The following is a 72,089-nucleotide window of genomic DNA, read 5'->3' as shown; positions in this document are numbered from 1 at the left end:
TAAACGTCTTTCACATCACTCAAATAACATAAATCAACCCAAGTCCTAAGGGGTAGTTCTCCCACACAAAGTTAGCCAAGATACTTGCCTCAAACAAGCTAAATCAACCCACTAGAAAGCCTTTCCCGCAAAAATCCAACTCTGGACGGCTCGAATCTAGCCAAAATAATTTAATACCATAAATACAAACCATAGGAAATGCTTCTAGATAATAAAGTTGAAATCTTTAAAGAAACTCAAAAGGTCAACCCCGGGCTCGCACCTCGGAACCTAACCAAACATATAAAATCTAAACACTCATTCCGATACGAGTCCAACCATACTAAAATTATCCAATTCCGACCTCAAATCGACATTCAAACCCTCAATTATATTAAAGGAAAGTTTTCACAAAATTCCCCAATTTCTCCTGCTCAAAACACTAATTAAATGATAAAAACAATGGTGGAATCATGAATAATAAGCAAATCCGGGTAAACTTACCCCCATCCAATCATGGAAAATTCCTTCCATAATCGCCCACAATCGAGCTCTCAACTCAAAGTGTGATAAATGAGATAAAACCCTCAAAGGAGCTATTTCTGCCCAGCGATTTCCACTTCTGCGGCCCTCAGAGTCGCACCCGCGACACTGCTTTTGTGGTTATATTTCTGCACCTGCGGATTCCACTTATACACCCGACCAAGCGCACCTGCGGCCAATCTTGTGCACCTGCGGGACCGCTTCTGCGGTGCGCTTCTATGACTCTAGACCATCCTAGCCATATCCGCTCATGCAACCAAATCCCTCGTACCTGCAGGCTCGCAGATGCGGAAAGATCCTCGCATATGCGGTCTCTGCCAAACTCAGCTACTCTTCTCTTCTGCGATAGGCCTGTCGCTTTTGAAACTTTGCACCAGCGGTCAAGACCTCGTAGTTGCGATCACACCAGAAGCCTTAAGTTTCAGCAACTCATTAAGTCCAAATCTCCATCCAATTTAAATCCGAATCACACCCGGGGTCCCGGGACCCTGTCCAAACATACCATCAAGTCCCAAAACACAATGCGAACATACTCGAGGCCTTAAATCACATCAAACAACATCAAATCTACGAATCGCACCCCAATCAAAGCATAATGAACTAAGGAACTTCCAACTTCTAAATCTAATGTCGAATCATATCAAATCAACTTTGAATGAGCTCATTTTTTCATGCAAGTCACAAATGACACAACAGAGCTATGCCAACTCTCAGAATCACAATCCAAGCCTAATATCAATAAAGTCAACTCTCGGTCAAACCTCTCAACCTTCTGAACCTTCAACTTTCCAACTTTCGCCAAAAAGCCTCAAACCAACCTACGGACCTCAAAATCAATATCCGTACATACGCCTATGTCCAAAATTACTATACAAAAATATTGGAACTATCAACACTCCATTTCGGCGTCGTCTAAAGAAAAGTCATACTCCGGTTAACTCTTTCAACTTAAGCTTCAAACTTTAGGACTAAGTGTCCCAATTCACTCCGAATCTCACCCGGAACAAGACCAACCACCCCGGTAAGTCACATAACCACAATCGAACATGGACCGAGCTGAAATCTAATACATGGGACGGATCACCATAATACTTCCGGAGCATGGAAACATGGAACACCGGGTGAACTACAAATAAGCTGGGTGGTAATGCAAGCTTCTAGGCCAACTCCCCCACTCACTCAAGGATCTCAAAAGGACCAATATACCTAGGGCTCAACTTTTCCTTCTTCCCGAACCTCATCACTCCCTTATTGGGTGAAACCCACATCAAACCCCTCGCTCTCACCATAAATGCTACATCACAAACTTTCTGATCAGCATAACTCTTCAGCCTAGACTGTGTTGTACGAAATCGATCCTGAATCAACTTGACTTTCTTCGAGGCATCTCGAACCAAATCAAGCCTAACAACATAGCCTCTCCTAGCTCAAACCAACCAACTGGAGAACGGCACTGCCTCCCATATAGAGCCTCATAAAGAGCCATCCGAATACTGGATTGATAGCGGTTGTTGTGGGCAAACTCTACAAGCGGCAAGAACTGATCCCAAGAACCCCCGAAATCCATAACAGAAGCACGTAGCATGTCCTCCAAGATCTCAATGGGGCGCTCGGACTGCCCGTTAGTCTGGGGGTGAAAGGTTGTACTCAACTCAACCCCTGTGCCTAACTCACGCTGCATGGCCCTCCAGTAGTGCAATGTAAATTGTGTTTCTCGATCAGAGATAATAGACACCGGCACACCATGAAGTCGAACATTCTCGCGGATATAGATCTCAGCCAACTGCTCTAAAGAATAGATAGTCACAACCGGGATGAAATGTGCGGACATAGTCAACCGGTAAACAATAACCCAAACTGCGTCAAATTTCTTCGAAGTCCGTGGGAGTCCAACAACGAAATCTATGGTGACATGCTCCAACTTCCACTCGGGAATCTCAAGTCTCTGAAGCAAATCGCCCTGCCTATGATGCTCGTACTTCACCTACTGACAATCCAAGCACTGAGCCACATACTCCACTATATCTTTCTTCATTCTCCTCCACGAACTATGGGCATCCTCAAGGATCAACTCACGCAACCCATCATCTCCAATAGAAACCTCGATGGCGTCGCCGTGCATCACTGTGTCCTTAAGGACAAGCAAATAGGGGTCGTCATACTGACGATCTCTAATGCACTCATACAAAGAAGACCAAGAAACCACGCAAGCGAGAACCGGCTGGGCTCCAAAACATCTAATCTCACAAACTTATTGGCCAACCCCTAAACATCCAATGCTAATGGCCTCTCACCAACTAGAATATAAGCAAGGCACCCATACTCTCCGCCTTTCTACTCAAGGTATCGGCCACCACATTTGCCTTCCCAAGATGATACAAAATAGTGATATCATAGTCTTTCAACAGCTCTATCCACCTCCGCTCCTCAAGTTTAGGTCATTTTTCTTAAACAAGTGTTGTAGACTCAGATGATATGTGAATACCTTGAAATACACACCGTAGATATAATGCCTCAAAATCTTCAATGCGTGTACTATTGCTGCCAAGTCTAGATCATGAACATGGTAGTTCTTCTCATGGGGCTTGAATTGGCGTGACGAATAAGTAATCACCCTACCCTCTTGCATATAGACACACGCAATACCAATCCGCGAAGCATCACAAAACTCCATATATGAACCCGATGCTGAAGGAAAGACTAGGACTGGAGTTGTGGTCAAGGCATTCTTGAGCTTCCGAAAGCTCTCCTCACACTCGTCTGACCACCTAAATGGAGCACCCTTCTAGTTCAATCTGGTCAAAGGTGCAGCAATAGACGAGAAACCCTCCACGAAACGGCGGTAATATCTGGCCAAACCTAGAAAACTGTGAAGGTCAGTAGCTGAAGACGGTTTAGGCCAACTCTGAACTACCTCAATCTTCTTCGGATCTACCTTGATCCCCTCACTCGACACCACATGACCTAACAATGCTACCTAATCAAGCCAGAATTCACACTTTGAGAGTTTTGCATACAACTTCTTCTCCCTCAATGTCTGGAGTACAATCCTCAAATGCTGCTCATGATCCTCCCAGCTGCGGGAGTACACCAAGTTTTCGTCAATATGAACAAGAATCTCAATAATACCAAAGTTTCCACAACATATAGCCCACAACTCAATCACAATATGAACAAGAATCTCAATAATAACAATATGAACGAGAATTACTCAACAATGAAAGAAGTCTCAATAACCAACAACTTCAACCTCAATGTGGTGGTAACTTTCATAACTTCAACTTTAATAACTCAAAATAAAGGTATTTCCACGAAATGACAATTTCCACTTTAAAAGTCCAAAGCAAGCTTAAAAATAAAAGAGATGGTATGAAGTAGTATCTATATCTAAATACATGCTCAACACGGAAGGACAACTTGCAATAACAACTCGATAGTAAAAGATGTAACATGACAATAAGAGGATAACAAAGGCAATTAAAGCATATAAGAGCATGTTTGACAAGAAGGGATGGAGCATGTGATAACCACATCAAGTAAGGCATGTAAGAGAAATTTAAAAATGGAAGATATAACATGATACAACAATTTCTAGTTTAATGCATGAAAGATTCTAAAAGTCTAGTCCGATCAAAATACCATACATAAGCCCACCAACATGGCTTTCCCCTTAGAACAAGCCTCCAAATCACCCGAATCTAGTCAAATATTACTCAAATAAGTCAAAACAAGCTTTAGAAACTACCCGAGTATCAAAAAAGTTCGATCTTTAACACATTTGAAAAAGTCAACTCGAGCCCACATGGTTGAAATCTGAAATTGAGACAAAATCTCGATTACCCATTCACTCCCGAGTCTAAATATGTGATTTGATTCGATATCCGACCTCAATTTGAGGTCTAAATCTCTAAATTACAAAATCCTAAATTTCTACCCAAAACCCTTATTTCTACGCTATAAAATCTTAGATTTAACAGTGAAAATTCACGGAAAATAAAAAAAATTGAACAAAAACAAGTTAAAGTTTACTAACATGTGAAGTTGGAAAGAAATTGCTCTCGAAAATTGCTTATATGTGGAGTCTAGATCTCAAAAATGGAGTAAACTTAGCTAAGTCCCAAATCCTAACCTTTTACCCAGCTGCAGGTATCACAATTATGAACTCTTGTTCGCAATTGCAAACAGTTCCTGGGCCCCTTTGATGTCGCAAATGTGACATAGACTTTGCAATTGCGAAGGTTGGACCCTCCGCAAATGCGAACAAAGTTTCACTAAAGCGAAGATGTTCCTACTATGCCCAGGGTTGCAAATGCGATAAAGAACTCACAAATGCAAAGTCAAGCCCTCTCGCAAATGCAAACGAAGCTTCTCCACCTCCTCAGCATCGCAAATGCGAGACTCGCATTTGCGAACAGACCATCACAAATGCGAGGTCTGAAGCACAAGCAATCCCAATTCCTAGCAAATTAGTCCAGAAATCATCCTTATCCCAATACTAATATCAAGTATAATAACATCATACGAACTCACTCGTAAGCTCAAATCATCAAAACAACATCTAAAATCAAGAATCAAACACCAAAACTCAAAGAACTTCAAACTTCAAACTTCAAAATTTCAACTTTTCACATTAAGCGTCGACACAACCTCGGGTCGCCCGGGACCCCAACCAAACATGCGTACAAGTCTAAAAACATTATATGAACCTATCGGAATTGTAAAAATACCGATCCGAGGTCATTTAGCAATTATATTGACCGTGGTCAACTCTAGCCATTTTCAAGTTCCAAAATCAAGTTTTCTTTAAAATTCAAATTTAGACTTTATGTAAATTAACACATACCACGCACGCAGGTCATAAATCATCAAATACCGCTATGAAAGGTATCAAATCATAAAAAGAGGAGCTAGTACTCAAAACAACTTATCGGGTCGTTACACTCTCAAACCATCAACATTCGGAACACAAATCATACCCTAAAGCCGCATAACACCATCATCTCTAATCACAACCTTCTTTGCACCACCTCTCTGCATCGTGTCCTTTAACACCAACAAATGAGGATCATCAAACTGGCGAGCCTTGATGCACTCCAACAAAGATGACTATGCAACAACACTAGCAAGAACCTTACTAGGCTCGAAAATATTCAATCTCACAAACTTGTTAGTCAAGGCCTCAACGTCCATAGGTAATGGCCTCTCCTCAGCTGGTATAAATCCAAAACTACCTATACTCTCTGCCTTCCCACTCAAGGTATCAGCTACCATATTTGCCTTCACCGAATAATACAAGATAGTGATACCATAGTCTTTCAACTACTCTAACCATCTCCGCTGTCTCAAATTCAAATCCTTCTACTTGAACAAATGCTGGAGACTCCGATGATCAGTGTAAACCTCACATGACATGACATAAAAGTAGTTCCTCCAAATCTTGAGCGCGTGTACAATAGCTACAAACTCCAAATCATGAACAGGGTAGTTCTTCTCATGAATCTTCAATTGGGGAGATGCGTAGGCAATCACCCTACCCTCCTGCAACAATACTGCACTAAGCCCAATGGGTGAAGCACCACAATACACAATATAAGGCCCAAATTTATGGGCAACACCAACACTAGATCTATAGTCAAAGCAATCTTGAGCTTCTGAAAGATCTCCTCACACTCATCAGACCATCTGAAAGAAGCACCCTTCTAAGTCAACTTGGTCAATGGGGCTGCAATAGATGAAAATCCCTCAACAAAGTGATGATAGTAGCCCGCCAAACCTAAGAAACTCTGAATATTAGTAGCTGAAGTATGTCTAGGCTAATTTTGAATCGTCTCAATCTTTTTGGGATCAACCTTTATACCCTCACTAGACACGACATAAACTAAGAATGCAGCTGAGTTCAACCAGAACTCACACTTCAAAAACATAGCATAAATCTGGCGATCCCTCAAATTCTGAAGTACAAACCACAAGTGTTGCTCCTGCTCCTCTCTACTACAAGAGTAAACTAGAATATCATCAATGAACACAATCACGAAGGAATACAAATCCCTCAGTTCATCAAATCCATGAAAGCTTTTAGAGCATTAGTAAAACTAACTGACATCACTAAGAACTCGTAATGACCATAGCAAGTCCTAAAAGCTACCTTACGGACATCCAAAGACCTAATTTTCACTTGATGATAGCCATATCTCAAATCAATCTTAGAGAAGACCTTGGCACCCTAATCAAATAAATCATCAATGTGAGGCAATGGATACTTGTTCTTGATAGTAACCTTGTTCAACTATCAATAATCAATGCACATCCTCACAGAACCATCTTTCTTCTTCACAAATAACATCAGTGTACCCCCAAGGAGAAATGCTCGGTCTAGTGAACCCCTTATCAAGCAAATCCTACAACTGCTCCTTCAATTCTTCTACTCGGGTGGAGGCATATGGTATGGCAGAATATAAATGGGCTGAGTTCCCGAAACCAAGTCAATGCAAAAGTCAATATCCTGACTAGGAGGCATGCTTGGTAAATCTACTGGAAATACCTCTGAAAACTCTCTCACTATTGGTACTGAATCCAAAGAAGGGACTTCCACATTAGAACCTCGAATGTAATCCAAATATTTTAAACACCCCTTCTCAACCATGCGTTGTGCCTTCAAGAATGAAACCACCCTACAAGTAGAATTTCCAATGGTCCCTCTCCACTCTAATCTAGGCAACCCCGGCATAGCTAAAGTCACGGTCTTGGCGTGATAATCCAATTTAGCATCGTACGAGAATAAACAATCCATACCAAGAATAATCTCAAAATCCACTATATCCAACAACAACAAATCAACTGTAGGATCAACGCCATTAATAGTAACAACACAAGACCGATACACTCGATCGACTACTATAGAATCCCCAATCGATATAGACACAAAAACAGAAATATCAAGAGAATCACGAGGCATACTCAAGTGCGATGCAAAATATAGATACACATATGAAAAGGTAGAAGCCATATCAAACAACATCGAAGCATCTCTATGCAGAGTGAGATAATACCTGTAATAACTGCATCAAACGACTCTACCTCAGGCCTACCTGGAAATGCATAACAACGGGATTGGACCCGTCCAACATGTCCTCTAACTCTAGGATGACCTCTCACTTACTGGCCTCTACCTCTAGTTGGCTGGCCTCTACCTCTGACTAGTTGACCCCCACCTCTAGCTAGTTGCGCGGGTGGTGTAGTAATTGGTACTGGAATGATGGCATGGCTACCCTGTTGTATTCTACCCTACAATCTCGGGCAATGCCTCTTGTAATGCCCCATATTCCCACACTCAAAGCAATCCCTCACCTGACGTAGCTGCTGAGTATGAGGCTATACCAAATGACCCGAATCACCACTGTAGAAACTCTATATAGAAGGTGCACTTATGGGAGCTGGAGATGCACTAAATGATGGCTTCCCTAAGTGCGGACCATAAGTACAATGACTACCTGAAGTACCACGAGAAACTTGAAGTGTTGACTGGACTGGCCTGATAGAATGGCCTCTACCAAAAGCAACCCCTGCCTCCAGATGAGGTACCACTGAAACCACCAAAATGACGAGGTCTCTTATCCGATCCCGCCTCTCTCCCATAGCCATGAATCTGCTCAATCCTCCTAGAAATCTCAATCACCTAAGTGAAAGAGATCTCATTCTCGGCCGCTTTATCCATCTGAAGTCTGATACCATAAGCAAGACCCTCTATAACCTTTCGCACCTTCTACCTCTCAATAGGGATCAGGATAGCAACATGATGAGATAAATTAACACATCTCATCTCATATTAGGTGACTGTCATACTACCCTGCTGAAGGCACTCAAACTGACTGCACATGTTACACCCCACACCTAAAGATTTAAGATTTTTCGAGTTTTGTTTTAGACCGGCCAATTAGCCAGCGACGTGTGTGAAGGCAAAGGGGATTACACATTGCATTAGACTTGCGCCAGTTGTCACCGGGTGCAGTGAATGACCCGTTTTGCATGTGGTAGTGGCGGAGTTTCCTAGATATGGTGTAATATAAAAAGGCAGCATCACTCTTTCTCTTTCATTTTTCAATAAGAAATCACTAATATCAGTTCTTCCAAAATGCTCTCAACACCCCCATTAGAATTCCTAAACAATTTAAGGCAAGCCTGAGGTTGAATTTAGGAGGATCTAGTGTAAAGGAGCTAGAAACTTCGCTAGTACATTTATCATCTCATTGTATCGATTCCGAAAATTCATGGAGGTGGGATTTACCACCATAGAAGTGTAACTAGTTCTCCAATAAGGTATGTAGGGCAACTTCCTTTCTTGGCATGAGTTGGTGTAAGTATTTCTCTCTCTTTATCCTTCCAAAGGATTTCTGTATTGTAGAACTTGGTTGTTCTGAGTCCTTCCAAATGATGTTGTTCTGTTCTTGTACATACTTGCCGGTGGCATTTATTTTGAAGTCTATAAAGTTTCTAGTTGGTATCTTGTGGTCGGGTAGTATGGTTCATTCAGAGTTTAAACTTGTTATCCCTTGAAACTGCTATTGAGTTGCACTTATATATATGTATCTATTTTATTTTACCAAACCACGCTATAGGCGGCCAGGTACAGCACCTATTTTGCAACCACTGATCAATTAGGTATGATTTGAAGTACTACTGAGCCCTTGCGTGGCTGAGTATGACCGAGCTCTCTATGAGGTTGGGTACAGAATGATGTAGTATAAGACGCTACCAAACCCTCCTATGGTCGGGTACGATATAATGGAAGAAATAAACTTTACCGTGACCTTTGGGAGGCCGGGTATGATATGAAGTAATATGCCCCAAAGAAGGGCTAAGTAACATTATGTTACATTTAATGCGCAGCCTCCAAGGGTGGCTCAACCTTACTTAAATCTTGCACATTTTCTTAATTCCATAGTTGTTACAGCTAATGCCCCCGGTGGCTTGTCTTCAAAACTCAGGTTGAAAGCAAGTACTCATATCATTTATGTTTTTGCCACTGACTTTTACATGCTATCTTAATTGCACATACTCAGTACATTTTTCATATTGGCGCCCCTTTATTTTAGGCGATGTGTTCATGCCCACAGGTACAGACATACCCAATGACGTCACTCCCCAGTAGGGTGCTAGCTCCAGTTGATTGGTCGTTGCACTCCACTACTTCGGAGTAGCTGATCAGACGTTATTAGGTATCAAAGCACATTTTCTAGTCATTTTAGGTACGGTGGGGTCCTATACCGAACAAATTAGGTGTTATGATGCTCTTAGATGCTTGCAGACCAGTGTTTTGGAAGTATGTAAATATTATGATGGCCTTGTCAGCAACATTTGCCCACATAAATGTAAAACATATTTTCTAATGCTAAAGTTTCTTTCACATCCAGTTGTATGCATTTTATCTATGGTGTTACTACTTAGGGGCCTTGTTGGACCAGATTCTACATTATGAGGTCTAAGCATGAACGTCGATCTGCACGGGCCTTCCGGATCTCCCCTCCCAAGGTTGGGGTATGACAGCACAAGTCATCTCTCTAAGTGAGGGGGAAAAACTTCTCCAAGAAAAGATGTGAGAACTGAGCCTAAGTAAGAGGTCCTGGTCTGCCCATTCATAAGTCTCCCACCACTTCTTGGCTGAACCATGCATCTAGAAAATGGTGAAATCAATTTCATTGGACTCAACTAGTCCTAAATTGTGCAGAATCTCATGGTATCGGTCCAAGAACTCCTGTATATCCTCCGAAGGAGCTCCACTAAAGTGAGGAGGAAACAACTTCTAGAACCTATCCATCCTCTTCAGCTCATCGACTGACATCGCGGGTCTAACCTCAGGTTGCACGGCAATAATGGGTTGGACCACCCCAACTGGTAATACTCCTAGGGTTTGATATCCCAAAGCCATGTGCTCCAAAGTATGAGTGGCATGAGTCTAACTCCTCCCCCAGCCTGAGAAGTGGCTGGTGCCATAGGAAGCACGCCTGCCTGAACCATGACCATGCGGACCAAGGCGTCCTGAAGCACTGGAGTAGCAATAAATGCCTCAAGAACATGATTTGGTCCAACTAGCGGACCAAGAACAGGAATCACATCAACTAGAGCTATTTGAGGCTTGACTGACGCTGCTCTAGCATAAGCGTGAGTGGCTGTAGGTGCTTATGCGCATCTCTAGGATGAGCTCTACCTTTGCCCCGACATCTACTCCTTGTAAAGGCTACAACCGGGGGCTCTGGCTCCTGATCTGTTGCTGCTAATGCGTGTGTCCTCGCCATCAGTGAGAGAATAGAAAACAAAGATTCAAACTTTAGGATAGAACAAAATTGAACGATGGAGAAAGAAAGAAAGTGAAAGGTTACTAAAGCCTTATAGCCTCTAGAAGATAAGTACAGACATCTACGTACCGTTCCTCAAGACTCTACAAAGCTTGCTCATGACTCGTGAGACCTAAGAAATGTAGGGCATTGAATACCAATTTCTCACGATCTAAAATACCAATCAACGGGTTCGTGATGGCACCTAACACCAATTGTTAGGCAAGCCAACACTTAAGAATAAATAAATAAATGAGACTAACAGATAATAGTATAATACTATATGAATAAGAGTAAAACTCAGAAATAAATAAATAAGTCTAAAACCAAATGTTGTTTACATAACCTCCCAAGATCTGGTATCACAGAGTATATAAGCTACTAAGAATACTACATACAATGTCTGCGATGAAACAATATTGCCTGGCATAATAAACAGTAAGGGAGAAAATGGAAAGATAACTCTAGAGCCTGTGGACTGGTTTGCAGCTCTATCTCGAGTCATCTATCTGGTAACGACTAAGCACCTCTCGAGAGTTCATTGGTACCAATGTTTGAATATGCACAAGAAGTGCAGAAGTGTAGTATGAGTACAACCGACCCAATGTACTCAATAAGTATCGAGCCTAACTTCAATAAAGTAATGACGAGGCTATGATAAGACACTTACCATATAAACATGTACAGTTAATAAGCAACAAAAATACCAATAGAGATAACAGGATAATAACAGGAAATAACAAAAGAATCCAATAACAGAAGTAATAACCACGTTTATTGAACAACACAATTGAAACCCTTTTCAGAAACTCAAATCAACGGGGAAGAACAATATCCATAATCAACATAGCCAAAGCCTACAAAAAATAACTATAGCACAAACCACACCAAGATTCATAATACATATGTTGTTGCGCACAACCTGATCCAACACACAAAAATATTATTGTGGCGGCAACCCGATCCCATGGTCATACTATTATTGCAGCGAGCAACTCGATCCCTATAACAATATTATTGTAGAGGCAACCCAATCCAACATATCAATTCATATAAAATCATCCAATCAACACATTAACACATAGTTAGGTTCAAAGTACAATATCGAAGAGAATAGACAAATCCAATTCATTAAGGGAGAGATGATCACTAACAAGGAATAATAGGCAAATCCAATAGCCAAAGGCTAGTCTTACACACATATCTAGACGCGAAATCAAACAAGGTTAATAACACGTGAATGATCAAATGGCCACACAATCCAATATAGCTTAGAAGAACAAGCCATAAACGAGTAAAGACATGTGACAAGTAAGGCATGTAACAAGTAAAGACGTATAGCAAGTAAATCATATAATAAGTAAAAGCATGTGGCAAGTACGACATATAACAAGTAAAGACATATGCAGGTAAAATCATGTGCCAAGTAAAGGCATATATCACGTACAAGCAAAAAATAAGTGAAAGCATTTAGCAAGTAAAAGCATGAAATAAGTAAAGCCTTTAATAAACTAATTCTACATGAATGCTTTAATCAATGACATCACATATGCACTCGTCACCTTCCATATACATCGTCCTTAACACATAGAGCACGTAGCAAATAGTCCAACCAAATCCTAATTCCCTCAAATCAAGGTTAACCACAATACTTACCTCTTTCCGGAACCAAATCAACAATCCAACATAACTTTGCCATTAACATAATCCTCTAAACGACTCGAATCTAGTCAAATAATGCCCAAGAAAGTCAAAACAAGCTTTAGAAACTACCTTAGTATCAAAAAAAGTTTTATCTTTATCATATTTGAAAAAGTCAACAAAAAGTCAACTCGAGCCACACATGGTCGAATCAGAAATTAAGACCAATTTTTGTTTACTACATTCCCCCCCCCCTCCCCCCCCCCCTCCCCGCCCAAATATGTGATTTGTATCAAGATTGGACCTCAAATCGAGGTCCAAATTCTCAAAATTAGCCTTCATAAATTTTTTCCCCAAACCCCAATTTCTACATTGAAAAATACTAGATTTAGGAATAAAAATCTATAGGAATTCCTGAAACACTAACCTTAGAAGTTGGAATGAAATTCTCTCAAAAATCTCCTCAATCCATGATTTAGGTCTCAAAAATAGTAAAAAGTTGCTAAATCCCGATTTTCAATCCTTTATATACCTGGGTGTCAGTGTTCTTCGCGTTCGCGAAGCACCTATCATGTTCGCGAAGGTCAATGGTCGACCGACCATCACGTTCGTGAAGACTGCCGCCCCCCAAGCCTCTGTATTTGTGACATTGTTGTCGCATTCGCGATGAAGAAAGGTCCACCAGCCCCCCAATCGCCCAAAGCCTACACGTTCATGTGTGGGCAGCCACGTTCGCAAAGGCCAGATCCCCCCAGGCTATCGTGTTCGCAAGCTCACCCTAGCGTTCGCATAGAGTAAAACCACCCCAGCCCAATTAACCCTTCGTGAACGCGAGACAAGCTCCGCGTTCACGATGCACACCACACCAGCAACAGATCAGATGTTGCAACTTGTGCAATAATGACCGAAAATCACCCTAAACTCACCCGAGCCCCATTTCAAACATCCACACAAGTATATAAACCTTATATGAACTCGCTCGTAAGCTCAAAACATCAAATTAACATCTACAATCACGAATCAAGCATCAAAACTCAAAGCTTTCAATGTTCATAAACTCATTTTTCCAACTGTCCACAATAAGCGCCGAAACGGCCTCGGGTCACCCGGGACCCCAAACAAACATGCGCACAAGTCCAAAAACTATCATATAAACCTACCGAAATTATCAGAATACCGATCTGAGGTCGTTTACTAACAATGTTGATCGTGGTTAACTCCAACAACTTTAAATTTCAAAAATCAAGTTTTTCTTGAAAAAATCATATAACTTTTTGAAAATCAAAAGGGACCACACACGCAAGTCATGAATCATTAAATTAGGTTATTCAATGTTTTAAAGCACAAAACGGAAAGTTAGAACTCAAAACGACATATCGGGCCGTTACATTAATATCAACGGTCACATACATATTTCGGATTGCTATATTACCATGTTGATAATGTTGATTATATATTGGATGTTCTTATTAATGAAATAATAATACATTATGTACAATTTGATGCATAAAAAGTGTAGAACAATCAATCTCACATCATTTACTATATTCATGTCGAAGAACTTGCACGTTACATACTTTGGATGACTTTTCCAACATATTCAATGTGTACATAATGTGGGTGTGGCAGGTAAATTCACCAAAAGAAAATATTTAGCAAGATAAGTATATCACGTAGATATTAATTATATTACACATCAATAAATTTAGAGGCTTTAGTAGTCTTGTTTTTTTCTTATTTCTCTAGATGACAATGCATTGTGTATTTTAAAATTAAATTTATCGTTATCGGAATCAAATAATGATTGAACAATTACAGCAGTTGGCAAAAAGTCACTCAATTTTTTAAATTGACGGGATCATATAATGATTGAATAATCGTATGAGTTATCTGATCATCAACATTTGTGTTGCCCGGGTGACTATCAGATGGATTAATCTCCTTAACCATTTTATTCTGGAATTCAAGTTCAGGCATGTCATCTATCTTGTACACCTTTGTGGTAGTAAAGTTTTCAAGTCACTCGCGCATATTGTACCTATTAAGTTTGAATCAGAAGATATATTATTTGTCGATTAATGAATAAAGTTGAGGAAGTAACTCATCGCAATCATCCACTTGCTTATTCATCAATTTAGAAGCAGGTGAAGCCAGTAATCTTTGCGCTTCAAAATTGAACAAAACGAACGATGTAGTTGTCTTATCCGCAACAATCGAATGGACCTTATATCTTTCAGTAAAATCATTAATAAATATAAATCAGTAACTCAGCTATATAGATGGAATATTATAGTAAAAACTTAATTTATGACCAAACAATTGAATATTTGCATTCTCTATTGCAACCTTCGCAAAAGTAGACATTATTGCCACATTTGGCCTTTTTATAAATATTGCATGATACATAACTCCATCTAAAATATGAATCTAAACATGTGATTAGTGCATGAACGGTAACATACTTTTATTGTAATATGATAAAGATATTTAAATTAATTACATTTACAACAACATGGGCTGTAAATTAAAACAGATGGAACTAATCGATGTATGGCTCATCTTATCAGTTTAACCCCCACACTTCGCTTAACCAATCCGGGGGTCATTTCGTATGATGGATAAGCAAAAATAATCCTGGGATAAAAATTCAGTATCGCCTTATCTCTTGTTTGGTTACTAATCATGGGATAAGTCCAGAATTAAAAATAGTACTGGGATAACTTATACATGCTAGAGGGTGGAATAGTAATCACATGATAAGTTATCCCAAGATAAAGAAGTAAAAGTAACAATCCCAGAATTAATACAACATACCAAAATGTCAATAAAAAATAATACCAAGATAACTAATCCTAACATAATTAATCTCCGTATAACTAATCCAAGCGTAACTTATCATGCGTAACTTTGTCTTAAAACAAAACGACCCTTTAGTGTTTGTAAACATGTTAAACGTACAATGCCAGGGTCGATCAAATCCCGGGGGCTCCACCAATGATAAAGGGGCTTGATTCGAAAAAATTCATACAAAAGCCTTTTCCGTCGAGTGCGGTGCCGAAGCCAATCCCCAAAAAATTTTGTATGCCCGAAATTTCCAAATATAATGGTACGACCGATCCTAACGAACATGTCACCTCTTACACATGTGCCATAAAAGGCAACGATTTGGAGGACAATGAGATCGAATCCGTGTTGTTGAAAATGTTCGAGGAGACCTTCTCGAAGGGAGCGATGATCTGGTACCATAATTTACCGCCAAATTCCATCGATTCTTTTGCCATGTTAGCAGATTCGTTCGTAAAGGCACATGCTAGTGCCATAAAGGTTGCAACAAGGAAATCAGACCTCTTCAAAGTAAAGCAAAGGGAGAATGAAATACTGAGGGAATTCGTATCCCGATATCAAATGGAACGCATGGAATTACCCCCGGTCACAGACGATTGGGCCGTACAAGCTTTCACCCAAGGTTTGAACGAGCTAAGTTCGATAGCATCACATCGGCTGAAACAAAATTTGATCGAGTATCCAGCGATAACTTGGGCAAATGTATACAACCGATACCAATCAAAAATTAGGGTTGAGGATGATCAGTTGGGAGCTCCGTACGAACCCGTTCATCAGAACAGGACAGTTACTAAAAACCAGAAGGAGATCGATAGAGAACAAAGGTCGAACAGAGACCGATATCGACCGTACGTCGCAGATCGGGTGAACAACGGTTCAGCACACAATGCAATTCGGAACAATCAAAGGAATGATCGAGGGCAAAATTCTCGGGGGCTTATGAGTAAGAACGGCTTCGATAAATATGTCGATCCTATAGAAGTACCTCGATTATTAGAATATAACTTCAGCGTTGGTGCGTCCGCTATCGTATCAGCCATCGGACACATCAAAGACACTAAATGGCCTCGACCCATGTAGACTGATCCTGCCCGAAGAAATCCCAACCAAACGTGCGAATATCATGGTACCCATGGCCACAGAACAGAAGATTGCAAGCAACTAAGAGAGGAAATAGCTCGCTTCTTTAACAAAGGGCACCTTCGGGAATTTCTGAGTGATAGGGCGAAGAACTATTTTAAAAACAGGGATTTCAACAAGAAAAACGAGCAAGAAGAACCGCAGCACGTCATCCACATGATCATCGGCGGCATCGATACCCCTCAGGGACCAGTGCTTAAACGTACAAAAACATCGATGGTGAGGGAAAAGCGATCTCGGACTCAAGATTACACACCCATGGGGACTTTGTCCTTTGATGATGAAGATGCAGAAGGGCTCATCCAACCTCACAACGACGCACTGGTAATATCCGTACTCATGAATAAAACTAAAATTAAGTGTGTGTTAATCGATCCAGGTAGCTCGGCCAACATCATCCGATTGAAGGTAGTAGAGCAGCTCGGCCTACAGGATCAGATCGTACCCGCAACTCTGGTTCTAAACGGGTTCAATATGGCATGTGAAACCACCAAAGGTGAGATAATCCTACCAATAAACGTGGCCGGAACCATCCAGGAAACAAAGTTTCACGTGATCGAAGGCGATATGAGATACAACGCCCTTTTCGAAATGCCATGGATCCACAACATGAGAGTTGTATCTTCGACCCTACACCAGGCCCTCAAATTCCCGACATCGAGAGGTGTCAAAACGGTGTACGGAGAACAACCAGCCGCAAAGGAATGTTTGTCGTTGACGAAACTAAACCAATATCCTCACTTTCATCAATAAAAGTATCGGGCCAGGAAGGAGAACGGGACACCAAATAGCAATCACAGACATCGGCTTTAACCCAGCCAGACAACTAGAAAATCGAAGAGGATGATGATCAAAGGATCCCTCGATCTTTCGTGATTCCCGATGACTCCCATGCCACCAAATCAACGATCGAGGAGCTAGAGCAAGTCATATTAATCAAGCACTGGCCCGAGCGAAAGGTATACTTGGAAACGGGGTTGAGCCCCGAACTCAGGAAGAAACTCGTTCAATTTCTTATCGATAACATCGATTGTTTTGCCTGGTACCATTTAGATATAACAGGGATCCTGCCGGACATAACGACGCATCGGCTAAGTTTGGGCCCCAGGTTCAGACCGGTGAAGTAAAAGAGAAGACCCCAGTTCGAGAGAAAGTACGCATTCATAAAGGACGAGGTAACCAAGCTTCTCAAAGTAGGGTCCATTCGGGAGGTGAAATATCCCGAATGGCTAGCCAACGTAGTTGTAGTCCCTAAAAAAGGGAACAAATATAGAATGTGTGTGGACTATAAGGATTTGAACAAAGCATGCCCCAAAGATTCCTTTCCGCTGCCCAACATCGATCGCATGATCGATGCCACGGCCGACCACGAGATCCTCACTTTTCTCGATGCCTATTCCGGGTATAATCAAATCCAGATGAACCCGGAGGACCAGGAAAAGACTTCATTTGTCACCAAATATGGAACGTATTGTTATAATGTGATGCCCTTCGGGCTAAAAAATGCAGGGGCTACTTACCAACGCCTAGTAAATAAAATGTTCGAAGAACAAATGGGAAAATCAATAGAAGTTTATATTGATGACATGCTAGTTAAATCCCTGCGTGCAGAGGACCATTTGACTCATTTGCAGGAAACGTTCGAAATTTTGAGGAAATACAACATGAAGCTCAATCCCGAAATATGTACTTTCGGGGTCGGTTCGGGCAAGTTCCTCGGCTTCATGGTGTCACATCGGGGAATAGAAACTAACCCCGATAAAATCAAGGCCATCAAAGACATCGTCGTCGTAGATAGCGTGAAGGTCGTACAATGGCTAACGGGTCGGATTGCAACCTTAGGCCGGTTCATTTCAATATCATCTGACCGAAGTCACAAATTTTTCTCTCTACTCAAAAAGAAGAACGATTTTGCTTGGACCCTAGAGTGCCAACAAGCATTAGAGGAACTAAAGCGATATCTATCAAGCCCACCACTACTTCACACTCCAAAAATAGACGAAAAACTTTGTTTGTACTTGGCAGTATCGGAAGTCGCCATAAGCGGTGTCCTAGTTCGAGAAGAGCAAGGTCTCGAGCTAGCTAGAAACTTGGGAGCAGAAGTCATTGAAGCCAATTGCGACTCCTTGCTGGTGGTGAGTCAAGTAAACAAAACCTTCGAAGTTCGAGAAGGTAGAATGTAAAGGTATTTAGATAAACTGCTTGTCACTTTGCACCATTTCAAACAATGGACTTTACGGCATGTACCACGGGAACAGAATAATGAGGCCGACGCACTTGCGAATTCGGGGTCGTCAGTCAAGGTAGATGACTCGGGCTCGAGGAATGTTGTTCAACTTTCGAGATCGGTAATCGTAGAAGGTCACGCCGAAATAAATTCTACAAGCTTAACCTAGGATTGGAGAAACAAGTATATTGAATACTTGAAGAGCAGAAAACTCCCATCAGACCCTAAAGATTCGAGAACCCTACGGACTAAAACTGCTCGATTCACGTTGGCTTCGGATGGAACGTTGTACCGAAGAACATTCGATGGACCGTTGGCAGTATGCTTGGGTCCGGGAGATACCGATTACATCCTACGGGAAGTGCACGAGGGTACTTGCGGGAATCACTCTGGAGCCGATACATTAGTTCGAAAAATAATCAGAGCAGGGTATTATTGGATCGATATGGGCAAAGATGCGAAGGAATTTGTTCGTAAATGTGAAAAATGCCAAAGGTTTGCACCGATGATCCACCAACCCGGAGAGCAACTTCACTCAGTCCTATCCCCATGGCCGTTCATGAAGTGGGGAATGGATATCGTCGGCCCTCTACCATCGACCCCAGATAAAGCCAAATTCATTTTATTTATGACTGACTATTTTTCTAAATGGGTTGAAGCGCAGGCGTTCGAGAAAATAAGAGAGAAAGAAGTGTCATACCACCCCAGTAGGAATGGACAGGCCGAATCAACGAACAAAACTGTCATTCAAAACTTAAAGAAGAGGTTGAACGACGCTAAAGGGAAATGGAGAGAAATCCTGCCCGAAGTCCTTTGGGCATATCGGACAACGTCAAAATCCAGTACGGGGGCGACCCCATTCTCCTTAGTATATGGGTCCAAAGCATTGATACCAGTCGAAGTTGGTGAACCCAGTGCCAGATTTCGATTCGCGATGGAAGAATCAAATAACGAGGCTATGAATACCAGCCTCGAACTATCAGACGAAAGACGAGAAGCTGCTCTAGTCCAATTGGCCGCCCAAAAGCAGCGAATCGAAAGATATTATAATCGAAGAACCAAGCTCCGCCATTTCAAGCCTGGGTATTTAGTGTTAAGAAACATTACCACCAATACCCGAAATTCGAACGAAGGAAAACTAGGACCGAATTGGGAAGGACCATATCAGGTGCTCGAGAACATTGGAAAGGGATCGTACAGGCTCGGCATTATAAACGGCAAACAGCTATCAAGCAGCTGGAATGTATCACATCTAAAACGGTACTACTGCTAAGGTACGACCTTTCCATATTCGTCTATATTTCAAAACTGACCCCTGCAGAAGTCCGAACAAGGGCTAAGATGGATCTCTCGCTTGAAAGCACGCGTTGCACTCTTTTTCCCTTAGACCGGTTTTATCCCAAATGGGTTTTTCGGCAAGGTTTTTAATGAGGCAACCATTGATCGTGCAGCATTTACAACAATATCTGAGGCCTCGCAAGAGAGTTATTTCACAACAACAGGGTTCCAATAGGAAAACTTATAAGAGCCAAATGGTCAAAGCGAACCATGCTCATATAGATTGGCCCGAACCCAGGCGTGTAATAACGTGTGAAGAAAGTTCTCTTCTTCATCGGCATCTTATATCCAAGGAAAATTCTTCTATTTTGAGATTTATTATGCAATCAGAATTAAGATAAACTCGACCATTAAGCCTACGGGCTACTTTTATTTCGAGTTCGAGCAAACACTCACTCGACCATTATGCCTACGGGCTACATTACTTCGAGTTCGAATCATTCATTGGACTAAGCCTACAGGCTACTTTTATTTCGAGTTCGAGCAAACACTCACTCGACCATTACGCCTACGGGCTACATTACTTCGAGTTCGAATCATTCACTCGACTACTAAGCCTACGGGCTACTTTTATTTCGAGTTCGAGCAAACACTCACTCGACCATTACGCCTACGGGCTATATTACTTCGAGTTCGAATCATTCACTCGACTAAGCCTACGGGCTACTTTTATTTCGAGTTCGAGCAAACACTCACTCGACCATTATGCCTACGGGCTACATTACTTCGAGTTCGAATCATTCACTCGACTACTAAGCCTACGGGCTACTTTTATTTCGAGTTTGAGCAAACACTCACTCGACCATTATGCCTACGGGCTACATTACTTCGAGTTCGAATCATTCACTCGGCTAAGCCTACGGGCTACTTTTATTTCGAGTTCGAGCAAACACTCACTCGACCATTACGCCTACCGGCTACATTACTTCGAGTTCGAATCATTCACTCGACTAAGCCTATGGGCTACTTTTATTTCGAGTTCGAAAAAACACTCACTCGACCATTATGCCTACGGGCTACATTACTTCGAGTTCGAATCATTCACTCGACTAAGCCTACGGGCTAATTTTATTTCGAGTTCGAGCAAACACCGACAATAAGGCTTTGGCTATACCTCAAAACATAATGATATAATGAACAAAAGATACATGACCCCGAGTGAAGTGGGGCTCACCAAGTCGGCTGGGAAGATAGTGTGTCGCTATCACTGATCAATGTAGCATGTTGTGGAACCACCTGCATCCATAAAAGATGCAGTGCCCCCAGAAAAACGGACGTTAGTACTGTCGAATAGTACTAGTATATATGACTAAACACCCTCTCATAAGAACGAACAAATATGCAAGTTAGGACAATCATGATATCAGTTAAAGCCTCGAGCAGTTACCAAATATCAGACCATTATGCCTACGGGCTACATTACTTTGAGTTCGAATCATTCACTCGACTACTAAGCCTACGGGAAACTTTTATTTCGAGTTCGAGCAAGCACTCACTCGACCATTATGCCTACGGGCTATATTTCTTCAAGCTCGAATCATTGACTCGACTAATAAGCCTAAGGGCTACATCGCTCCAAGTTTGAGTAAGCGCTCGCTCGGTTACAAAGGCTATGAAATCCAAATTTGATTAAAGTTGTTTAAACCATTGTGAAAACATTTATAAGGCGTGAATAAATTCCTCACAAGACAGGAAACAAAAACAGAAGCAAGTCGGCAAAAAAGGGGATATATCTATATACAAATTTATCTGCATGGGTGATTATAACGTAAAAACTAAGAACTAAACTTCTCGATCAGGAGCGGTCTCTTCTTTATCAGGCTTCCCCCCCGTTCTCGGATCTGCTTTTGCTCCCATCATCATCATCATCGTCATCATCATCGCCATCAGAAACCAGAGCTTCAGCATCGGCTTCGAGTTCTTTGGCCCTTTTTATCTCTTCAGCGAGATCGAAACCACGAGCATGGATCTCCTCGAGAGTTTCCCTTCGGGATCGGCACTTAGCAAGTTCGGTGACCCAATGTGCTCGAGTATCGGCGGACTCGACTGCCTCTCTTGCCTGGACTTGGGCAGCTTCAGCATTGGCCCGATAGACGGCCACGAGCGCATCCGCATCGGCCTTTGCCTTTTCAGCATCAGATTCAGCCTTGGCAAGTACAGAGGCCAACCGTGCCTCAAGCTCCTCAATTCTTCTTGCTTGAACCGGCCTTTTTCCTTCATTTTCTGAAGTTAGGTTTCGGACGAAGATAACTGGGCTCGAGCAGTCTCTTTTTCTGTAGCAAAGCGGTCCATACCTTCTTTCCACCGCAAAGACTCCGTTCTTATCACGTCGACCTCCTCTCGAAGCTTCCCGATCATCTCGATTTTTTGCTGTAGCTGTGAGACCGAAATGTTAGCTATTGTTCCGGTATCAAGCCCATAGGCTTTCAAAAGCATCATTGCCTGCTCAGACAAATCGGTCTGATCTTGATAAGCCTTGGCCAGCTCAGCTCGGAGGTCTTTTATTTCCTCTTCTCTCTGCCCTAAGGAACGTCTAAGGGAGTTCCTCTCGTCAGTAACCCATTGCAGGTCGACCTCGTATCGATGCAGCTCATTTTGGGATCGAGAACATTATTCTCGATGAACTGCCACTTCCTACAAAGAAACAAGAAGCGAAGTTAACGAAAAATGAACATAAAGATAGTACCGACAAAATAATTTTAAAAGCTCAAAGCCTGCCGCAATCCGTGAAAAAGATCTGATTCATCACTAGCACCGCCAACGTCCTCAATGCCGGTAAAATGGTCATGAAAGGGATCTTCTTCATCGTGAGGCCCGTCTAGATCAAGGGCTCCCAGAGCTTGAGCTTCCCGAATCACCCCTGCGGAAAAAGCGGAAAAGGTAGGCGAATCCTCGATTGCTGCTGCCCCAAATGAATCGCCTGGAGCATTCTCCTCGGTTCGAAGGGGTTCGAGGGCCCCTTCGGTCATATCCCCTGCCCGTTGACTCCGATGAGATGCGTCTTCGATATCCGATAGTTCAGGGACTCTACCCGAATCTTTCTCCGGTATATCCTCAGTTCGAGGCGGAGCCTCATGGAGCATCATCGATCCAGCCGCCGATGAGGCATCGGTGGTTCTCTTCATTCGGACCACCAGTGCGGACTCATCGTTTTCTTCTTCTTCTTCTTCATCTTCATCCCTTAGACGCAGAACGGATTCCACGGTCAAAGGAATGACATTCTTGTTCGGCTTACGAGCCATCCTCTTCTTCGGTTTTGGATCTTCGAGAACGGAGGCTCTTTTCCTTTTATTTTCCTTCACCGGCTTTGGGACAGAGGCCGAAATTTCATCCTCATTGGACAAGGGCCTCAAAACCGCGTCTTTACCCAAACCTGCATATGGAAAACCTTAATATTTTGAAAACCACCTCGTTCGGATCATCAAAAAGTATGAGAAATGAGCTTACCGTGATTTTTGGCCTCCCACCGACCCTTTGACAAATCACGCCATGAGCGCTCGGCGTATGTGGAGGTCAAAACAAGGGCCCGTACCCAGTTCTTGAGATCGGGAACTGCTCCGGGCATTCAGGGAACTGCTACATCACAAAAAGAGGAGTATCGATAAGAGAATAAATGAAAGAACAAAGTAGAAGTAACAGCAAGATCACACTTACGTTTCATATTCCACTCCTCGGGAAAGGGCATTTTTTCAGTCGGAATCAGGTCCGAAGTCCTTACTCGAACGAACCTGCCCATCCAACCCCGGTCCTTGTCCTCGTCAATACTCAAGAACAGAGCCTTGGTAGCCCGACGCTGAAGTTTTATTAACCCTCCTCGAAAAAGTCGAGGACGGTATAATCGGATAAGATGGTCGAGGGTGAACGGCATCCCCTCGATTTTGCTTACGAAATATCGGATCAGGATAACGATCCGCCAAAACGAAGGGTGGACCTGGCCTAGGGTTATTTAGTATTGACGACAAAAATTAATGATAACGGAATTGAGGGGATCTAACGTGAAAGGGTAAGTGTACACATTCAAAAACCCTTTCATGTAAGAAGTGATGTCTTCGTCAGAAGAAGGAATCATTATTTCTTTTTTTATCCCAATTGCAATCTTTCTTTAGCTGTTGGAGGTGCTTCTCGGTTATCAAACATATATACCTCGATACCGGTTCACATCGACTAGGCACCGATGATCCTTTATCAACCTTGAAATCAGAAGTAAGGACGCACGCCCCAGGAACGCACTCCTCAGGCCGTGGTTCTACCGGCGTATCATCAGCGGCACACTGTGAAGATGAAGTTTTCTCTTTCTGAGGGATGGTTTGTGACGTTTTCGCCATTTTCGAGTTCAGAAGCGAGGAATAGAGAAAAATGACAAAGATTTGGTAAAATTGAGGAGGGACTTTTGCAGAAAGAAATCACAGATTTACTGGTAAGTTGGAGAGTACGAAGAAGAACTTGGGAAATTTGGAAGATAGAAGATGTAAAAGTGGTAAAAGATAAAAGAAAGGGTTATTTATAGGTTCAAGCGATGGCGGTTCAGTATCAGCGGTGGCCGACCACCGCCTGACATGCATTAAATGCCTTGAAAAACTAAACCGACGGGACAGCTACCAGATGCGTCATGGTCGAACCCGATAGAAACGTCAGGTTATAATTCGATCGAGTCGTTAAAAAATTATATCGTTTCTCGCCACATTCTTTCTGAGAAACGAGAGGACTATCTGTATACGGTCGAAATAGATTTCGGCCTTAGCACGTCCGATCGAGTTCGAACGATGATCTATCGAAGTAAGATCCCGAAGGTGGAACAAACTAACCTCGAGTTCGATATCATTATCAAGCTCGAATCGAAATCGAACCATGATGCAGAGTAGATCTATCATGCTGATAATCTAGAGACCAACCAACATTGACCTCGAATCAATTCGAGGGCTCGAGCCAGGATCGGGCTCGAACCAAGATCAAGAGCTCGAGTCGAAATCAAGCTCAAACCAAAATCGAGGGTTCTAAGCAAGATCGAGCTCGCAGACAAAAGCCGTTGCAATCCCACTAGAGAGAATCTTGGCAGAAATTGTGGAAAAACTGACTTATCATGGGCCTCCCACTGAATGTTTATTTTATTATGCTTAGAGCCAAATCCCTCCACTATAAAAGGACTTGGTTACCATTTCTGTAAAAACAAGTTTTCTTAGGCTTACATTGTAATAAAAGCGCTATATTCTTCTACAGTAAAGAATCGTTCTTTCAGATTTCTTAGATTGATTCTATTTGTTGAATCCTAAGATTCATTGTTCCTGACAACCTTATCTATTTCGTATTCTCTGCAATCTATATTTACATTTCTATTTATCCTTATATTTTGTGTTAAGTTACACCACATATCCTCGGAACTACATATAAATTCAACTCTATCTATTTTTCGGGTAAATACACCTCAAACGCAATATGATACAGTTAGTAAAAAAACAAAAACAAACAACAAGCGATAGATATAAACAAGCACTTATATATTTCATGCATCTCGCTTATATATTTCATCACGTCCATATATTTCTTGACAGTAACTGATGTGATGACAACGATAAATGGTATGTTGCCTTGTGAATAGGTAGATGTTTTCAGATGCGCCGCAATATAACCCAACAGTGTCACTCTAATACTCGCTTTCTTACATCTATATGAAAAAAATAAGACGTTTAAAAATGACAGATAAAAAACAGTATTTATATACTAACTCCGGTAGCATGATCGTCATATCTCTCTTCCTATTACCATCTATGACCTCCATTCTGCCAATGAATGTCGGACATCCTATAACATCTACAACGGAAAACATACTTAAAAATTAGCAAATAAGTGTATGTAAACAATTTAATAAGGCACAAGTAATTTACAAATAATCGATCATCACTAATTCGAGTCTCAATAGTTGGGATGTCAACAAATTGATGGGATTTCACAATGTTTTTCATCAATTTTCTTGAATGTAGTAAATATCAAGAAATATATCATGTGATCCCCCATAATCGGCAAATAATTTTCAGTATTAAGAGTCACCTTAAAACCTGTAATTACGTGCAACCTTCTTGGAACTTATTCTGATGTCTTGTGAGTTGTTGCATGCATTAAATCCTTCTGTTGGGATAAAAATAACAGTAAACTCATTATAAGAGTTCCGATCCACACAAGTGAAATAAATATATAATGAATAAGACAGATGAAGATTCGTGGAATAAACAGTGGAAGAACCAATGAAAAGAATCAAAATAATAAATCATGGAACAACCGAATATAGTAGAATCAAAATAAAATTAGAATATATACATCCTGATCAATAAAAACCATGTCGCGGCTAATAACTTCATTATTGTTCTTCAAATTGACCACAAGATACGACATATCCTAGTTTGGCTAATCTTTCTTGGAAGGATTAAGGTCATCAAGCGAGGACGCAACTACCGTTTCATCTAAAGGCCATTTAGAAAATATAATTAGTTGTAACTATTTAAATTCCAGCAAAATAAATTCACATGGAGTTCACTAATACTATCCCTTTATATAGGCAATGCAAAGGAGACAACAAAGATAATAATTTTATGTATTTAACACAACAATGCAAAAGTAATTAATGAATACGAGGAACTCAAAAGATCATTACGTTAGTAAAGATGAAATGCTTTAGGGAGTAGTTTCAAGTTGGGTTTCAAAATTAGTTTACAATAAAAAACGAAATTAAAAATAAAATAAAATTGCCAATACAAATTGGGGAGTAGTTTCAAGTTGGAGTTTTAAGATAAAATAAATTACATTTCTAACTAAAAAACTTTTTGAATTTTTAAATTTTAAATTAATTGGTTACTCTATTTGAATTAAAAAATATAGATATCTTATAATTAGCTACAATAAGAAAAATAAAAAAAACTACCCATTCAAATTGGGAAATAGTTTCAAGTTGGAGTTATAGAATTTGTTTTTTAAAAAATGCCAATTCAAATTAAGGAATAGTTTTTACTTGGAGTTTTAAAATTATTTTAAAATAATAATAAAAAAAACTTTCAATTCAAATCGGGAGTAGTTTTTTCCTAATATACTAGTCTCTCCCTCTCTCCCTCTCTCTCTCTCTCTCTCTCTCTCTCTCTCTCTCTCTCATATATATATATATATATATATATATATATATATATATATATATATATATATATATATATATATATATTAGTTAATAATTTAAATTAAATTAAAAATAATTATACATATTGGTAGTTTTTTTATAAAAATAATAAAAAGGCTTATATCTTTATACTTTTGATGAATTTAAAATTATAATTTAGTAAAAAATATTACATTATTTAAATTTTCAGTAAATTTCAAAATAAGAAAACTAATCAAATATTACAATAGAAAAGAATGTACGAAAAGATGGGGATAAAGACAATTTTATGATATGTATAGACTTAATTAATAAATAATGAATAAATAATAAATAATAAATAAATAAATAACACTCAATAAAATTATTCATAAATTTAGACAATTGAAGAATTTTGAACAGTATAACATAAGTTAAAAAAAATATTTACAGAGTAATAAATATATATATATCTATATTATAATAAAAGAGAATTAATTTCAAAATATAAAAATAATTGACAAGTTAATAAAAAGTTATATTAGTAAATATATAGTACTAAGTACTTGCTAATTTAATAATGAGTAATAAGGAACAAATAATTTATTCAATTACTATTTAATGTGTATTCTTTTGTTTTGTATAGATCTTTTAATATTTCTGTACACTACATGAAATAATAAAATAATAACTAATATTTATTAAAATAATTTAATATATTAGATCATAACTTTATAAGATTAATATTCTGTTAAATTATTCGCGCATCGCGCGGGTTCTAACACTAGTGCTGTATTAGAAAAATGAATCCAACAATCACGTTGTCTTGCCGAAGGAAAACTTTTAATCGACCTGTGGAGAGTAGTAGTAAAAGAAAAACCACACAACCAGAAAATCTGAAGGCTATCTTATAAACATCCCACAGCATTAGAAGTATTTTTGCATGGGGAAGAAGAGAGCAGAATTATTATTTCAGCTTAGATTATACCCAAATACAACAAACTTTTATTATCACTCTGACAAGAACGCCAAAGATTCAAGACATCAATATTGCAACACCAAGAAAAAAGTGAATAGCTAGCCATCATTTTAAGCCGTGCACAGAGAGGTTCTTGGGAACGTTAACATTCCCAGCAGAAGATAAAATAGTGAAATAATAATAAACTACAACCGGCTAAAGCAGAGGAGGAAAAAACAAAAGTTGAAAGGAGATGAATAAGAATAGAACTAAAAATCTCCAGAGCAAATTCATGATTCAAGCTAACTGCAACAAGTAAAAAGATGGAACTGATTCTCCCTGGCATTACTTCCCACCATCACAATAAATTAAGCCTTGCAACTTTTACAACTTTCAAATTGAAACAGATGGAGCCAGTTTTCCATCACATATACTGCATCATCAAGCGACTCTGCAATTAAAATTTGATAAAGTAGCTAAAATACAGAAATAATATTCATGCCCCAGGAAACCACTTGGGCAAACTTTTTGTATAAACATGTGGACTAAAAAAAGCACATGCAGACCTTTAGTTGAAGCTGAATCCCCCAGAAGGCACAGAGACCTCGCCATCTCCAAACTGAAAACCCTGTTGGGGTGCATCACCAGGTGGCATTGTCTCGTCATCTTCCTCCAACCAGTATGTCTCAAGAATCTTAACTGCCTTTTCATAAATCTCTTGATTGTCATGGCTTTGGAGATTCTCAATTTTTTCTAAACCTTCTGCATCATCAATCAGCTGCGCATAAAGATTTACATCCGCTGTCCGGCCCAAATTCTTCTCAGCTTCACCAACCTTCAAGATATTTTCAAGCCCTTCAAGACAAACTGTGACAATCCTTGGGTCAGGACAAATGAGAAGATCACACAGTGGTTTGATACAACCTTGACTAACAAGGTACCTGCAGGTAATGATAACATAAATCGAGCAGAAATGTCAGCGTTTGCCGACAGCTTGTGGTAAACAGAAACCAGAATATCCAAATCTTACTTGATCTGCTCATGCGAACCACCAGATGTGGCATTTGAGATTGCCCATGCAGCCTCCTTTTTTATATCAAACTCCGCATTTTGTAGCAAATTAACAAGAGGACCAATAATACCAGTCTCAATTACAGACTGCAGCATAGATAAAATAACATAATCAAGAAGCACAAGTGGAAACAATAAATAAACATCCTAATATTGCCAAGAAAAAAGGGTCACGAGAAAGATTAATTTTTCTGTAGTCCAATTCTTTCTTCTTTTCTTTTTTGGAAAAGGGAGGGAGCTGGTTGGCAGTAGGGGAGCAAACAAAAATTAGCCATAAAACCAGAATTACACACCCAGCACTACCTGAATTTGCTCCCTGTTGCCAGCTGTGATGTTTGAAATTGTCCAGCAAGCTTCCTTCTTAATACTCTTCTTGTGATTACCATTCAACAAGTTCAAAAGACAAGGCAAAGACTGATGGTTGATGATACACTGAGAAGAAATTTTATTAGTAAGAAAAGTAAGCTTCAGCATTTGACATCGGACAACAATATACCCTTTTTTCTTAAGGTATCAAAGAACAAGATACCCTTTTCTCTTAAGATATCAGACAACAAGATACCTTTTTTTCCTTAAGGTATCAGATAGCACGACACCCTTTTTAATAAGGTATCAAACGAAATACTAAAAAATGGATTTGATTAGTTAGAAAAATAAGCTTCATTATCTGGCATCAAACAACAAAACCACAGATACACAACCATAGTTTAACACAAAAAAATGAAAAAGAAAGACAAAGCAAAACAAAATCACCAACCATCACAAGAAGATATGATCCCACAGATCAAAACCATTATGTTTGAGCATAGACATACCCTAATACAGCAAAGAGTGGCAAATATAATTTGTGGTCCAAGATGCATGTCTCAATGCCAAGTAATGCAGTTTAAAATGGGAAGTTCAGAAATCTCGGTGTGTCCAAAATCCTATATCTCTCTATTACCCGGTTCAAGGAACATAATACAGAAATATTTCGCCTATCATCAGAAAAGAAGAGACTGAGTTTTTTTTTTACTAATTTAGGAAACACCAAAATAAATCTATCATTTATCCCAATTTGCAACGAGGTAAACAATATCTCAACAGCTGTAGGAAGCGAATCAATAGAGATTAGAGATGCATGGGAATGTTCAACAGAACAAAGAAAGTAGGAGAAGAAAATCATAAACTAGCACAGCTACAAATTCAGTGGAAAAAATGGAAACAATTTACAGTGAAAAGGGAACCATTTAGCAACAGATGAAGAAAAAATTATGTAATGTTAACCACATATATTTTCTCAAGTATGCACGTGACAACTGCTGATAGATACCAACATTATATATTGCAATTTATTAGGTGAATATTTGGTCTGCAAAAAGAATAAACTAGGATAAGATGTTTTAGAATGAATCATCCTCCAACATAACTCCACATGAGGTTGGTTAACACAGAAAAAATTTCAGAAACATCTTCTCAATTATCTTATCACATTTCTGTAGTGCTGGATAAAGATTTAGATAGACATAATTGACCAAAAAACACCCCTGGAGGATAAAGGCAAACTTCACTAAATTTGTATTTTATTAAATTTTGAAGAATTGTATAATGTGAACCAAATATAAAACATGTATAACATAATTAAGAATTAAAATTAGTAAATAAATAATATACATTACTTTCTCCGTCCCAATTAATGTGGCACTTTTTCCTTTTAGTCAGTCCCAAAAAGAATGACATCTTTCTATATTAGTAACAATTTAACTTTAAACTTCCTATTTTACCTTAATAAACTAATTCATAGCCACACACTTCTCTATGGCTTATTTTAGACCATAAGTTTCAAAAGTCTTTTTTTTCTTTAACTCTGTGCCCCGGAAAACACCATCAAATAAATTGGGACAAAGAAAGTAATATATAAATTCTTTCACAACTACACTAAGAAAATTCAAATGATAATGATGGACATAAAAAAAGCCTAGAGAACCTAAGATGTCTTATAGATGAAACATATAGTTTTCTAAATAATTGAGAAATCCCTAAGGAGCAGCGGCGCAAGGTTCGAAACTCAATGGATAATGAGTAAGCCCCTCTCTACCTTCATCACTTAAATATTAGTCCTTTAATCTGCAAAAGGGTTCGAACTTATAATGTGCGCCGAACCAACACATCACAAGTTGCGCTCTTACCACTAGACTAAAGCTCTATGAGCCTTCAACATAAAACATATATGAAAAGTCCCACAACGGTACTATAAGGCATGGTGGTCACCTTAATATGGCTTGGACAATCCTCATCTCATGAGCTAACTTCTAGCTTTTGAGGTTAAGTTAGACTCGAGGTTCATTTCGTTAACATGGTATTAGAGTAGGACCCATCCCAATTGTTGTTTCCCGATGTTGAGCCCCCATATTAAATTGTCCAACGCTCCAGATATCCAGCCCTGTGCATGGAGGGGGGACGATGAGTCCCACATTGATGCTTTAAGGGATGGGTGGTCTCTTTAATATGGTTCGGATAATCCTCACCGCATGAGCTAGCTTTTGGGGTTGAATTAAGCCCAAGGTCATTTCATTAACAACATAAAACAATAGTAGTTTAGATAGAGCAAAGTTTAAGTGAAGGCATAAATGACTGTGTAAATACACATATATTCATTCTATGATGAGGCTCTTATCTTGATCTTATTCCCACCTCGACTAGGGACTAATTTTGCCTCTTGTTCTCGAAAGAAAGGGATTAAAACGAATTGTTCCCTTATAAACTTTTGCATTTCAAAGTCGGGACAAGGACTATGCAAATTTGAAATTATTTTACTTCATCACATAAACTAATCATGCAATATGTTTAGCTAGATTCAGTGAAAACTAAGAGATATAAAGTAAATTCAGAGCGTAGAGCTCCCACTTGCCATAAGCTTTGACTGATCCTAAAGATATTACCAATTCCTTCCACCATTATTAACTCATTGATAATTGTATCAAATGCAGAGAACAATTAGCTGTTGTATCATCAGCAAGTATAAAAATTGGAAAAATAGTAACATCCATCTAAATATTACCTGAGTTTGCATATCATCTCCGGTCACAATATTTCCAACTGTCCGAAGCGCGGGAATCAAAACCGATGGAGACGGGTGACTACCATGTTTAAATCAGTCAGTTAGAATCAGGAAATACAAAAATAACCTATATAAAGAAAGGAGAATTTTTAAGCGCTTCATAACCAAAAATAAACTGGAACAATACCAAGCACTTACAGTAATAACTCAATTAAACGCGGGCATACTCCAGAATCAATAACAGCTTGAATTTTATCATTTGTACCATCCGAGAGATATGAGAGCGCCCAGCAACCATCAGTCAAAACTTCTTCATCGGTTAAATGAATAAGTTGTTGAAGAGCTGGAAGTGCAGGCCTTGTCTGCACAATCAAGTTTACAGGTTTAGATATGCATAGAATCATCAACATTATCAGGTTTGTCCTCTGTATATCAAGTATTACTTTGAAATTAACGCACCCAAGAAGTATAAGTGTATAAATTGCACAAGTAATGACACATAATATTCTAAAGCTAAATATAAGAATGAGTACCTTAACGATACATAGTTGAAAATGATAGTTTTAACAATGTTGTTCAACAATACCAACAAGAAAATCACATAGTTATTTTATGAAGGTGACAAAGAAGCTTGCACTCATAGTTTGTTCAGAACCAAATACTATCCAGAAATAAAAATTGTTCAACTTGCTTCCAGTAAAAAGACATCTATTGGGTTGGCAGGCCAACTGTATTTAGACATCCGTGCTGGTCGTTAATAATCTTTAATAAAGTCTCACTGAGTGCAAAAACAAAAAGTTTTTCCAGGATTGAGCTCAATGCATAAAGCATGAATCGTCTATCAGCTTTTGAGAAAGATGTGACGGAACAAGCCACCAAGCAAACACTATGGATGAGCAAATAGAATTAGTTATTGCTCAGCATCAATGAAGAATGTGACTAATATGAACCATACACACTGTACTATCTGTTACAGCAAATCTTTATAAATGAAAGAGCACTTATAAGAAATCACCACTTTATATTTGCAATTTAGAAGAGTTAAAAGCTAATCAAGCCTTAAGGATCCACCTGATCAAAAGCAGGCTGTGGTTTGCCTCTGCAGAAATTTGAAAGTGTCCACGTTGCATTTCTCAACATAGACAGCTTGGCATTTGGATTCAGCTGAGATAGCAAGGGAACTAGAGCTCCACAGCTAAGGACAAGATCGCGGCACTTTGGGGAATCACCAGCAACATTTCCTAGAGCCCACACAGCCTAAATGAGGAAAGGAGAATATCCAAATTGTTCTCAATACCATAAATCAAACACTAGCATTCAATTAATGATAACAGTTCACAGAGACAAACGGCCATAAATAACTTATGAAAGTTTCAATTTGCCTCTACTAGTATATACCTGCTCTCGCACATCATCACTAGGAGAACCAAGAAGTTTCACAAAAATTGGGACTGCACCAGATTCAATCACCACCTTGGTATGCTCAGATGTCCCAGAAGCAATGTTTGTGAGAGCCCATGCTGCCTCAAACTAAAACCATTGAAGGGAAAAGTTAAGGTGTTATCGCACTACTTCTCTTCCCATAGGAAAATTCAAGAATAAGAAAGCAAGGTGGCAAACACCTGAAGTTGTGGAAAGTCGTCCCTCACAAGAAATTGAACAAAACGAGGAACAACACCAGCTTGAATTACTTCCTCAATTGGCGGACTCCTTTCTGTTGATAGTATGATCAGAGAGATTATCTGAAAGTCCAAGTAACCACAAGAGAGGAGTAAAACAATAACACAAACCCACAAAAACAATGATTACCTATCGAGAGCAGCTTCCGAAACTGAGTAGTAGCCTCAAGCTGTAGATTTCCATCTTCCGTCCACACACCCGCAACCATTGCTGGTAAGTTCTCTAGCTGCAAACACAAACGTTAATCAATATCCGCTATCCATTTCTATATTTGAAGGACACAAGACTGCCCTAACGCAGAAAAGAAGCTCAAAGAACACTTTGAATAAGTCAACACAGTAAACAAAACCATTTCAGACTGACCAATAATTCTTATATGATTCTCAAAAATAACACAAGAAACTTCTTCATGTAGAGAAAGTCTCCCATCTGGCATGAAAGAAAAGCCACATCTATCCAACACTTGACCCATCACTACAGCACAACGACTACTGTTTCAACCATAGGAATCCTCGATATCTGATTAGCTCCATATGGCCCATTGCTTTCCAATATTCAATAATATGGCTAGTGAGTCAAGCCTCACGTCCACGAGTCATCCCCAAGAGAGCTAGTTTTAAGTACCTTGGGGTCAATAATCCAAGATAACGGAGAGATTGATGATGATATCACACCAGTGTTGTGAAAAGTGCCCACTTCAACACTTAAAGCGCAAAGCGAAGCGAAGCGGGGCAGTTGGTCGCTTCTGTGTTGTGAAGCGTAGCAGGTGATATAAAGTGTGAGCTTCTGCCAAAAAAGCAAGAAGCGCGAGAAGCGACAGTAGCGACAACATTAAAAATAAAAAAGCTCTCTTTTTATCAAAACATCATCTAGCAGCATAGAAAATCAGGCGACTACGGTTCCCATTTTCTGCATTTTTCAAGTTCAAGTTCATCAAGTTCAAGCCCGGGTAAGTGATTTCTTCTTCCTCCTCCTCCTTTTTATTTTTCTTTCACTGTTTCAGTCTCAAAATAGCAGCGAAATGCTACCAAATTTTTTTTTCCTTCGGTTCTTTTTCTCTTTTCTAATTCTTCTTCTTCTTTCACTGTTTCATTCTTAAATTACAGCGAGATGCTGCCCAATTTTTTTCTTACTTACTGTCAATTTCCTAGAGAAGTTCTCTGGAGATGCTTCGAGGCAAAAGGTGTGTCAGTTCCTTACATTATGGCGATTAAGGACATGTATGATAGGGCAAAGACTCGGGTTAGGACAGTAGGAGGCGACTCCGATCATTTTCCGGTTGTAATGGGGTTACACCAAGGTTCTGCGCTCAGTCCGTTCTTGTTCGCCCTGGTGATGGACGCGTTAACACACCATATTCAAAGGAAGGTGCCATGGTGCATGCTATTCGCCGATGACATAGTTCTGATTGATGAGTCGCGAGCCGGTGTTAACGAGAGGCTGGAGGTTTGGAGACAGGCTCTTGAGTCTAAGGGTTTCAAGCTGAGCAGGACGAAGACAGAATACCTGGAGTGTAAGTTAAGCATTGAGCCGGGGGAAGTGGACATGGATGTGAGGCTTGAATCATAGGTCATCCCAAGTAGAGGCAACTTTAAGTACCTTGGGTCGGTTATCCAGGGGGGAGGGGAGATCGACGAGGATGTCACTCACCGTATTGGGGTAGGATGGATGAAGTGGAGGTTAGCATCTGGAGTCCTGTGTGATAAAAGAGTGTCACCGATACTCAAAGGTAAATTCTATAAAGCGGTGGTTAGACCGACCATGATGTATGGGGCTGAGTGTTGGCCTGTTAAGAACTCACATATCCAGAGGATGAGAGTAGCAGAAATGAGGATGTTGAGGTAGATGTGCGGGCACACTAGGATGGATAAGATTAGGAATGATGATATTCGGGAGAAGGTGCACGTGGCTCCCATTCATGACAAGATGCGGGAAGTGAGGCTCAGATGGTTCGGGCATGTTCAGAGGAGAAGCCCAGATGCTCCGGTAAGGAGATGTGAGCGGCTGGTAATGGAGGGCACGAAAAGAGGTAGAGGGCGGCCTAAGAAGTATTGGTAAGAGGTGATTAGGCGGGATATGGCGAGGCTTCAGATTTCCGAGGACATGACACTTGATAGGAAGATGTGGAGGTCGAGTATTAGGGTTGTAGGTTAGGAGGTAATTGAATATTTCCTTACTTCGTACCATTATGAGACCAGTCTGTTAGGGTTTGTGTTAAAGATAACTAGTGGCAATGTGGTGTCTTACTATTTCACTTTTCAGTGCAGGACCTATTTATTAGCTATCGCTTTTGCTTGGCATCTTTCTTCTGGGTTTCATGTTGTTCCTATTTTTCCTATGATTTCTGTGGTAATACTAATATTGTCTCCATTTGTCTTTTTATTTTCTTGAGTCGAGAGTCTTTCGGAAATAGCCTCTCTACTCCTTCGAGGTAGGGGTAAGGTCTGCGTACACACTACCCTCCCCAGACCCCATTAGTGAGATTCTACTGGGTTGTTGTTGTCTTTTTAAAATTCCGCTTCACTTCAAAAAAGTGAGCGTTTCGCTTCTCGCTTCACACTTTAAGCGAAAAGGGGCTTGTCGCTTTTTCTCGCTTCACGCTCTTCACAACACTGTGTTACACATCGTATTGGAGCGGGGTGGATGAAATGGAGATTAGCATCCAGTATGTTATGTGACAAGAATGTACCTTTGAGACTTAAAGGTAAGTTCTATAGAGTGGTGGTTAGACCGACTATGTTGTATGAGGCACAGTGTTAGCCTGTCAAGAAATTCCACATCTAGAAAATGAAAGTGGCAGAAATGAGAATGTTGAGATGGATGTGTGGGCATACCAGGAGAGATAAGATTAGGAATGAAGATATTAGGAACAATGTGAGAGTGGCCACCCTGGAGGACAAGATGCGAGAAGTGAGGTTAAGATGATTTGGGCATGTGAAGTAGGCCAAAGAAGTTGTGGGAGGAGGTGATTAGGCAGGGCATGGCAAAACTACAGCTAACCGAGGACATAACCCTTAATAGAAGAGTGTCGAGATCGAGGATTAGCATAGAGGATTAGTAGGTTACTAAGCGTTTTTCTTATCCATATCGGTAATATTTGTATTGCTCTAGCATTCATTTAGGCCTAGTTATTACTATATGTTGTTCTGTTTCTTACTCTTATTCACTTTATTGTCTCTTTCGCTTCGGTTTATCTATCGCTTCGGTTTATCTAACATTGTGTTGTTGATAATGCTTGCTGCTATTGCTTCTTTCTCATATTTTATTGTGTCGAAGATCAATCGGAAATAACTGTTCTACCTTCACGAAGATAGGGGTAAGGTATGCGTACATCCTATACTGCCCAGACCCCACTTGTGGGATTCTCACTGAGTTTGTTGTTATTGTTGTTGTTGTTGTAATAAATCAATTAAATATGTATAAAATAATTTTAAAAACACTAAAAAGGAAAAACAATATAGCTTCAGAATTGATGAAAATACTAGTCCAAATTCAATTCATAATCTCGAAGAGTACTATTAACTTGAAAATACTAAGTGGGCGTTTGGACATAAGAATTTTAAAATTCCAAAAAAAAAGTGAAAAAAAATTTCAAGTGAAAATGGTATTTGAAAATTAGAGTTGTGTTTGGACAGTTGTGTTTGGGTTGTTTTTGAAGTTTTGTGAGTAATCTGAACGAAAATTTTGAAAAACAGATTTTTGGATTTTTTCAAAATTTCAAAAAATTACAAAATGAATCTTCAAGTGAAAATTGAAAATTTTATGAACAAACGCTGATTTTGGAAAAAAGTGAAAATTTTTTGATAAAAAGGAAAAAATTTCTTATGTCCAAACGGGCTCTAAATCTCACAATCTACCTTAACATTTTTCTAGCTTCAAACTCTAACCCTAACGAAAAACATTATTCAACCGACAAGCACCTAAATTAGAAAAATACAAAAGGTATAAAGCGAGGAACTTAATCCGATCTAAATTTACAGCTTAACTAACAATCACTGCAGTAAGAAAACGGAAGAGATATTTACTATTGACCTTCTTTTCGACGGTGGTGTGAGCAGGAAGAGTAAATTGTTGATTAGGCTGAAGGCCTTCGCGGCGTTTCTTCTGCAAGTTCTCCTCTCTCTTATTCTTACGAATCTCAACCATGTTATCCTCTCTCCTCCGCCGACCTTCTTCCGCGTCCACCGCTACTTTATACCGGTTCCGACGAACCTCGGTTCTCGCGTTCGGCCTCAACGACATCCTCGATGAATTCAAATGAAAACCCTAGCAGATAGAGAGGAATATGTGTATATAGATACACACAGCAAAAGTGTATAGAGAGGAGAACTTATATATCTACAGGAGAGGAGAGGGGATGGCGAAGGGTTTTGATTTTGAGAGAGAGGAGAAAAAGGAGGCTTTTATATAAAATACAAAAAGGTTTTATGGGATGTTAGCAAAATGGACATGGATCGGGAGTTATTTACGGATTAAGGACTGATATTTGAATTTTGAAGATGAGGGAAACCTGAATCTGAATACTCGCCCCCGAAAAAGGAGAACGATTGGACGGTGTCGTTAAACTTATAGAACTACGTAAATACGTTGTCGGTTTTGAGTAGTTCCGGGCGGAGAGTGGTTTTAGGGGTGGGCATAAAATCAGAAAAATCAGAACGGATCGAATTAATTCGGTATCAGTTATTCGGTATTAATTCGGTATCATTTTTTTAAAAGTTTGGTACATCGGTACAATTCTCGGTATTGAACTTTTGATACTTAGGTAATAGCGAAATATTTAAGTAGCTCACCCGTACTTCCGAGCCCACGTTTTCAAATTCCCATCCCAAATCCAACTTGTTACAACTTACCCTAGCCTAGTAAGACTAAGCTCAGTCCCTAGGTCTCAGATTTCCCTTACTCAATTACTCCCTTTTTTCCTTATTTCTAATGGTAGGACCCTATGTTTCTCTCAAAAAAATAGCTGATGCGAGTTGCGACTGCCGATTTTGCGACAGAGACAATTTTAAGTTTCAACTTTCACAACCTCGAGGACATGACTCTTCTCCTCGGTGACTATTCCTCATTCTTTAATCTTCAATTCTTTAACAGGTTTGGTATTATCTTGTACTGTAGTCATAAATCACATAGATGCATGCAATGATGCTCTTCTGTAATAATTAATAAACATTCAAAATTAAAGGAAAAGAGAAAAATTCACAGTATCATGCTTTGCAGTTAGATACAAAGAGAAAAAGTGTAATCTCCTTTTTTCTTTCCTTCAAGAATAAATAGGGAGAATATTTGTAGTAACACTTCTTTTAAAAGAAATCAAGCCGAAGCGAGACAGATAGATGATCTAAGTCTAGCCATCTCGTTGTATAGGGGTAAAATATGATATGACACGTGGCTGACTAAAAAGAGGACACGTAGAATCCAAGATGAGATAGCTGAGGACGGAACGCAGCCACTCTGCTTGTCACCGGAAAGGATAACGTTCGTAAAGGTGTATTAAATGCTATGCGTCCAGTAGCATTTACTAAGGAATATTCTGCAGTATTAAGAGCGACGGTCCGTTACAGAGAATTTGGCATTTATGTTCACCGTTACATCTTCATCAATGACCCTCATAATTGACATTAAAGGAGGGCACGATCCTAGGACTTTTTTCCCTAGACATAGTTATAAATAGTGAGCTCAGTTACCATTGTAAAGGACACGATTTTTCTGGCTAAACTTACATTCTATTCTATACAAAATTTTATACAATTTTACTTATTGCTTTTTAATCTCATCATGACTATGTCCGAAAACCGTGTTCACTGAATCACCATTTTTTGCTATTTCACCTACATTCTAAGGCTAAGTATTGTATATTTCTTCTATTATTGTATTATTTCAGGATCAAATTAGTTCACCTGTCTAGAAATCACGTATAAATTCAACTGTACCATTTTACGGGTAACACAATTTGGCGCCCACCGTGGGACCTAGACAGCTGTGCAATTAAATTGATCCTTGCTTTTTTTACTAACGTATTTTGATTATTTTGTCTTAGAAAAAAATCATAAAAAAATGACAGATAACACCGTTAACGATGGACATAACCTTGAAATTTGAGGGGATCAGCCTCATTTCGAGGATTCAATCAGTGACACCCGCAATGAGGAGAATGACGCCACGCGCGGTGCATGACAGACGGTACCCTTGACAGGTTCGGGAGTCTACTCCCGATGATGCTGATGAGGAGCATGTAGCGGATGCTCTGAGGGTCCTGCAAGAGCAACAAGCAATCATTCTAGGCCATCTCATGCGGCAAGATCAAGTTATGACAAAATTGAAGCAGGCACTATTGGGGGCCTTGAATTATGCGAACATACGAGATCCAATTCCTCCTGTTATTCCCGCAGACCAAACAACGCAGAGAGTCGACAACAACACTCCCAGGGGTGAAGTTGGCTCCGACGGGGCTGGAGGAAGCAGATCAGGTCATAACAACGAGAACGATTCATTCAAAGATGAGCTTTTACAGTTCATGAGGGAAGTAAACGCCCGCATGGATCAAATCTCGGGCACCACCAGTATTGAAAGGCCCGAACTCGAAGAAGTATGTTCAATTATCGTACAAGCCAAGTGCAACACCAGAATTAATCCCGAAACGTTTCAAAATACCTGAAGTTCCAAAGTATTATGGAACTTCAGACCCACAGGAACATATTACCACCCACACAACGGCGGTAAAAGGAAATGATCTAGCACCTCACAAATTTATATCTCTGTGGTTAAAGAAATTTGGCGAAACTCTCACAAGGGGAGTCCTAACGTGGTATTCATTATTGCCCGAGCATTCCGTAGATTCTTTTGAGATGCTCGCAGATTTTTTCATTAAAGCTTATGTCGGGGCCAGAAAGGTGCAAGCCTGGAAGGCCGACATATTCAGAATCACACAAGGAGAATCTGAATTTTTACGAGAGTTTGTTACCCAATTCCATAAAGAAAGAATATTGCTCCCGGCCGTCCCGGATGAATGGACAGTTGAAGCATTCACCAAAGGATTAAAGTCAAGAAGTTCAGACGCTTCTCGTAAGCTGAAGGAGAGCATGCTTGAGTTTAATGATCAACACAACAATGCAAAAGGTAATTAATGAATACGAGGAACTCAAAAGATCATTAGGTTAGTAAAGATGAAATGCTTTATAAGATAAGAATATCACAAGCTTAAACAATCATGAATGCAACAGAACAACTAACATACTGAATGCACATTAACAGCCCAACATAACAAATCAAATTTTCAGCTGAGAAAAAAGAAACGGCAAGCATTAAATGAGCAAACCATCAGCATGCTCAATTGCAAGTACAATCAAAAAATAATTGAACCGATACACCAATTATGTACCATGTACACACTCACACATTAGTTTTTTTTATTATATATAGATAAAGATTCAATTATAATTTGTTCGGAAGAAAGATACAATCTATATATAATAAAAGGAGAGGCAAACGCATAATATTAAGACAAGTGGCATAACCACAAAAAGCCAAGTGACATTAGGACAAAACAAACTACCTTTCTAACTAAAAAACCTTTTGAATTTTAAACTTTGAATTAATTGGTTTGTTACTCTATTTGAATTAATAAATATGCATATCTTATAATTAGCTATAATAAAAAATAAATATATATAATAAAAAAATAAATTCCCATTCAAAGTGGGGAATAGTTTCAAGTTGAAGTTTTAAAATTATATTAAAATAAAAAAATCAAAAATAAGAAAAAAATAAAATTAGCTATAATAAAAAAACGAAAATATATAATAAAAAAACCTACCCATTCACATTGGGGAGCAGTTTCAAGTTGGAGTTTTAAAAATATTTTAAAATAAAAAGCAAAAATAAACAAAAACCTTTAATTCAAATTGGGGAGTAGTTTCAAGTTGGAGTTTTAAAATTATTTTAAAATTAAAAAAAAATAAAAAATAAAAAACTTTCAATTCAATTTGGAGAGTAGTTTCTTCCTAATATAGTAGTCTATATAAATAATTATTTTATTTTATATATATAAAAAAGAAGTAAATAATTAAATGATGCCAAGTGGTATAACCATAAGACGACAAGTGTAGATTTTTAGGACAAAGCTCCAACAAAGTTGGAGTTTTAAAATTATTTTAAAATAAAAAATAAAATAAAAAAATAGAAATTGCCAATTCAAATTGGGAATTAGTTTCAAGTTGGAGTTTTAAGACAAAATAAACTTCTTTTCTAACTAAAAAACCCTTTTAAATTTTAAATTTTGAATTAATTGGTTATTCTATTTGAATGATATAAATATAGGTATCTTATAATTAGCTATAATAAAAAATAAAAATATAAAAATCAAATACCCATTCAAATTGGGGAGTAGTTTCAAGTTGGAGTTTTAAAATTATTTATAAAAAATAAATTAGATGTAACAAAAAGAGGAAAAAATATATATTAAAAAAACTACCCAATCAACTTAGGGAGTAGTTTCAAGTTGGGGTTTCAAAATTAGTTTACAATAAAAAATGAAATTAAAAATAAAATAAAATTACCAATACAAATTGGGGAGTAGTTTCAAGTTGGAGTTTTAAGACAAAATATATTACATTACTAACTAAAAAACCTTTTGAATTTTTAAATATTAAATTAATTGGTTACTCTATTTGAATTAAAAAATATAGATATCTTATAATTAGCTACAATAAGAAAAAGAAAAAAATACCCATTCAAATTGGGGAGTAGTTTCAAGTTGAAGTTATAGAATTTTTTTTAAAAAAAAGCCAATTCAAATTGGGGAATAGTTTTTACTTGGAATTTTAAAATTATTTTAAAATAATTAAAATGAAAATAAAGAAATAAAAACAACTTTCAATTCAAATCAGGGAGTAGTTTTTTCCTAATATAGTAGTCTCTCTCTCTCTCTCTCTCTCTCTCTCTCTCTCTCTCTCTCTCTCTCTCTCTATATATATATATATATATATATATATATATATATATATATATATATATATATATATATATATATATATATATATATATATATATATATATATATTAGTTATTAATATAAATTAAATTAAAAATAATTATACATATTGGTAGTTTTTTGATAAAAATAATAAAAAGGCTTATATCTTTATACTTTTGATGAATTTAAAATTATAATTTAGTAAAAAATATTACATTATTTAAATTTTCAGTAAATTTCAAAATAAGAAAACTAATCAAATATTACAATAGAAAAGAATGTCTGAAAAGATGGGGATAAAGATAATTTTATGATATGTATAGACTTAATTAATAAATAATAAATAAATAAATAACACTCAATAAAATTATTGATAAATTTAGACAATTGAAGAATTTTGAACAGTATAACATAAGTTAAAAAAATATATTTACAGAGTAATAAATATATATCTATATTATAATAAAAGAGAATTAATTTCAAAATATAAAAATAATTGACAAGTTAATAAAAAGTCATATTAGTAAATATATAGTACTAAGTACTTGCTAATTTAATAATGAGTAATAAGGATGTATACAGTCGAAATAGATTTTGGCCTTCGCACGTCATCGAGTTCGAACGATGATCGATCGAAGTGAGATTCCGAAGATGGAACAAACAAGCCTCGAACCCGAGGGGCCGATCCATGTCGAGTTCGACATCGTTATCGAGCTCGAATCCAAATCGAACTATGATGAAGAGTAAATCTATCATGCTTATGATCCAGAGACCAGCCAACATCGACCCCAAATCAATTCGAGAGCTCGAGTCAGAATCGAGCTTGAGCCAAGATCGAGAGCTCGAGTCAGAATCGAGCTTAAACCAAAATTGAGGGCTCTAGGCAAGATCGAGCTCCCAGACAAAAGCCGTTGCAATCCCACTAGAGAGAATCTTGGCAGAAATTGTGGAAAAGTTAATTTATCATGGATCTCCCACTGAATATTTTTTTAATTATGCTTAGAGCAAAGTCCCTCTACTATAAAGGGCATGGTTATCATTTCTGTAAAGGCAAGTTTTTTCAGGCTTATATTGTAATAAAAATACTATATTCTCCCATAGTAAAGAATCATTCTGTGAGGCTTCTTAAATTGATTCTACTTATTGAGTCCTAAGATTCATTTTCTTTACAACCTTATCTATTTCGCATTCTTTGCAATCCATATTTATATTTCTATTTATCCTTACAATTTGTATTAAGTTGCGCCACATATCCTTGGAATTACATATAAATTCAACTCTATCCATTTTTCAGGTAAACAGTTTGGCGCCCACCGTGAGGCCAAGGATAATAGTGGTTATTTGATACGAATTTAAAAAAAATACGCCATTGTGTTTTGCGCTTGTTTCCGAAAAAATCTTGGATTTCGGATTAGCTACGACTAACCATCGATCAAATGGCTTCACCGATCGATAACGGGGCCGGTCTTCAAGACGAAAACAACAACTTGACACCCAGTACTGAAAGACCACTTGTGAACATCATTGGAGCTCGAATCGGAGCGCCAATTGATATCAATTTGCATGTAGCCATTGAGGCGAACCTACATGCTGAACCCGAGAATAGCATCCATAGTGGCACTTGATCTGTGGCTCGAGATACCCATAAAGACGAGGAAAACAGTGTTAGCTTGCATATGATTTTCGAAATGTTGCAAGCCCAACAGACATCAATAGCTCAATTACAGAGCCAAACCCAGCTACAAAGCAGGCCGGAGCCTAATCCACCCCGAGAAATCACCCATAAAACGGAACCAACCATAGTGAAGTCAAATGAGCAAGAATCGGGGACTACTCCCGAAATTGCTAAATTGCTCGAGGAACTCACAAAGCGAGTCAAAGCCAACGATAAAAAAGTAGAAACTTATAACTCTAGGGTCGATCAGATCCCGGGAGCTCCACCAATAATAAAAGGGTTGGATTCGAAAAAAACTCTGTGAGTTTGACCATTGAGGTATCTTCTATATTCCTCTTCTTTGTTCGGATCTCCTTCAAGAATTTGGCATAAGCTAGCATTTGTGAGAGAACTTCTGTGAATGGCAAGTTTACATTAACCTGTCTCAGCATCTCTAATAATCTCTCAAACTGCTTGTCCAGCTTTTCTCTATACAACTTTTGGGAAAAAGGTAGAGCGGGCATATGCTCGCTCTCATTAGATTCCTCCCTTCTTGAAGTTTCCTCCTTTTTTTTCTCAGCTCCTTTCTTACATTTCTTCTTCTTCTTATCAACTTCATTTTTCAGCTGCTCCCCACTTTCTTTTTCAGGTACCACCTCTTTTTGGATAGGGGTGGGACCTTTCAATACTTGCCCGCTTCTCAAGGTCACAACATTTATCGTTTCTTTGGGGTTTCTTTCAATATCAGCTGGCAGAGTACCTGGAATTCTCTTAGATAATATAGTTGCAATTTGTCCCACTTGTATCTCCAAGTTACGCAAACATGTCCCAAGTTCTTTGACAGCTGCACCATGAGCATCTAATCTCTCATTAGTCTTGACAATGAATGACTTTATTAGATCTTCTAACCCAGACTGAATTGGTTGTTGAGGTTGAAACTGCGGCCTCGGCTGATTCATAAAACCAGGAGCTCCTTGAAATCTGGAGTTATTTTGTTGCCATGCATTTGGTGTACCCCCAGGTGGACTCCATGAAAAACTGGGGTACTTCTGACCCATTGCATTGAAGTTATAATTACCCACAACATTAACTTCCTCAGTTGAGGCTTGACACTCATGAGTAGGGTGTCCTCTTCCACATATGTCACATGCTGCATGAGGCTCGTTATGTATCAAAGCTAAGGTCAACTTCCTTATTTCTTTTGCCATGGCATCAAGCTGTACCTGCACAGATGTGTTTGCATCAACCTGGTGAACACCAGTTGATCTTCTTCTTTCAGCAATTTTAGAGGGCTACTAATTTGCATCTTCAGACAACTCATCAAGAATAGTGACTATCTCCTCTGGTGTCTTTTTCATCAACAGACCTCCAGCTGCATTGCTCAATGTTCTGCGTGAGGCTGGTGTCAAACCATCCCAAAAATCCTGGAGTTGCATCCAGAGTTCAATTCCGCTATGTTGACACTTTCACACTATCTCATTAAACCTCTCCCAAGCTTCAAACACAGTTTCAGTCTCGTTCCAATAGAAGTTATGGATTTCTCTTGTAAACTTGCCCGTCTTAGCTGATGAGAAATAGTGCGAAGAGAAACCATCTATTCGTGCACCAGGATCATCAGGTTCCAAACCATCAGTTCTTGCACCAGCCTCATGAGCAACAAATGCTTTAATTAGTGCACCTGCTTCAATAACTTCTGCTTCCTAAGTAACTTGAACCACCTTCTTAAACCCTACTGATTTCTCCACTGGTTTAACAGGTACAACAGCTCGATCACCAGTTGCTTTCAATGCAGCAGTAGCCTCTAAATTTGCACCTACACCAGTTGGTTCAATTGCAGCTCCTTCCCCTGCTTTGTGCCCTGTTCGTGCACCCCCTGTAACCTTTGCTCAATGTCGATCCAACCCAAGACCTCTATCAGTCTGCAAGTCATAAGACATCCTTGTAAGAGCTGCTGCAACTGGGACTGAACCATTAGAGCTTCCATCAGTAACTCGATCATCCAAAATATTACGACCCTTGCACACATCACTGTCATGTTGTAATGCTGAATCCACAGCTGTTATCTTTGCTTGAAAATAGGTGACACCAGGATCATTAGCAGGGACCTTTTCAATTGGAATTGCAGCAGCTGGAACACCATTATCAACACATGGAATAATCATAGTCTGGTTTGCACCAACAGCTGCACCTCGAACAGTTACAACACCAGTAACAACTGGTATATGTTGAGCCTTAATTGTATTCAATCCTCGACCTTTAGCATGTGATGTTTCTATCGAAACCACTTCTTTGGCATCGGTTAACTGCTTCAATTTTTTAGCATCTAATAGTTGCCTCGCATCACCTTGATATTTTTCAATATCCATGCACATTAGTCCTGCATCTTCTTGTGATTTTGCATCATTGTTTCCAATAATTAACCGACGACATTCATCTTTGGCATGCCCTTGATGCTTACAAAACGTGCAGTATGGCGGAAAATTATCATATACAAATCTTTGGACATGCTTAATAAACTTTCCAGTTTTTTCATCCACAAATTGAACCTTCAAGTGTTGCGGCAGTTTTCCCAGAGATCAAGTTCCACCTTAACCCTTGCAGTGCTAGGCCTAGATTTTTCTTGTGTCACTTTATCGATTGCAATTGGTCTGCCTACTAGAGATGCAATAAACAGCAGTGGTTTCTTTGCAAACAACATAGGAGGCAGACTAGGTAATGAAATCCACCCAAAGGCTTTTGAAGTCTCCTCCTTAGGATTAAAACCTAAAGTCCATGGAAATATTCTAAACTGAAGTTCTCTGCTATTGATCGTTACATAGTTAACAGCCCTAGCAACAACAATAACATAGTCATCATACCTATCAAACCTAGCCAGAACACGTCTTCTTGCAAGCCATCCAACAAGGCAACGCCCATGAGTTCCAAATTGATCAGGAAGCAGCTTATGAATTTGTTGCATATCATATTGCTCCTGTAAAAATTTGACAATCAAGGCTTGATGTAATCCTTCCTCCTTTGAAAAGTGGTTTATCTCCTCCATTGTAAATTTAATCGTAACCTCTCCATGGTCGAAAGTCACAGGTTTGAGTTTGAGTTTTGCCGGAATTTCTCCAGATTGTTTTGTATGTAGTTGCTCTGCATATGAAGAGCTTAGAATATTGGTTTTGTTTGTGTTTCTCGTAACCATATGCTGTGGAGAGAGCTGCTCGTCCATGGTAGCCTTGAGATGGCTCAAATCGGCATTCTTTGAACTCACAAATCCTGTGGTGAAATCACCTAATTTTTGTCTAGGAGGTAGTTCTTGATGTGGAGAACAAACCCCATGGCTTCGATTTGCAAAATCTGAACAAGAATTATGCTGGAAAATTCTAGCAGCTTCATTGCGATTTCGAGCTACAGTAATCACATCACAAAAATGGAGATGTGAAGCATCTGGGTTTGAATTTGAAGGAGCGACCAGTTGGGGTTTGTACGCCATTGGATTGCGTATATGCTGGGACTGGTCCGGTGGCTTTTCACCACCGGACGATGACATAGTGGCCGTTGCTGCGCTGCTTGTTATTGATTAAGAACAGGAACAAGATGCAAGGCATAGAACAACATCAAAACACGGTAGCTTTGGCAAATACATAAGATGGAAATGCCTTGATGACACTTGATCTCGTCCAAAACTTTCCACATCCAGTGAATGTGGGAAAAGATCTGTATGAGGAAGGAGAGGAAGATGAAATGTTGCAACAATGATGGGCAGAGGCAGCAAAAAGAGGTGATTTATCACATATGCATAGTGGTAAAGGTATGAAATCACATACAAGGAAGAAGAGGTGGGACGACAAGGTAAATGAGGAAGTAACTATTTGGAAACCCCCAAACAGTGGACAACAGCAACTAAGCCATAGTGCAGAAGATCAAATCATCAATAATGTTCAATTCCAGGTGACCTCAAAGAAGGCTGAAAATGGCAGAAAAAAATCAGGTAAGAACAAAAATGCTCAATTGAAAGATTGCATAATAAAACCTAATGCCATGGTTGTGAAGAGGCATGAACCATTATATATGGTTGCATAGAAATGTGTTATTCAACAACTAGAGAACAACTTACGTGTTGAAATTTGGGAAGAAGGCGAGGAAGAAGATTTGCTTGATTATTGCCGAGCTGAGGCGGCTAGATGTGGAGATTTATCTCCTACGCATAGTGGAAAAAAGAATAAGACACACACAATGGAGAATAGCTGGGATGGTAAAGTGAATGAAGGAGTAACACTTAGGATACTCCCAATGAGAGATGCAAAGAGAAAAGGGGCAGCCCCGACCACATCTACAAAGTCTAATCGATCGAAGAAGAAATGAGGAATTTTGAAGACTTATTGAAGATAGCTGAAGAGGATTTTAAGGAGCTACAATTTGAAGAACTCACAAGTATCATGAATGAGGGGCAAGAATCCAATTTCTACTTTGTTTTATTTTATCTTTTTCTAAGCATTATTATATGTAATATCATCATAGAGTGTGTTATAAACTCTATAATGATCATAGAGTATTTACTACTTTCTAGTTCTTATTTTTTACATGCTTGCTAAAAGATGAGGTTGTTCATGCCTCAATAGGAACTGTAAGGTAAGGTCTAGCTTAATATGCGTTTGCTATTAGAGGCAACACTAATGTAGTTTTTGCCCCCCTTACTTGTACTCTTCCTTTGTGGTTTTTCTTTTACTATTAATAAATTAGCTACTGGGCAGACCGCCTAGTAGTATAATTTGCTAAAACAAAATAAAACTATTTCAAACATCTTCATATAAACAACTTTAAGGTATATACTTCTAGGCCAACAGAGTTGGTGGTGGATGTAGTGCTCGCAAATACCGATCCATCGTGATTCAGAAAAATGCTCTCTAGGGATGACCCGCCGCTATAGTAATGCAGTGGTGGTATTATGGCCACTGCTGCGCCGTCTGGTGGTGGAAAATCACCAGACCTGTCCCAAAAGATGCGCAGATAAGGATAACACACCCCAACAAGTTTCACTCAAAAATTCCAACCCAGCTGTTACAGATCTTAAAAATACCGAAGCAGTTACTGTAGTAACAAATTATCTGGGATTCTCTAACATGTCCCAGATTGTTTCTGGTTCAAATCTGCCAATTCCAAGCATTAATAAAGCTACTCCAAATTCTAACAATATCATCTCATATGCAGCAAGTTTGAATTACAATCAATCTGCCGCACCTCTCACAAAAACGAGTTTGATACCTTTCGAACTTGTTCATGGAATTCCTACTCTTCAATTCTCCATGGATGAATGTGAAGAATTTGTAAAGCAAGAAGGATTACACCAAGCAGTGATGATTAAACTGTCCAACGGCGCACCAAATTTGCAGATTTTAAGGAGTATTCTACCGAAAATCATTGGCATCAAAGGTAATTGCTTGGTAGGTTTATTGGCCCAACGACAATTTATTCGTTGTGATCAATATGAAGATTATATGGTTTGCTTAGCAAGATCTGTAAACTACTTTCAACACAATGGAAGAGAGCATCAATACAGAGTTTTCCCCTGGAGTGTAGGATTCAATCCAAATGAGGAAACTTCGAAAGCAGCTATTTGGATTTCTCTGCCGAATTTATCACCTGAACTGTTCACGTGCAAGCCCTTATTGTCCATTGCAGCTGTGGTTGGAAAACAAATTGCAATTGATAAGGCGACGCAAGTTAGATCTCGTCCTAGTACGACAAGAGTCAATGTTATCATTGATTTACTGTACAAACTTCCTTAGAAGGTTAGGCTTCAATATCTTGATGTTACAACTGGTAAGCTTATCGAGGACTACCAGGAAATTATCTATGATAATTTGCCTTCATATTGTTGCCATTATAAGCATCAAGGACATGAAAAAAATCAATGCCGACACTTAAAAGGAAAGGCAGTTCAAGCTACTCGTGTTGATGAAACAGTTGAGAATGAGCATCAATGTGTTGAAAAATTAAAGGGTGATGCAAGAGATTTTTTGAATGCTAAGAGAGCTGGGCAGCAACTTATAGAAGGATCAGAAAGTGATAAAAACACTAGGCATCATGTGAACGATACAGTTGCTACAGGTGTTAAGGCAGTGATTACACAGCCTCAACATCTGGTTGATGATCGGGCAATTGCTGGTGTGCAAGCAACTTATTTGAGAGTTGAACCAACTGGTAATATAACATATGATATTCCTGCTATCACTGCTTTTGCGCGTTCAGCTTTACAACCTAATACTACATTGATGGTGGGTGGTGATCGAGCTAAACCAGGGGTTCAAACTATTATTGATCGAGGTATAGTAGATGTACATGATAGAACAAATATTGTTATTGAGGAAGAAATACCAGCAAGGTCTAAACCTACAACTGGGAAGAATGCTCCTCAGGTCTTGGAGGGGGAAAAACAGGCTGCTAAGGGGCCTTGTTTTGATCTAGTTCAAGCTAGGATTACTTCTATTGCTGGGCACATTTATGCTAAGGATCAACAAGTATCATGTGAGGAGGAGAAGGAAAATGGGACACCAGAATCTGCTAAGCAGGAGCACAAGACTTCAGTGAAATTTGGGCAATCTCCTAGTCCTACTGCTGCTGCTTTAACAACTGGTGCTAATCATTCTGTCACTTCAAACAGGCATGTTATGATTCAACAAGTCGCTGGGACATCTAGTTTTCAAATTGGTAATGAACGAGGAATGTTTCATGATCAACCAACTGCTGAAAATGCATGTTCTAAATCTACAGCTCAGACATAGAGTTCTCTGTTTTCTGAGGGGAAAAGAACTGGACCTAGAGATGCTCTTTTGATAGCAGATACATCAGGTGATTGTGTAGATTTTATGGAATTGGAGTATGCAGCTTCTCGAGGCATGTCTATTGCAACTAACACTGAATGTGAAGATGTTGATACTTTGGGTAATGTAGCTGCTACAGAAGTTAGGGCAGTGTCTGTACATACTAAACGACAACAAAAATGTGCAGATGCTTAGGTAAAAGATAGAGTTTGGACAGTTGTAAATCAATCACCTACCAAAAGAAATTATCCAGGTGCTAAAAACCAGATTTTAGCACCAACGCACACTAATATTTCTAACTCTTTTGATGTACTGGTTGAAGCGCACGATCATGGTATGAAAAACAATGACAAGAATGTGCAACAGGTCATGGAGTATACAAGATCAACAACTGGAAAAATTAAATCCACAAGTAATGAAATGCAGCAGCAAAATACAACTTGACTACATGTCGCAAAAGAGCTCAATGTTGTTGCTGAATGTAATGATGAACAAAAGGCAGTAGCAGCTACACTATGTCATGATGAGGTTGGAGCAATACAAAATGTAGCCTCACCAGCGACTTTTAAATTTTACACGCAAGACATGGGCAGAAAAGGACGAAGAGGGTGAAGTGTTTGGTCCGTATGGAGAGCAACAACGTCAGACAATCGCAGCAGTAAGCTTGAAGAGTTATTCAGGTGAGACCATGACCGGGAACTTTTGGATGCTTTGGACAGTCCAAAACCTCATAAAGGTGCATTTTTAGCTGGCTCAAAAACAACTGCACAGGTGCTGAAATTTAGACATGAACCAGGTAGTGTACAATCAGGCAAGAACCTCACCAAAAAAGCTGAATTTAGAGCTTCTGCAACGAAGAATAATGCCAAGAAGAGGCATGAACCATTATGGATGGTTGCACAAGAATTAGCTAATCAACAACTAGAGGCCAACTTACCTATAGCCATTTATGACGAAGGTGTGAAATATGAATTACTTGAATATTATCGGGAAGAGGCGGTTAGAAGTGGAGATTTATCTCCTATGCATAGAGGAAAAAAGAAGGTGAATGAAGGAGTAGCACTCAGGCAACTCCCAATGAGAGATGCAAAGTAAAAAGGGGTTGCCCCCACCACATCTACAAGGTCCAATCGATCGGAGAAGAAATGAAGAATTTTGAAGATTTATTGAAGATAGTTGAAGAGGAATTTAAGAAACTTCAAATTGAAGAACTCACATGTATGATGAATGAGGGGCAACACTCTAATTCCTACATTATTTTATTTTATCATTTTTAAAGCATCATCACATGTAATATCATCACAGAGTATGTTATAAACTCTGTGATGATCATAGAGTATTTACTTTTTTCTAGTTCGTATTTTCTTCATGCGTGCTACTTGACGAGGTTTTTTTTATGCCTCAATAGGAATTGTAAGGTAAGGTTCAGCACAGTGTGTGCTATATTCCTATGCCTTTGGGAAGATCCAAGCGGCTATGAGATTATATGCCCTCGTGAGACTTTTTGCCGGCAGCTACACCATGATCCTCTACATGAGGCTGCCATCTTAAGGCAATGGAGGTGCAAATGAGTGATTATATAGCCAAGGCATAGAGGTAACACTACCGTAACTGTCCCCCTTACTTGTATTTTTCCTTTGTTGTTTCCTTTTTTATTTTATTATTAATAAAATAGCTACTAGGAATACCTAGTAGTATAATTTGCCAAAAAAAAACTATTTCAAACACTATTAATTGCCAAATCCCCGGCAACGGCGCCAAAATTTGACGAGCGCAAAACACACACTTAAATATGCTCGCTGGTCGAATATAGTATAATATAATATCGTATCCATATGGATTAGAGTTAAACAGTATTATCATAGTTTGTAGCTAAATTGCTATCCAAGATTATCAACAAAGGAGATTTATGTGATTTAAACTAAAATTAACTATGAGTCTAAACTATCGACTAATGACAAGCAACGTAAGTATTGAGCAAAATAAGTTATCAATTGGGAGAAGATAGGGTTGATAGGATAGGTGCAAGGCAAATATTTGGGATTTAACCCTAGATAATTCACTTCTAATGTTCAAGTGAGTCTCTCGAATTCACTTGGTTATTAGTTCAATTGATTAGTAGAAACTCCTCTCTCGATTAATTCTCAACCTCACAAGATGAACCAATTTTAAGCACGTGAAGATATGCAAGAATTCGTAGTGGATTGGTCTTTAGGAGAACCTCTCTCGATTATCCTCCTAACTAAGTTTAATCAACAATTCAACTAGCCTCTTCCGATTACTAAGAAGAATTAATGACTTCACCCAACAAAATATAATGCAACAATATCACAAGTTATGCCTCTCTCGATTACACGAACAAGTAAATATAGATGCAACAGTTAAAACATCCAAAACTATTCAATACATAAAAATTAGAGTTAATTATCCACAAACAAGTATCAAAACACCAAATCCATCAAACCCTAAAAAGAAATACTCCATAGATATGGAGTAATTCATCACAAATATAAAAAAAATATAAAATGATCCAAACTCTTGTCTTGAGTGAGGATTGAATGATGAATCCCTTGTGATTTCGCTTCTCCATCTTCTCTCTAGCCTCCTTAGGTCTTAGATGTGTCAAAACTCCCAAAAATAATATTTTTCCATGTATTTATACTAAGTAGGGTCGAGCCCGGATTAAAATACCTTTTCCTACATGAATTTGGAAAATACTCTGTAAAAAATACACAGGCATTCCGCGTGGGGCGACGCGCCAGGCGAGGCGGTTGTAGGGAAATCTAGAGAGCTTTTAATTTGGCAGGAGCAGGAAAATGTGCAGCCGCGGCGCCCCACGCGCTGCGGCTGTGGAATTTCTCAGAGTAAATCTTTTTTGCTCACTTTTTGATATCCAGGCTCGGTCATTGACCCTCGAACGCGATCCCGGCTTAATTCCTTGGGCTTTTACTCAGACTTCAAAGCTCCAAATCACTCGAATTAGCTCTATAACATTTACATAGCCCGGAATCCTCCTACAAGGCATAAAATACACAATTAGTGCGAAACACTAGCGATTAAAGTTCAAACTCTATTAAAGTATAGTAAATTAGAGTGCAATAAGCGACCAAAACAGGCAATTATAGCCTACCGCCAACAGGATATTACTGGCCTCGCATGGAGCAAGACGCCAAAGATTTAGTACAAAAATGTGATAAGTGTCAACGCTACGCATCACTAGTACATCAACCGGCAGAACCCTTACATTCGGTTTTGTCCCCATGGCCGTTCATGAAATGGGGGATGGACATCGTCGGACCACTACCGCCGTCTCCCGGAAAGGTAAGGTTTCTTTTAATTTTGACTGATTATTTTTCTAAATGGGTGGAAGCAGGTTCCTATCAGAAGATCGTAGAATGCGAAGTGGCCGACTTCCTATGGGAAAATATAATTTGCAGGTTCGGAATACCAAAAGAGATAGCATGCGACAATGTGCCACCGTTTATCGGTGCAAAAGTTACAAAGTTCCTCGAAGATTTGAGAATAAAGAGAATCACATCTTCGCTTTATCATCCGAGCGCAAATGGTCAAGCAGAGTCAAAAAACAAAGTGATCATTCAAAACCTCAAGAAAAAGGTTGGAAGTGGCAAAAAGCAAATGTCCGAAGAGTTTCCTAGAGTTCTATGAGCCTACCGAACAACGGCCAAATCAAGTACAGGAGAAACAACTTATTCCCTCGTGTACGGTGCTGAAGCCCTAATCCCGGTTGAAGTGGGCGAACCCACTTTGAGATATTCTCAGACAAATGAAAAATCAAACAACGAAGCAATGTTAATCAACCTGGAACTGCTCAAAGGACGCAAAGCAGATGATGGAGCGATATTACAATCAAAGAGCCAACTTTCATTTTTTTCAAATCAAGAGACTTAGTTCTAAGGAAAGTAACCCAAAATACACGGGAGCTCAATGCGGGTAAGCTAGGTCCAACATGGGAAGGTCCCTACCGGATTTCGGCTGTCACCGGAAAATGTTCATACGAATTGGAGAACCAGAATGGAGACAAGTTGCCCAACAATTGGAACGTGGCACACCTCAAAAGATATTATTGCTGATGAACAATGCTCAAACTGAAAGTATGTGATGCACTCTTTTTTCCTTCGTTCAGTTTTTGTCCCAATTGGGTTTTTCTGGTAAGGTTTTTAACGAGGCGGCAACAGAAAGCATACTACGAAGACAACAGCAATAAGACCTTTGATAGCAAGGCGAACGAACAAGCTTCCACTCGGGGACGATTAGATAATCTTTGGTTTGATAGAAAATTCCCACTGGGAAGATAAGTTTGCTACCAAACAGGGGTTACGTGACCATTCACGAGCACAAACCACTAAAGGACTGTTAGGTATTCTTTCCTTGATAGCATGAATTCCTAAGGGGAAGTAAGGTATGTTGCCGAGTGAAGGATTACCTAGCAATTCATTGGTGGAACCTCTGAAGGTATAAGATTTCCAGTGTTCAAATTCGCATTCTTTGCATTCGAACACTGGGAGGGGGGGGGGATAATATGATGAACAATATGAGGAAGGCAACAATGATTGCCACGTCAATCGGGAATGAAAATTCGAAAACAAAATACATCATCGGGACTGGAGATTGCACAGCCAGCCCCGTAGAAACAAGTTGTACAAGATAGCCACAAGTAATGGCAATTTCTTTTCTGCATAGCAAGATGCTTATGTATTTTTTGAAATAGAAGGAATAAAATGAAACCCTTTTGCCTTTATCTTGTTTCTTATCCAAACGATGAGCTAACTTTGTCATTTGAAAGTTAAACAAGTACTTCAAATGTTAGTGCCGTAGTGAATAGGAGACGTCCTCTTCAAGAGCACCGTAAACATAAGAGGGCCCTCTCTTATAAAAATCCTCATGTTAAAGGGTTGGTTGCGGAAGAATCAATGCCCGGAATCTAAAACGCCATCGGGAAAAAATACACCCGAAGCCGCATATGAAAAGGACACAAAAAGCAAACTTGCTCAACGAAACCCTCACGTAAAAAGGATAGTACTCGAAACCAAAATGCTTCGAAGAAAAAGCATCCGAGACTACACATAGTAAAACGCGAGCAGAAAAACATGTGCAGAATGCTCGAACAAGTGAAAAAGTTATGGACTTGCATAAATATTCAAACGAAGGTGAGACTCAAATGATACTTGAGCAAAAAAATATGTCTTTATTTACAAGGACGTGCCAAAACGACAATAGTACAAAATGGGAAAAGAAAGGAAAAGATAAACTGCAGCGCCTCCGGGACCAGGAGGAAGAGAAGTATTCGCATCCCCAGGAAAAGTAGGTGTTTCCACCAATGGCTCAACGTTTTCCCCAGTTTGGTCTTCGACCTCATCTCCTCCGATCCTTCTTCAGTTTTCGAAAACTCGGAACCGGAATCAGAAGAACCTAGAGCACCAGACTGCGCCGGGAGTCCATATTTTGTAGCCAACTCAAGCTCTCAGGCCTTAGCAATTTCGGCATCAACATCAATGATATCAGCTTTGGCCTCTTCCAAGGTTTTTCTCCTCATGCTGTACATGGAATAAGTTATTTCAACAATGAGGGAAGCTGCTCGGCGCTTAAGCTCTTCTTTGAGTTGGGAAACCTCGGCAGAAAGGCTTTCCCGGGTGGATCTAGCGGACTTGAGTCTAACGTCAAGGTCGCGAATAATTGAACTAAAGAGCCTGTTATGCTCGATAGTTTTCCTGTACTTCTCTCCTAGTTGGGCATGTTTTACCCCCACAACAGCAAGCTCTTCGATTTTGGAGTTCAAGGCTGCTTCTAAGTTGGTTACTCTTTCGGCAGCAGCAGCCTTGCGCTCGGTTGCAGCAAGAACATCATCCTGGACTTCAGCCTATTTGGCCTTGGTTTCATCAAATCTTACCCTCAACGGCCCAACTTCTTGGGTAAGGGTTACCACTTCTTGCTCACTTTGCTGCAAACGAGCCTCCAAAACAACAACCTCAATAGCTTTGGTTTCTAGTTCTAAAAGGCGGAGAAAAATTTGTTCTCGTTCCACCAAAAGATGATTCCCTTTATAACTAGGTTTTTCCTTGTCACGAATGAACTTTTGAAGGCCCTCAGAAGCAAGAAAGTTGGCCTATAAGACAAGAATAAGTAAAACTTAGAATACATCCATACAACAGTAGAAGACGTAATGAAAGGAGAAAAGAACATACCGCTGCGGCATTATGCATGGCATTGTTCAACAAGCACTCTCCCGAGAGTGCCTGAATCTTTTCCCAGTCTTTTTCTGAAGCCAAAGGCTTTAGATAGTTAGCAAGCTCCACCGGCCAGGATAGCAAGTTGCATCCGATAGAGACCGAAAGAGTAACGTTCCTCCTCCTTTGCGGATCTTCAGAAGGGGCAACATAATTTTGCCCCAAATTCCCATGAACTGAGGATTGTGGAAGAGGAACGCCTTCTTCATGGTCAGGTGCGACTAATGGAGGTGACGATCAACTGCCAGTGAAAGAGTGAACGAAGATAGAAGTGATGTAGCAGTTGGTGGTATTGGTAAATGTAGAGATGAAGCTGATGGAGTTGAAGAATGAGAGGCAGCTGCATCAAATACAGTGCCGGTTGTTTGATGCTCTCCAACCAAAGACGGCAAGGACCCGGTACTCAGCCTCACAGCACCGGTTATAGCAATTGGGTCCCGGAAGCGGGAGTTGGCATATTCTACTAAATTAGATTCTCCCTAAAGTTCTAAAATGCCGTCTTCAGTTGGTGCAACTATCTCAATAGGTTGAGCATCCTGTTGAGATGATGAGGATCATCACCTTCTATGTAAAGAAGCTCCCTCATCACTAGCTTCTTCATCATCATTGATCATCACAGTATCTACGACCGTCCCGGAAGGAGGACCAGTCATCATCGCTACCAGAGATCACTCGGGGATATCAATCTTTGCCCTTTTGTTCTTTTCCTTGGCCGTGGAGGAACATCTTCTCTTTGTTTGTTTGTCCTCCGGCCGGGGTCTTCGTAAAGAAGTATTTGCACCCGAAACAGGCCTGGAGATACCTGTTCGAGTAAGTGCTTCCTGAAAAAGCCTTGCTATATCAACAAGATCAGCCAGAACGTCCTCCTTGGGGATAGCAACAGAGCCCGCAGGTAGACCTAATTCCATGAATAAAGTCAGAAGGGTTCAACCAAGTTCTTCATATACAAAAATGGAAGCAAGGTAAATTATAGTTACCATGATTTTTGGCCTTCCACCCGTATCTAAGGTCTAGTTATTTCCACGAATGAATTTTCGGCGTTGTGACATCCAAAATCTTCTGAACCCATCGGTTCAAACCTTCTACCACTGGTGGGATCCATCAAGTTGCTGAAACATGCGTAAGGTGAAGATACGTCCATAGAAGAATATATAGTAAAAGGAATACTACACAAGGAACTTACGAGTACGGTTCTAAGCAACCGGAAAGGATGAAGCCATTGTCGGAATGGTGTCGTTGGTGGAAACTGCAACGAACCGTTCCATCCACACACAGTCATTGTCATCATCCATGCTAGACAACAAAGCATGATGGCCACGCTTGCAAAGGTTTATCATTTCCCCGCGGAAGATTTTGGGGGAATAGAGATTCATCATATAAGCTAGGGTTAGCTCCTCTCTAGTTTCTTGGCACAAACATCGTAGGTAGGAGATCGTCCTCCACACTGAAGGACTTATCTATGCCAAACATACCTGATAGCAAAGGCAAACTTCCGAAATCACGGAATCAAGCTCTCCGCTCAAAGAAAACACGCTCAAAGTAAAAGGATACGTGAAAAAGTATGTAAAACCTTCCTTGGGAAGGGTCACTCGCTCCGCTAGATCGGGAGCAATAATTTCCAACTCATTGCAGTGAAAGTCCTCCTTCACAGTAGGAATATTGGAAGGACGAATGGAAGAAGGGTACCTGCTAATATCCCATGTACGAGGGTTAGCAGTAGAAAATTTCTCTTCAAAATCCTTCGAAGTATTAAGCCTTCTTGAGATGATGGACCCCCTTGTTAGAGGAATGAAATCCTCATTTTTGTTGTTGCTCTTCATAGAACCGGCACGCTTAGAGGAAGAAGCCATTGGAAAAGAAGAAGGAAAAGATTTTGTGTTTGAAGAAAATTAGAAAAAGGGTGGAAAACAAGGATGCAAATCAGAAGCTCAAGCAATTATGAAACGCAAAGGAAAAGAAAATTACGTATAAGTAAAATCTTGGCGGCTAAATTCATGGCCATGATTACCACGATAATCGGCAAAAGCTGTACTGAATCATGGGATGACACATGTTCGTGGTATTAAATGCGGAGAGACGTGCGTCTAATTGACCGTCAGAGACCTTCAGAGGGAGTTATAGTAATTCCTGCCAAAAAGGTGTTTCTACCAACTTCCCGGTAATACAAAGTTATGTCACCGAAAAGTAGGGGAACTATCTGTATAGGGTAAAATATGATATGACATGTGGCTGACTAAAAGGAGGACACATGGAATCCAAGATGGGATGGCTGAGGAAGAAGCATGCCGGTTCTATGGGATGAACGTCCCTCATAATTACATTAAAGGAGGGCACAATCCTAGGACCTTTTTCCCTAGACATAGTTATAAATAGTGAGCTCAGTTACCATTGTAAAAGACGCGATTTTTCTGGCTAAACTTACACTCTATTCTATACAAAGCTTTATACAATTTTACTTATTGCTTTTTAATCTCATCATCGCTGTGTCCGGAAACCGTATTCACAGAATCACCATCTTTGCTATTTCACCTACATTCTAAGGCTAAGTATTGTATATTTCTTCGATTATTGTATTATTTCACGATCAAATTAGTTCACTTGTCTAGAAATCACGCATAAATTTAACTGTACCGTTTTACGGGTAAACACTCGTTTTAACGTTTTGAGCTATGGTCGTTTACCTAGAGATTTTTATATTAATTTATTTATTTTCACAAAAGGGTTCTAATGATAATATACTCCACTTATCTTCTTCTTTATAAAGTTTAACGTTGATATTTTTGATTTTTTGGCTCTTTTCCCACCTTAATGTTAAAAGTTCTAGCAGTGGGCAGCTAAAAAAAACTACTTATTATATAAAGAATTTGATGTTCATGTATATAGACAGTTGAAGAAGCTTATTTTCTCTATAAAAAAAGGATATCCTCTTTTGCTAGCTGTGTCAATGAGTAAAGATAAAGTTGCCACATTTACATTTCTAACATATAGGCTTGTAATTGAAGATGTCATCACCTCCTGAATATGCTAGGAATTTTTGGAATGCATTGAATTAATGGCTTCGTGTTTGCTGGATCAACTTGCAAATTATGTATTTATCAAACTGGCAAAAGTTTATATTTGACGCTACTACTCTAGTCTCTATTTGTATTTGTATCTCTTTTAATTTTTTATAGATGACAGATAAAAGTAGAGTAAGCGAGACTGGTTCAACTGAAAGCTTACATAATACCAAAGATAGTAATGCCAATACGATTGATACTCAAGGTACAAAAAAAAACATACCATCTAGATCTATGATTTGGGACCATTTTGATAAATTTGAGGGAAATGGTATTGGTAAAGCAAGGTGTAGATATTGTAAGCTATCTTATACAACTAATACAAGCAGGAATGGAACAACAAGATTGAGAAATCATTTGTCTAGATGCAAAGAATACACACCTAACATTGATAAAGATAATACTCAAACAAAGATATCCTTTCAATCTTGCCAAGGATAGAGGATCGCTTTGAAAATTTGATCAAGAAGTAATTATGAGGGCTTTAATTGAGATAATATTTATTGATGAACTACCATTTAGCCTTGTGGAAAAGGAAGGCTTTATGAAGTTTATGAGTAAAGCTCAACCACTATTTCGACTTCCTTCCTATAGAACAATGACAAGGGACTGCGATGAAGTTTAAGATGAATTAAAGCAAAATCTAAGGAAGTCTGTTTAGATAAGCACAACCAAAAAGTTGTCTTACAACAAACACATGGACTTTATTGCAAAGAATTAATTATATGTATTTGACAGTCCATTTTATTGATAGAAATTGGAAGTTGCAGCAAAGAATACTAAATTATTGCCCTATCTCTAGTCATAAGGGTGAGGAGTTGGCGAAAAGTTATTTGTAATTGTTTGCTTGAATGGAAATTAGACAAGGTGTTTATCGTGACCATTCATAATGCTTCTTCAAATGATGTCACGGTAAAAGAATTGTCTAAAAAATTAAATATGTGAAAATCTAATGTGATGAATGGTATGCATCTTCATATGAGATGCATGGCTCACATACTTAATCAAATTGCACAAGATGGTTTGAAAGAAATTGATGCTTCTGTCATACTTGTTAGAAATATTGTGCTTTTATCACAAGGATCTTAAAGTTTAAGTAGTGCCGTGAACATGTAAAGGTAGAACATACTAAAATATTGTGTTTAGATATTCTAACTAGGTAGAATTCCACCTAGTTGATGTTGGATACGATATAAAACTTTGAAAAAGCCTTTGACAAGTTTCATCTTTTTGATAATGGATTTTTTGCTTATCTTTGTTCTCATCTTTGTGAAGATGGTAGTATTGTAAGTCTTCTTGAATGTGATGATTGGGTGAATGTGAGGAACATGATAAAGTTTCTTGCAAGATTTTGTGAGCTCACCAAAAAAGTTTCAGATTCACGTTATGTCACTTCTAATTCTTTTTTTGAGGATATATCTGAACTTTATTATTATTTAAAAATGTGTTTAACAAGCGAGGATGCAAGTTTGAGTAAAATGACTAAGCGGATGCAAGAAAAGTTTAGAAGTATTTGGGTGAGCCTGAAAAGATGAATAAAATAATTTTTACTGCTTCTATGTTGGATCCATGTAACAAGTTTGAATATGTTTGCCTTGCACTTGATGAGCTTTTTGGGGAGGAAAAATGTAATGATCCGACCGGTTATTTTGAGCTCTAGCATGCTGTTCTGCAGTTTGAGACCTTGAGTAGCTTCACTTTATGTATTATGACTTGCAAGTATAGTCGAATTTGATTTTCGGGAAGTTCGGAGTTGATCTGGAATGATAATTTTCAATTTGGAAGCTTTAAGTTGGAAGAGTTTACCAAGGTTTGACTTTTAAGTAAACGATATCGAAATCAGGATTTGAAGGTTCCTATAGGTTTGTAAGGTGATTTCGGACTTGGGCGTATGTTCTAGTTGAGTATCGGATGGTCCGAGAGCATTTTGACGTTTATTGTCGAAAGTTTACATTTTGAAGGTCAGAAATTTGCTAAGTTTGATCTATAGTGGACTTTGGTGTTATAGGACCTCGGGCAGTGTTCCGGAACCTTGGATAGGTTCATTTTATCGATTGGAACTGGTGTCTGATGTTTGGTCGTGATCCGGTATGTCTAAGTGTGATTCAGACGCGTTATGTTGATGTTATTAATTTGCCTTGGCTAGATTCGAGTCGCTCAAAAGTCGATTCGCATGGAAGGGATTTTTTGAGTATTGATTTACGTGCCTTGGCGTAAGTAACATATCTAAACTTGGATTTGAGGATATTCAACCTTTGGTACCATGTTATATGAAAGGTATTGGGGGGACGTATGTGCTAGGTGACAGGCGTGTGTGCGTGCACCAGTGTGTTTATGAGATGAAATGGCTTTTACACTATTATGAGATTGTTTGGCTATCATGCCCCGTTATATCTGTGTTTCTAAACCTGTATGTTTATTTGGGTTCTGATTCATGTTAGAAATCATGTCTAGCTTATGTATTATTTGTTTGAGACTCGATAGTGCTATTACTGTTGTTTCTGAGCTATGTGCCTTATTTGTACACATTGCTCTCAGCCATGATGCTATGCCCGTGTATGATATATTTGTCTCAGTACTTTCTTATTTGATTCCTCACATTTTGATTGATGCCTCATACGTGTAACATTGTTGAATTGAATACTGCGAGATGTGGTTAATTGCGAATTGGCCAGTTAATGACTAAGCTTGGGCCATAGAGCCGATTTGGTATTGATTTTTGAGGCGATGTGTACGCCAGGATCATATTGGACTAAGTGTTATTGTTTTTGGGCGACACGTGCAACATGCACCATTATTTGGGCTATATGATTATAAATAGCGCTTGGGCAGGATCCGTCCCTCGAGAGTCTAGCATGCCAGCAGTGGACGCAGGTACAGTGTTTTATACACGTGCTTGATGATGGGTAGTTATGTCAGGCACCCGTACAGTGCTAAGTGTGATTATTCTTGATGGATATGTGATATTGTCGTTTTGATATGTATATTTGACATGTAGGCATAGATAAGTACCTTCCTCATGCTAGCTGGTAAATGAAATATTTTATCCATGTTGGGCGCTTAAACTGTTCTATGTGGAAGCATGCCTAAATTTCAGAAATGTGAACAAGTTGAACATAATATCATTGAGTTACATGCTTCTACTATTTCCTTTATATTCTGAATTGTTGTTGGTTATTGATATTAGTCTCTTACTATTTTTTCTGAGCTCATTACTGCTTTCAGCCCAAGGTTAGTGTTGTTACTTATTGAGTATATGGGGTCGATTATACTCATACTATACTCTGTACTTCGTGTGCAGATCCAGGTACTTCATGACGAGGTGTTCTCTAGAGTTTGTTGCTACCAGCTTTTGGGAGACTACGAGGTAGCTGCTATATCGTTCGTAGACCTTGAAGTTCTCTTTCATTATTTCTACCATTACCGTTCTACTATTCAGACAGTTGTATTGAGAATTTGGCCTTGTATTTTGATACTCAGGAGTGCTCATGTACTCGTTGACACCGGATCTTTGGGATGGTTGTAGCAGTATTGTCGTTATTTTCTCAGCTAGTTCATGGTATTTCCGCTATTGAATTTATTAAACCTTATTTTATCAAATTCGTAGTTATTGTGTGACTATTGGCTTGGCTAATAAGTAGTGTTAGGTGCCGTCACAGTTCCGGTGGGAGTTGGTTCGTGACACACCCAAGCAAAAAGAATGACATCGACTCTATGCCTCCTCAAGGATCATCTCTCTCGAACCATCGACACTGGAAGCACCAATCCGACCTTGATATTACAACACACCACCATCTCTGATAACTGCTTCTTAGGTACCACTTCACAACACCGTGTCCCCCAAGGGCAAACAAATAAAGACCCTCATAACGATGAGCCTTAGTGCACTCAAATAAAGATGACAACACCACAACACAAACGAGGATTCCACCAAGTTTGGAAACATCAAGTCTCGCTACTCCGTCAACTAAAACCTGAACATCCATAGTCCACTTGCCTCTCCTCCGCTGGAATTAAATGTCGAATCACCCAATCATGAACCAAATAATCCTCCTCCCAAATCATTCACTGTTGCGGCACATAAGTAAGCACCCTACCATTTTCTCAAGCACTGCACGATAAAAACGCATGAACATTATAATACACTATGTATAGCCTCGAAACCATGGGCAACACCAATATTGGGCTGAAATAACTTAACACCCCTCCACGAGGCGATGATAGTAGTCCGCCCACTCACGCAGGAAAAAACATCCTGCACTATATCTGCAGTATCTCCACAACTCGTCGATGCCCACCTGATATCAAGTGCTCCACATCGTATTCGAATGAGTAGGAAGGAATTGAAGACATAAGCTTCAACAAAATCAAATTGCACGACAGGGAATCAAGAAAGGAAAATTCTCCTAACAACCCTGTAACCTCTCGAAGATAAGTACAAATATCTCTGTACCGATCCGCAAGACTCAACTAGACTTGCTCATGAATCATGAGACCTAAGTGAACCTAGTGCTCTGATACCAAACTGTCACGACCCAAAAATCACTATAGGCAGTGATAACGCCCAACGCTACTATTAGGCAAGCCAACAATTAAATAAATACGTCAATAGTAAATCCAAAATGCCTTTCAAAACAAATAAAGAAATAAAGAGTGAAAATCGTTCGCTTTTCATAAAAGTATAGATGTTATTATTTTAAATGCTCGACTATGGTCAAAATATAAACTCGGAATCATAGCAAAATACAACCACGAGCAAAATCTAAATCCCCAAAATCCGATGTCACAAGTGCATGAGCATGTACCAGATTATACAATACTACTACAACAACTGTCTGGATTAGAAAATAGACAGAATACAATAAATGGATAGATCAAGGACTCCGTGTGTTGCGGATCGTAACATAGAGCGCCACCACAAAGTCTCCTCAGCAACTATACCTACGTGCCCACATGACCACCAAAAGTACATGTCTCAGTACCTACACAGTTAGTGCAAAAGTGTAGTATGAGTACATAAATCAATGTGTACCCAGTAAGTATCTAGCCTAACCCCGAAGAAATAGTGATCAGGGGTCAACATCGACACTTACTAGTAGTCCAATAAATCAAGTACAATAAAAGTAGACATGCATGAAACATGGCAAGTAAAACAGTGAGAGCAGATATAGGTACATAATACGATCCACGTGAAGGGTAAACACGAAGTCCTCAAATACTGGATACTTCCTTGAATGGAATATATAATGGTTAACACCAAATAAAATGTCACATCTCAAGTCGGGAAGACTCATAAGTACGCTGACTTCTTATCAAATATTTTGCACGACTCTACCGAGGCGAACGTCCTGATTCTATAAGAGTAATGACATGATTTTCTACTGTGGCGTATGACCTGATCCCATAATAATAGTGTACACTATCGAGGTCGTACGGCCCGATCCAGATGCATCTCATAATACTCTCGAGGCGAATAGCCCAATCCCATAATGATACTACAGAGGCATTCAGCCCAATCCCATAGGAATAATGAAGATTTTGACGGGTCACTGACCCCACTCACGAATATATGTGTGATTTCTAAAATTTAAGAGACTTTCGGACAATTTCGTATAACACATGGTAAACCCATAAAATAAAGTATAAGTTCCACGACTAACCAAGTAGCTCATTAAGTATTTAAGGTAGCAAGGTTCAATACTCTATACAAGTCTAGTCTCCGGATAAATATGATAATTAAAGCATGTAAACAGGAAATGATAACTCAAATAATATAATTACAGCTTGGCATGAGTCTAGCCGGACCTAATCACGAATACTAGCATACACACGGATACTCGTCACCTCATATGTGCGTAGCTCCCACAACTTGTAGCACATAACAAATATAATACCTACGGGGTAAATTTCTCCTCACAAGGTTAGACATGAGACCTACCTTTCTCCACAATATGATAACCGGCTCCAACGCCTCTCTAACACCTCAAACCAATGCCAAACGTTCTGAAACTAGTCAAAGAATGTGCAACCCAATCAAAATATACATAATGACTCGTAATTAACAATTAGATGCAATTCCCAACTCTACATGAAAAGACAACCCCGGGCCTAGGCACCCGGATTCTGAATATTTTTGAAGATAAATGTTACCCATAGCACCACGAACTCAAATATATAATTTATTCCCAAATCTATTTCAAATTTCGTGGTCAAAATCCAAATATATCATTTCTAGGTTTTGTTTCAAAAATTCCACAATTTCTACCAATTTTCATGTTAAAATCCATATATAATCTATGTATTTAACTCACAACAAGTGGGAATCACTTACCTCGTGATAGATGATGAAAATGGCCCTTCAAAATCGCCCCAAAATCGGCTCCAATGGAAGAAATGAGATAAAAATGAGCCAAGTCCCGATTTCAATTCTTATACACTGCCTAGATGCCCTTCTTCGTGATCGCAAAACACCCTTGCGATTGCGAAGGACAAATCAGCCATGCCTAGAAATCTCTCTACGTGAACGTGAGGACCCTCTCACGATCGCGAAGCTCAGCTTGTGCTAGCCTACGCGAACGTGAGCCCAACTACACGAACGCGAAGGCCAAAACTTCATCCTCAGAAAAATACCTTACGCGATCACGAACCAAGTAACACGATTGCGATGAACAACCTTCCAAACCCAGGTCAGCCCCACTAACACATCGCGTTCGCTACCCTCACCACGCGAACGTGAAGAACAACCTAATCAAGCACCGTGATTGTGACACCCTTTACACGATCACAAAGAACAAAGTCTTCACCAGTCCACTTAACCCTTTGCGATTGTAACCTTGCGTCCGCGATCGCGAAGCATACCAAATACACCAGAAATCAGCAGTTGAAAAACATAGAGAATTGGTCTGAAACCATCCTGAAAAATACCTGAGGGCCCTGGCATCTGTCCAATCACACTAACAAGCCTCGATAGCTTACCCAAACTTATCCAAAGGCTCGAAAACAAATAACATCAAAACCATGAATTGACAATCAAAATCCTTCTTTTAAATGTCAAACATTCAAACTTCGATGAGATCCGTCATATGTTTTGGACTTTAGCACAATGCAGCTTGATGGGGATTTGGCTTATGATGTAGAGCCGGTGGCCATTTTGGATCGGTAGGTTCAGAAGTTGAGGTCAAAGAATATCACATCAATGAAGGTGCATTGGAGAGGTCAGCCAGTCGAGGAGGCTACTTGAGAGACCGAGCATGAGATGTGGAGCAGTTATCCACACCTATTTGAGACTCCAGGTATGATTCTAGACCCGTTTGCGGACGAACGTTTGTTTAAGAGCAGAAGAATGTGATGACCCGGCCAGTCGTTTTGTGTATTGCAGCCCCATTCCCCCTATTTATTGCTTCTTCTATGTTCAATTGTGGTTATGTAACTTACCGGGGTGGTTGGATTGGTTTCAGGGAAGTTTCGGAATGAATTAGGATACTTAGTCCCAAAATTGAAAGATTAAGTTGAAAGAGTTGATCGGAGTTTGTCTTTTGTGTAGACGATCTTGTGATGGTTCCAACAGCTTTGGAATTAGGCATATGTCCGGATGTTAATTTGGAGGTCCATAGGTTGATTTGGTGTTCTTTGGGGAAAGTTGGAAATTTAAAGGTTTGGAAGGTTAAGAGGTTTGACTGAGAGTTGACTTTCTTGATAGCGGGTTAGGATTTTGGTTCCGGGTGTTGAAATAGGTCCGTTGTGTCATTTGGGACTTGCATGCAAAATTTGAGGTCATTCGGAGTTGATTTGATATGGTTCGGCATGAATTTTAGAAGTTGAAAGTTCTTTAGTTTCATTAGGCTTGAATTGGGGTGTGATTCGTGATTTTGGTATTGTTTGATGTGATTTAAGGATTCGAGCAAGTTCGTATTGGGTTTTAGGACTTGATGGTATGTTCGGATGGGGTCTCGAGGGCCCCAGGTGTGGTTCGGATGAGTTGCGGATCATGTTGGGACTTAGAGAATTATGTTGTAGGTTTCAGGTTCTGGTGCGATCGCACCTGCGAAGGATTTGGCTGCAGGTGCAATGCCGCGAAAGCGGCCAAGTGATAGCTGATGCGGACCAGGCTGGAGTTGGGGAGATGCACAGGTGCTAGGCGTTTTCCGCATTTGCAAGCTCGCAGATGCGGGTGATTGAGTGCATAAGCGAAGATGGTTAGGGGCATGGAGTCCGCAGAAGTTGTCCCCCAGGTGCGGAGAGGGGGACCGCAGGTGCGCTTTGTCAGGACTTCAGTGGATTTCGCAGATGCAAAATTTTGACGGCAAAAGCGGCATCGCAAGTGTGACGGATTTAGCCGCAGGTGCGAGAATCACTGGGCAGAAGGTTTCAAACGAGGGTTTGGTCATTTTCTTATAGTTGGAATTTTAGAGCTCAGTTGGAGGCGATTTTTGAGAGGCTTTTTTCTACAATTGAAGATGTGAGTAAAGAGTATTAAATTATGTTGATAGATATTGATTACCCATTGATTATTACACCTACTTTATGTGAATTTGAAGTGAAATTTAGGGATTTTGGGCTATGTTATTGGAGAGTGAGATTTGGTGATTTGAAGGTCGATTTGTGGATGGAATTGGATGGAATTTGTATGGTTGGACTCGTAATTGAATGAGTATTCAGAAGTTGCGAATTTTTTTGGATTTCGAGGTGCGAGCCTGGGTTGACTTTGCATATTTGATTCAAGACTTAGCTTTATCATTTGGAATTGTTTAATACTTCCGAAGCATCGAAACATGAAAATACTGGGTGAACTCCCGATACATTGGGTGGCAAGACAAGTTTGTAGGCCACCTCTCCCACTCTCTCAAGTACCTCAAAAGGGCCAATATACCGAGGGCTCAAATTGCTTTTCTTCCCGAACCGCATCACACCCTTCATGGCAAAACTCTGAGCAGAACCTTCTCGCCCACCATGTAAGCTACATCTTGGACCTTCCAGTCCGCATAACTCTTTTGTATGGACTGAGTTGTAAGAAGTCGCTCCTGAATCACCTTAACCTTCTCCATAGCATCACAGACCAAATCAGTGCCCAACAATATAGCCTCCCAGGCTCAAACCAACCGACCGGAGAACGACATCTCCTCCTATACAAGGCCTCATAAGGAGCCATCTGGGTACTCGATTGAAACCTGTTATTGTAGGCAAACTCTGCGAGTGGTAGAAAATGATCCCATGAACCTCCGAAATCCATAACACAAGCACGTAACATGTTCTCCAAGATCTGAATAGTGCACTCGAATTGCCCGTCCGTTTAGGGATGGAATGTTGTACTCAACTCTACCCGTATGCGCAACTTTCTCTTCACCGCTCTCCAAATCTGCAATGTGAACTGCGTGCCTCGGTCAGAAATGAGAGCACGCCATGCAGGCAGATTATTTCCCGGATGTAAATATGAGTCAACTGCTCTGAAGAATAGGAATTCATCACTAGAATGAAGTGTGTGGACTTAGTCAACCGGTCCACAATAACCTAAACAACATCAAATTTCTTCAACGTCTGTGGTAAGCCTACCAAAAAATCCATAGTGATACGCTCCCACTTCCACTCCGGTATGTCCAATCTCCGAGTCAACTCTCCTGATTTCTTATGCTCATAATTCAGTTGTTGATAATTCAAACATCGAGAGACATAAGCAACAATATCTTTCTTCATTCTCCGCCACCAATAGTGTTGTTTCAAGTCACGGTATATTTACGTGACACCTAGCTGAATGGAATAGCTCGAGCTGTGAGCTCCTCAAGGATCAAATCTCTCAACCCATCAACACTTGGAACACAAATTCGGCCTTGAAGCCGCATAACACCATCATCACCAATCACCACCTCCTTAGCACCACCCAGCTGAACTGTGTCCCTCAACACCATAAAGTGAGGATCATCAAACTAACGAGCCCTGATACGCTCCAACAACGATGATTGATCCACGACGCAAACAAGAACCTAGCTAGGCTCCGAAACATCCAATCTCACAAATTGGTTGGCCAAAGCCTGAACATCCATGGCTAGTGGCCTCTCTGCTGCTGGTAAATATGCCAAACCGCCCATACTCTCAGCCTTCCTAATCAATGCATCGACCACTACATTGGCCTTCCCCAGATGATATAATATGGTGATATCATAGTCTTTTAGCAACCCTAACCACCTCCGCTGCTGCAAATTAAGGTCTTTCTACTTGAACAGGTGCCAGAGACTCCGATGGTCAGTATAGATCTCACATGGAACGTTGTACAGATAGTGCCTCCAAATCTTCAGCGCGTGAACAATGGCTGCCAACTCTAAGTCTTGCACAGTGTAATTCTCCTCATGAACCTTCAACTATTGAGATGTGTTGGCAATCACCCTACTGTCTTGCATCAACACCGTGCCAAGCCCAATATGTGACGCATCACAATACACGGTATAAGATCCAAAACCCATAGGCAACACCAACACTGCAGCTGTAGTTGATGCAGTCTTGAGCTTCTGAAAGCTCACCTCACACTCGTCGGACCATCTGAAAGGAGCACCCTTCTGGGTCAATCTAGTCAAAGGTGCAACAATGGACAAAAAGCCCTCCATAAAATGACGATAATAACTTGCCAAACCCAAGACGCTCCAAAGCTTTGTAGCTGAAGACGGTCTAGGCCAACTCTGAACTGCCTCAATCTTCTTTGGATCCACCTTGATCCCCTCACTATACACCACGTGCCCCAAGAATGCCACTGAATCAACAAAAAACTCACACTTAGAGAATTTAGCATATAGCTTCTTCTCCCTCAAAGTCTGAAGTAAGATCCTCAAATACTGCTCATGATCCTCCTGGCTACGAGACTACACCAATATGTCATCAATGAACATGATGATGAATGAATCAAGATATGGTTAGAATACACTATTCATCAAGTGCATAAAGGCTGCTGCAACATTGGTCAGCCCAAAAGACATCACTAGAAACTCATAGTGACCATAGCGGGTCCTGAATGCCTTCTTTAGAATATCTGAATCTCGGATCTTCAACTGATGATATCCCGACCTCAAATCAATCTTCGAGAACACTCTAGCACCCTGAAGGTGATCAAATAAGTCATCAATACGCGGTAGTGGGTACTTGTTCTTAATAGTAACCTTGTTTAACTTCCTGTAATCAATACACATCCTAATAGTACCATCCTTCTTCCTCACAAATAGAACCGGTGCACCCCAAGGTGACACACTAGGCCTGATGAAGCCCTTATCAAGTAATTCCTACAACTATTCCTTCAACTCCTTCAACTATATAGGTTCCATGCGGTACGGTGTAATAGAGATGGGCTGAGTGCTCGGTACCAAGTTAATACCAAAATCAATGTCCCTATCGGATGGCATGACCGACAAGTTTGTTGGAAATGCATCTGGAAAGTATCTCACTACGGAAACTGACTCAACA

General features: G+C 39.5%; 1 protein-coding gene across 1 annotated transcript; it reads right to left on the bottom strand.

The window, feature by feature from the left end:
- Window positions 1–28,142: 28,142 nt before the first annotated feature.
- LOC104113137 (importin subunit alpha-2-like) lies at window positions 28,143–38,291 on the bottom strand. The gene is made up of 11 exons (XM_009623239.4): window positions 37,942–38,291; window positions 34,039–34,135; window positions 33,852–33,943; window positions 33,628–33,759; window positions 33,301–33,486; window positions 32,428–32,591; window positions 32,230–32,308; window positions 29,493–29,621; window positions 29,149–29,276; window positions 28,685–29,059; window positions 28,143–28,569 (listed from the first exon to the last, which is right to left on the bottom strand). The coding sequence occupies exons 1-10, from the start codon at window positions 38,149–38,151 to the stop codon at window positions 28,687–28,689; spliced, it is 1,590 nt and encodes a 529-aa protein (XP_009621534.1). The 5' UTR covers window positions 38,152–38,291; the 3' UTR covers window positions 28,143–28,569; window positions 28,685–28,686.
- Window positions 38,292–72,089: the final 33,798 nt, after the last annotated feature.

This window comes from Nicotiana tomentosiformis, chromosome 12 (genome assembly GCF_000390325.3).
Source record: "Nicotiana tomentosiformis chromosome 12, ASM39032v3, whole genome shotgun sequence".
Taxonomy (NCBI): Eukaryota; Viridiplantae; Streptophyta; class Magnoliopsida; order Solanales; family Solanaceae; genus Nicotiana; species Nicotiana tomentosiformis.
The sequence above is the reverse complement of the archived record's forward strand: the minus strand, read 5'-3'. Positions and strand labels throughout refer to the sequence as shown.

Bases quoted from the DNA above. Each gene is read 5' to 3' on its own strand.
- LOC104113137 (XM_009623239.4), bottom strand. From the start codon at position 38,151: ATGTCGTTGAGGCCGAACGCGAGAACCGAGGTTCGTCGGAACCGGTAT. The intron at 33,487-33,627 runs GTATATACTAGT...TTCCTCATTTAG, and splicing joins GTGATGATGTGCGAGAGCAG to GCTGTGTGGGCTCTAGGAAA. The intron at 32,592-33,300 runs GTGGATCCTTAA...TTGATTGTGCAG, and splicing joins CACAGCCTGCTTTTGATCAG to ACAAGGCCTGCACTTCCAGC.